The sequence below is a fragment of the Chionomys nivalis genome, chromosome 5 (genome assembly GCF_950005125.1).
Source record: "Chionomys nivalis chromosome 5, mChiNiv1.1, whole genome shotgun sequence".
Taxonomy (NCBI): domain Eukaryota; kingdom Metazoa; phylum Chordata; class Mammalia; order Rodentia; family Cricetidae; genus Chionomys; species Chionomys nivalis.
This window is the reverse complement of record NC_080090.1, coordinates 30230158-30301006: the sequence shown is the minus strand read 5'-3', so window position 1 is coordinate 30301006 and position 70849 is coordinate 30230158. Positions and strand designations below refer to the sequence as shown.

At 47.5% G+C, this 70849-nt stretch overlaps 2 protein-coding genes across 5 annotated transcripts; one reads left to right on the top strand and one right to left on the bottom strand.

Annotated features, from left to right (window-relative positions):
- The first annotated feature begins 14851 nt into the window (after positions 1-14851).
- On the top strand, positions 14852-20368 carry Ppp2r3b (protein phosphatase 2 regulatory subunit B''beta). 2 transcript variants are annotated; one of them, XM_057770877.1, is made up of 13 exons: positions 14852-15256; positions 15406-15591; positions 15788-15891; positions 16119-16221; positions 16534-16608; positions 16863-16949; positions 17032-17188; positions 17623-17671; positions 17988-18077; positions 18338-18513; positions 19034-19152; positions 19235-19341; positions 19697-20368. In XM_057770877.1, exons 1-13 carry the CDS (start codon positions 14990-14992, stop codon positions 19833-19835), a joined length of 1659 nt encoding a protein of 552 aa, XP_057626860.1. In that variant the 5' UTR covers positions 14852-14989; the 3' UTR covers positions 19836-20368. The 2 variants fall into 2 exon arrangements, with proteins under 2 accessions (XP_057626860.1, XP_057626861.1); XM_057770878.1 differs by lacking the exon at positions 19697-20368 and adding an exon at positions 19434-19683.
- Positions 20369-28908: 8540 nt separating this feature from the next.
- On the bottom strand, positions 28909-67932 carry Galnt15 (polypeptide N-acetylgalactosaminyltransferase 15). 3 transcript variants are annotated; one of them, XM_057770452.1, is made up of 10 exons: positions 66945-67931; positions 58303-58469; positions 57330-57534; positions 50408-50575; positions 46941-47058; positions 45340-45534; positions 42711-42842; positions 42227-42331; positions 38439-38582; positions 28909-30807 (listed from the first exon to the last, which is right to left on the bottom strand). In XM_057770452.1, exons 1-10 carry the CDS (start codon positions 67481-67483, stop codon positions 30661-30663), a joined length of 1920 nt encoding a protein of 639 aa, XP_057626435.1. In that variant the 5' UTR covers positions 67484-67931; the 3' UTR covers positions 28909-30660. The 3 variants fall into 3 exon arrangements, with proteins under 3 accessions (XP_057626435.1, XP_057626438.1, XP_057626437.1); XM_057770454.1 differs by lacking the exon at positions 28909-30807 and having other exon boundaries at positions 38444-38582; positions 42724-42842; positions 66945-67932; XM_057770455.1 differs by lacking the exons at positions 57330-57534; positions 66945-67931 and having other exon boundaries at positions 58303-58413.
- Positions 67933-70849: the final 2917 nt, after the last annotated feature.

Below are 70849 nucleotides of genomic sequence, written 5' to 3'. Positions count from 1 at the left end.
AGTTATTGTTTTTGATTCAGAAATTAATCATGACATAAGGGGATATGATTGTGTATCAAGTAAATAAGGGGTGGATTATAATGATGATTCTTGGTTGACAACTTGGCTATCTCTGGAATGAACTCAAATTCAGAAATAGAGGGCACAGTTTTGATCTGGACCCTGAGGGAAGAAGACAGAGTGCTTTTGATCCAAATCCTGAGGCTGGATGACTGGCACCTCATTCCAGACCCTGAGGCCGGAAGGCACACCTTTAATCTGGGTCACACCTTTTGCTGGAAGGACAATGAAAGAAGGAAGGTTCTTCCTCTGCCTTCCCTCACCTTGTCAGCATATCCATTTCTTCCCTGGCACTGAAGCCAACTTCTTTGGGATTCCAGTATATACAAAATACATGGTGAGGCACCCAGCCTTGAGGGACTGAGCAAATCGAGATTTTTAGACTTTATATTCACTGCTAGCCCTTGTTGGACTGCATCCTGTAAGACATTCCAATAAATCCCCATATAGATAGATAAATAGATACATAGATACGTATATACATACATAGGTGCATACATACATACATACATGGATTCATTGAGGGAAAGAGAGATTTATTCCATAAATCCTGCGACTCTAGAGAACCCTGACTCATACATGGGCATTTCCAGTCAACCAGATTTCTATATTTTTATGAGCCTTTAGATACATGGTAACTTGTTTTGATCAGGTTGGTAGGTACTTGTTACTTAGTGGAGAGCTACTTATTTATTAATTTAACTTTGTCTGCATTCATTCTTTAAACTTACTAAAATTAAAAATTAAATAAATTGATACTTAAAAGCGAAACACTATCATAAACCTCCAATCCCCAAGAAAGGAATCTCCTTTCTTTAGCTTTTCTCCTGACCATTATCCATAACAACTTGCAACAAACAGTCTAAACTAAGAAAAACAACCATAATCCATTTTTGGGGAGTGTGGGCATAGTTTTCCAGGCTACTTCTTGCTGATTAGGGGCACTGATAATCTTACAGGGACCTAAAGAAAATTTAGAATTACAGTCAAATCCTGACTGGAGTATCTTGTGACGCTTGATCATCTCAGCCACAGTCTTTGAACTGTTCTTGATGTAGAACTCAGACATCTATGTCATCTGATCCTATATGAGATTTCTCAGGGGTTCTTCCTTGATCGAACCTGAATTTTCTTAACACAGAATGAATCCACAGTCCCTCCTTTCCTGTGGAATCAAAAGCAAATCCTCTTCTCCAAAATAAAAATTTCTTTTGACTTAAATTTTGAAGTCAAGGCATTTTCAAAATATATATCATGGATTAATCCTGCATCATTATAATCAGATGTCTTTTAGCAGCATTTGCTTATTTCTCAGTCATCAGACAATTTAAAGAAACATAACAAAATGCAATATCCAAAATCTCTTTGTATTTTTCATCTTTATGTGGTTTTATTTTAACCTCTATTTCTTTTAGGTTTTTTTTTTGTTTTGTTTTTTGAGACAGGGTTTCTTTGTGTATCTTTGTCCTGGCACTTACTCTGTAGACCAGGTCATCCTTGAACTCAGAGAGATCCACCTGCCTCTGCCTCCCAAGTGCTGGGATTAAATGTGTGTGACACCATACCCAACTACTCTCCTTTTTTTCTTTTTTCTTTTAAGGATTTTATCCTTTTTCTTTTCTCTCCGAAGCCTACATATATTTTTCAACACACAGTAATCCATTTAGAGGTTTTCTTCGTCTATGAATCTATCTTTACCATGTATCTCTCTTTTTCTGACCACGAGTCTTTAATTTGCTAAGCAATATGCTAGGCCTAAAGCTGTGGCTTTGACATCTGGATCCAGCTCACTCCTTTGCTTTTTATCTGAGAATCTAGCCTCATGGCAAAGGTCCTGACTGGAGCCGTGTTTGTTGCACAACTCTCTGGAAGTCCGTGCCACTACCGAAAAGCATGCTGCAGCTTATTTATCAACACCATTTAAGTGTTTTGTGGCAAGGCCTCTTTAAAGGGCTGCAAAGTTTTTGCAGCTAAAGCTGAGTTAGGAAGCCTCTCTTAAATGAGACGCATTGCCTCTAGGAAGTAGAGTCCTCCAGAGAAAGTGCTGCTATCAAGAAGCCATGCAACTCTGTTCTTTTTGTCTAGAATTACTTCCCAGGCTCTGTCAGGCTTTATGTGATGCAGGTGCCCACAAGTTGGGTACCATTTGCTGACACCTGGCCCGTTCCCTGGTACCGTGCAGATAAGAGGAATGTTTATAGCCCCCAGAGCAGATGGGAGCCTCTGTCTGTCCCCCACTTACAAAGAGTCTGAGGCTTTTGGGAGGAGTGCTGGGCTCCACCCACTGAGAACATCCCTGGATCCAAGTGTCCCTTTCCATTTGGAACATCCTTTGCTGGGTCTTTTTCTTGTCAAAGAGTGGCTGCCAGGCTTCCAGCCAGTGACTCATGGCTGTGCCTCCAGCAATGCCTGGCCTTAGGGCTCAGAGGCCCTTTCCAGGTGCTGGAGCCCCATGGAATGACTCCATAGCATAATCAGAAGGTTAATTGGGCACCAGGAAGCTGTGCAGAGTCATCTGGAATGAGACTGGGTGTTGAAATACAAACTCTATTAAAATATCCCCTGGTCTTAGATCAACCCAGTTATAGACAAACTCTCAGCAGCCTGGAGCCAGGTAGGATGGTCAACTCCCTGACATCTCCTAGAGTCTCACTTTCACCTTCTTGGTCAGTTCATTCATTGGCTCCCTCCCCCCTTCCACCTTCTACTCCGCCCCTACTGCCCAGATTGGAAAAAGACTTTTTTTTTTTAAAGATAGGGTTTCTCTGTGTAGATTTGGATGTCCTGGAATTGCTCTGTAGACCAGTCTGGCCTCGAACTTACAGAGATCCTCCTGTCTCTGTTTCCTTAGTGCTGGAATTAAAGGTGTGTGCCACCAGCATCTGGCTGAAAAGAAGACTTCTAAGAGACATTGGATTCTCCCAAACTCAAAGACAGAATGGCAGAGAGGGATCAGAAACTGGACTCCAATGGCATCCCCCAGGCTGCCCCGTCCCTTCAGGAATCACACACTGCTTTCCTCTCACAGGAGATCATGTTACTGGGCACCGTGTTAGTCAGGGCTCTTCAGAAAGACAGACCCAACAGGATATATGGGAGCTACAAGGAGTGACCTGTTCAGGAGTGTTGGGGGAACTGGCTCATGTGATTAGAGGCTGAACCATCTCAGAACAGGCTGACTATAATGCCTGTCATCAGAGAGCCTGCAGGCTTGGCTGCTGTCAGGACTCAGCCCAAGGCTCCAGACCCCAACGTCAAGGATAAAGCCATGAGGTGTAGGCAGCTGCTCATATGCTTTGGAGTTTCAAGTCAGGAAAGCTTGAGTTCCTGTTGTCCAAAGGTAGGGAAAACAATCTTCACGCCAGGAGATGGATAGAGATATGTATTCTGTCTTGGCCAGACTGGGTATGTTGGGTCCAGGGGGGTTGTGCAAAGATAGGGACAGACCACCAAAATCTAATAAACCAGAAGCAAACTTTATTCCAGAAAACAGAATCCAGGAAAAAACAAAATAAAATAAAACTCTCCATGGGGCACAAAAAGCTTATCAGCTAGCTGAGACCACAGCCAGAAATGGATTTATGTTAGGCTGTGACAAAGGCCAGTTTTTGAACCCACCTTTTTATAGTAGGGGCACCAAGCTTTAGGTTTGAAGAAAGGAAATCTTACAGTCTCGAGGGAAAACTCAGATACAGATTGTCTTACTTTACAATCCCCATTAACAGAGCTTTTCAGTTACGCTAGTGTTTGCACTTAATCTATTGTCTTCCTTGGTACTTCCAGGTGGTGTTTGCTGAAGCCCGTGTCCTCTCCTTTAATGCTGCCAGTTTCACATAGCAGGGATAATGTGTAGCCCAGAGGTCATGTATCTATTTCCTAAGTTGACTCAGCTCATATCTGTAGACTAGCTCTCAGTGTGCAGAGAGATATGTTGACCTTGTAAGTACAGCTATTGATTGTAAAGCAGAGTTATTGATAGTTAATCCTCAAGGTGCTGACGGTCTGTTCGCATTCTCCTAGGCTTACAACTTTGTATTTCCTTATTTCTACATTCTTATTTCTGGAATCAAAATTTTTGAATTATTACTCTTGTACCCTTCAGGTAGTGCCCATCTCCTGTGGCGGCTTTCCCTTTCCCATTTAACCCATCAGCTACCACACACCTCTCTCCTCTGATATGGTCCCCACAGTTGCTACCCCGTGCAACTTTCCCCAAGTGCTTCTTGACACAGTCACATTGACCCTAAAGGTCATGTCAGTCATAAGAATTCATGACTCTGAATTTTCACCTTTCCAGGTCATTACTACCATCTCATCTTTCAGATGAAGAATCTCAGACACATAGAAACTAGGGACTCACTGAAGACTTGACTGTCCATGGCACCTCTAGCATATCACTTGTTTGTTTGTTTGTTTGTTGTTTTTAGTTTTTTGAAAAAGGGTTTCTTTTTGCTGAGCCCCTCTCCCAGGGTTGGGATCTGGAACTGGGTATTTTTCCCACAATAACCACATGTTCCATATGCCTGAATGTGATTTCTACAGCATGATTTCTATGTACACCACCAGCTTCAATTGGTAAATTTCCCCCATTCTGGTCAGCTTAACTGTTTCTCTGAACCTGAGGAATTGATTATTGAGCTCCCAAAAGTCTTCTGGTGTTCCTAGAAATGGGGGGACTGCCCCCAACCATGGTCTTTAAGACTATAGTTGGGCCCTTTGCTGAAATTCATCTCTGGATTGCTTCTCTTAGCTAAAATTGTGTTTGGATGACCTGGGGCCAGTCCTCCTGTGACTGAGGGCACAGGGTCTCTCAGATTCTTCTTTCTCTTTTCTTTTTCTCCCCACTGTGTTGTCTGTTTTGTTTTTGTTTTGGTAAAGGCTGCTCAGAGTGATTTCTGGCCTCTCTGGCTTCCTAGTTGCCCTGACCGGATCAAGTCAGGCAATAGCACCTCACCCGGGGGCAGGGGACACTCTCCCACGGGTCTTGCAGTGTTCACACCAATTTACATCCCACCTATAGAGGAAGAGATGTCTCCCTGTATTCCTTGTGGTGTTATCATTTCGCGGGTTTTCAGTTTCAGCTATGGGTAGCAAGCCATCCATGTCCATTCCCCCTGGGATGGACGCCTTTTAGAGGCCCTAAAACCACAGGCCTTAATGCCTACTTCTTCAGCTCCTACCCTTACTCCACCAGTGTCCTGTCAGCTCCACTTTTACAGGAGCTTTCTAACTACTGTCAGTTCGCAGGCAAATGGAAGGAGTTTCCTAAAACTGTCACTGCTACTGCTGCCAATAAGATTGGTTGGATCCATGAGGCAGCTGTTTTCAATTCCAGCCTTTTGCTCCCCACCGCAGGTGTGGCATGGTGGCTCAGCAACAGGGCAGATCCTACCTCTAGGTCTCTCTTATTGTTAAATTTAAAGTCCCTGTAGCTCAAAAATTATGGCTTTTCCATACAACATGTGACTGCTGCCATTTTGACTAAGGTCAGGTGACCTTACCAACATCTTAATTGAGGTCAGGTGACCTTAGTGACATCTTAACTGAGAGTCAGGTCAGGTGACCAAGTCCTGTCATCTTTACTGAGGTAAACCCTGCCTGGTACCCTGGTTTACTTATGTTTTTGTCTCTAAATTTCTCTTGATGACTCTGTTGCATGTGTTTTGCACAGTGGCATGCCTTTGATAGGGCCCACCAAGAGCACCCACTTCACCCAATTCCTGTTTGCTCTGTGTGTGTGTTCATACATGTAACTTAAATGCATCTATGTTTACTGTTAAATGTTATAATTGTCTGTTCATTGTATCTCATTATAGACTACAAAGCAATAAGTCTCATGCTTTAAACTGGTATGTACTTTTAAGTCTCTTACAAAAATACTTTATATTTAATCCAACCCTGCTTTACCTGTTGAGAGCCAATACAGTCAAGCTTGGACCCAGCTCTCCAGGCAGATTCTATACTGTAGCTGTACTTGATAAACAGTCCTCAACTGCTCAGAGATCTGGGGAATATGGTATTTAAATATTTAATTATTAAAAAACTTTTCATAACAAAAAGAGACAGGTTGGCTCCTAGCAGCAGCACTCTACTTCCTCCAAAGAAGACAGAAGACAAATGGGCACAGAAAAACATCCTTCTGCAATTCACTTCAACTGCCAAACACTGCCCACTGGGCAAAGCTGCCTTTTATCTGAGCCAGGTGGTGGTGGTACACTCCTTTAATCCCAGCACTCAGGAGGCAGAGGCAGACAGATCTCTGTGAGTTCAATGCCAGCCTGGGGTACAAGAGCTAGTTCCAGGACAGGCTCCAAAGCTATAAAGAAACCCTATCTCAAAAACAAACAAACAAACAAACAAAAAAAACCCAACATCCCCACCAAAAAACCAAAACTGCCTTTTAATCTAAACTGAAGATCTCAAGATGTGGACAGAATCAGTGGAATCGACAGCCTAACTGCTCAGGTCAAAGTAGGCTTGTCTTCCTACAGATTTCTTAGCCCACAGGATCTTCTGGAGCCTGGCAGGCCTGCACTAAACAGCAAAAGGCAAATGCGACCTTCAGTGACCATGGAGGACCCTGAGGAGTAGCTCTAGGTGCCAACCAAGTAAGTTCTCTGTTGATTTTTAATCAGTAACTCAAGTAAAATTTAAGCCTTCTGAAAGATCTCTGATATGGTTTGGCAGCTGAGAGGTTTTGTCAGTTTAAAAGGACAACCTCACCAAACAAATTTCAGTAAAACACAAACACAAAACCTGCAAGTTATAAAAGTGTGAGAGCAAATACAAGCAATCAAATTTCTCTCTCATGCTGCCTTTCATAGTCTTAAAAATACTTTCCACTGTGCAAAAATATCTGTCACAGTCATTTTGAAATAATTATGTTACTGTTTATACAATGTATATGTCTAAAATGTCTGTGGATTAAGTAAAATGCTGCAGATCCCCAGTGGCTGCAGCGGTAGAAATGCTGCAGGTCTCCAAGCAGTGGCAGTGGGCAGCAGGTCCCGAGAGCAACCAGTCCCAGGCAGGAGTGACACAGTTCCCCGAGTGGCTGCAGCAGGCCACAAGGAGAGACAGATAGATGAGCATGGCACGAGACCATGCCACATGTCTCGAAAGGTGGCTGGTTCTGGGCAGGCAAGAGACAGAGACATGGATAAGCATGCCATGCAGAGTGAGGTTAGATATTTATTTAGTGGGTTATGGAGGAGAAAGGGGAAAAGAGAAAAAGAAGAGGAGAGACGGGGGGAGAGAGAGAGAGAGAGAGAGAGAGAGAGAGAGAAACATAAGAGGGAAGGGGAGAATTGGGGAGAGGTAGAAGCTGCCTCTTCAAGAGGGAGATGGGAAAGAAAAGGACTCAGGCTGAAAGCTGAAGATCAGCTTGCCTCAATGGGTGGGGGAGGGAGTGGGTGAGGCTTGTCTCTTAAAGTCACAAAACAGTTCATTACAAGCCACCTTCTCACTTCAGCAGTCATGAGGACAACCTGATCTCTGGTCAACTAGCAGCAATCTATGTGTGCAGCCAGCTCTGGGTGCAGCTGCTTCCCTCACGCCTGCTGCCCATCTCATGTTCCCCAGTGGCCCCATTCAGAATGAGTAAAGGCCCCTGGGAGAGTTGAGAGGAAAGATGCTTCCCCCTTCACTTTCTTTGCTTCCTCTTCTCACCCTCTCCCACTTCCTACTTCCTTCTTATCTTTTCTGTTCTGTATTAGGAGAGGCAGTTCCAGCGTAGTCTTCCCAATGGGTTTAGAACATGTCAAGGGGCTCTGTCTCCTCCTTCCTTTTAGTCTGGTTCCCTGTTTGGTGTTTCCTTTCACTTCCATGGATGCTTACCACTGATCTCTTTCAGTGGAGCTGAGAAGGGTTTTTTCCCCACAGTGTTGGGTCTCCACTCTATCTGTGAGCAGAAGGGAGGAATGTAAGCTCCCTGGAGCACGAAGCCCTTTAGGTAGGAAAAACTTGACCATTGGGGGCTGGTGTACTGGATATGCATGCTCTTGCTGTGTGCGACAGAAGGTGCATTTGGACAGATGGTGGAGGCTTTGACAGTGCTCTCGCAAGGTTTGCAGAAGTTCCTCAAGTTTCTGTCAGTCCAGGAGAAGTGTAGGTGAGGAAATGCCAGCAGTCCTTAGTTTTAAGTTCTGAATCTGATGCTACCTGGCTGTGTTGTGTTGAATGACATCTCTGATCTTGTATCTGTATTTTCTGACTCCCACGCTGAATTCCCTGGCACCCACTATACTTAGCATATGTACCCAGGTCTTAACTCTTGTTTTCCACTATTAATTTGACTTTTTAAATTGTATTATTTGAGATGGGTGACTGAACTTGGCTTGGGACATAGTCTATACCCCCAAGTTTGATAAGACTCAGGCAGTGTGTTCACATTCCCGGCCATCTATTATCCCATAACAGACCAACTCATTTCAAGCATTTTCAAGACCAAGAGATGTCCCCAGAGCCTTTAATGCCCAGCCCTAGAAGTGTCCTGTGGCCACCAATTCTCTGTGTTACTGGTCAAAGCAAGAGACAAGGCCACCCCAGAGTCAAAGATGAACAAACAGTACACCTCTCTTAAAAATGTGTGTGTATGTGTGTGTGCAGGTACATGTTGCCCTGAGAAAGAACCAGCTTTCAAAATTCTCTCACATACCCCCACATACATGTATACACTAAATAAATAAATGTTAAAAATGTGCTCTGTGTGGTATGACGGGATCTGAGGCATATAGGCGCTATTCTTGAAGAGAAGCCATTTTGCTGTTTCTGCTATTGTTTGTTTGAGGCAGGCTCTCATGATGTATCTCAGGCTGGCCCGGAACTGCTGTTCCTCCTGCCTCAACCTCCCAACCACTGGGACTACAGCTATGTATCTCTGTCCCTGACTGGGAAACCAATTGGGAGAGAGATGGTGGCAGCTCCTTGTCTTCTTAAGCAATATGGGGGGTGGGGAGGTGGGGGGGGATGCGGGGGAGATGCCAGGGGGGTGAGGGGTGGGGGGTGAGGGGACACGGGGGAGGATGCCGGGGGGGGGGGGAATGAGTGAATAACAAGTGGACTTTTTCCTCATGACCTGAGATGCCAGCTCAGACTATATGATCACCCAGAGAAACAGCTCTCAAATCCCTCTAGTGAAACAGCAAACCTGTCGTTTTTCTCACCATGCCCCAGGCCTGCCTGGCTCTGCTCACCTTTGCTGTTTGTCTCCTAGCTGCTCTCCGCTCCTCTCTGATTGATTGATACCCATTAGGAGACAGCTCTCCTCCCATCCACACTGCGGTCAGTCAGGGAGGCTTTTGTGTGGCAGAGTCGATGGCCTGTATTGATACTCAGATGCAGGAGCCAGGCTAAGAACAGGGGCCAAGGAGCAGATGCTGTGGCAGGGCCTAGCAAGAAGGTGGAGGCAGTAGCTGGATGTGCTTGGTGTGTCCCTGTTAGTGCTGAAGATGGCAGAATCCAGTTGTGCTGACTGTCAGCTTGGCAGGCACGAGGCTCACAAACCCAGAGACTTGCAGTGTTGAGTTGAAGTAGGAAACCTTCCTCCAGCTGCAGGCACTATCATCCAATGAGCTGGGGGCCCAGAGTGAAAAGGAGAAAGTGGCCAGGGCTTCTTGACCATGAGTGCCATGTGTCCAGCTGCCTCAAGCTCCTACTGTCCCGCGTCTCTACCATCATGGACTGTGTGATGAACCTGTAGCCTGCCTGCCTGCCAGCCTCCTTCTTTCCTTCCGTCTTCTTCCCTCCCTCCCTTCCTTCCCTTCTCTCTCCCTCCCCTCCTTCCCTCCCTCCCTCTTTTCTTCCTCCCCTTCTCTCTCCCTCCTCCATTCCTTCCCTCCCTCTTCTTTCCTTCCTTCCCTTCCTCCATCTTCTTTCCTTCCTTCCCTCCTTCCTCCCTCCTTCCTCCTCCCTCCTCTCCCTCCGTATTTCCCCCCTCCTTCCTTGAGTTGCCTTTGTCAGGTACGTATCATAACAGTGAGAAAAGCCACCCCAGAACTTGTGTACACTAGGCAAGATCTCTATCAATAAGTTGTTCTTTCTCTCTGGTTGAGATTTGAAGAGCAAGCTGGCAGGATGTCCTCCTGGGGTGCAGGCAGGGAGAGAGAGGGTCAAGAACTTTCTAGCCACCATGAGAAACAGGAAGCGGCTAGACCTGCTGCCAGAGTCCACACTGTGACAGTGCCGCTCTTGACAGACGGGATAATTTGGCAAAGGTCCCCTTCCCCATCTGCCTGGTTCTTAGCAGCTGGAACTTAGCAGTACAAGCTGTGGTGGGCAGGTGTGCTTCTGACTGGCCCTGAGGACTGCAGGTAGGGAGCTTAGGAACCCTAAAGAGCAGCACATAGTCCTCAGAGCAGGGTGATGTTGGAAACAGCAAGCCCCTTCAAACAGGGCTGGTTTCACCCTGGGGCCTGGGAGGGGAAGGAAGGGAGGTGTGATTAAATCCAGGACTCTGTCCTACTGACAGGTTTCAGGTACCACTACTAATGCTGGGCCTAGAACCACACTTGAGACCCTCGCAACCTTCTGAAAGGGACACTCCTCAAAGGTATTTCCATGACCTGGGAAAGCCATGTATTGTTTCCCCTGCTTCAGTCCTGGGGATCAACTCTAGGGCCTCCAGAATTCCTGGCAAGCTAATGCCTGACACCACTGAATTTATACCCAGCCCTCTTTGTGTTTTATGTTTACTTATTTTATTTGTGTGTGTGGGTGGGGCATGTGTACAGGACTGCACATTTGCGGAGGGCGGAGGATGACTATGGGGAAGTCAATTCTCTCCGTCTACTATGTGGAACATGGGGATCAAACTCAGGTTGTCAGGCATGATGGCAGGTGCCTGTACTGCTAAGCCATCTCACCAGCCCTGTTTTTTTTTGTTTTTTGTTTTTTTGACAGAGGGTTTCGGTAAATTGCTTAGGCAATTCTCCTGTTCCAGTGTTGTCAATCTACCCAAATAATTGGCATGACAGGCCTACATTTTGATCAGATTTTAGGGTTCCTAGGCCTTCAGGAAGACTGCTTGGCAGATGCCTGCTTTCCTTGGTCAAGGTCACCAGCGGTTGGTGTCCAGTGCTCAGCAGAGCCATGGACAATTTTAAGGCAGTGGCAGGAATTGGGAATGGGATGTGATGGAGGAAGGTCATTGGTTAAAAAATAAAGAAACTGCTTGGCCCTCATAGGTTAGAACATAGGTGGGTGGAGTAAACAGAACAGAATGCTGGGAGGAAGAGGAAGTGAGCTCAGACTCGATAGCTCTCCTCTCTGGGGCAGATGCGATGAAGCTCCGACCCAGGATGGACGTAGGCTAGAATCTTCCCGGTAAGCTCACCTTAGGGTGCTACACACATTATTAGAAATGGGCTAGTCCAGGTGTGAGAGTTAGCCGAGAAGAGGCTAGATATAATGGGCCAAGCAGTGTTTAAAAGAATACAGTTTGTGTGTTGTTATTTCTGGTGTAAAGCTAGCCGTGCGGCAGCCGGGCAGGATGAAAAGCAGGCCCGCAGCTCCCCTCACAACAGGGATGAACCCAAGTGCTCTTCTGAAGTTGAGCTATGCAGGATTAAGAGTTTGGTTGGAAGTTGGGGGTGAACGTTGCAGGTTATTTGATTGAACTGACACTCTAAGACTGTTAATAAAGTTTTAATCTTGAATCAGGAGGCAGACTCAGGGACTAGCTGACCGAAATGAACCACAGGGAAGCCAGGAATATGGATAGAGAGATGCACAGGAAAGAAGGGATGGACTTGGATCTCTCTGAGGTCCTTTGTGTCTGGGAAACATGGAGAGGTCAGCTGGCCATCCCTCCACTGCTTTCTTGCTCTATCAGGTTATCACCCCATCTGACTCCTGACGGCGGGGGGAGGGGGGAGGGGGAGCAATAGGACGACTTAGACGAGCACATCAGGTGAGGGAGAAGTTACGTGCCTCAGACTTTCTCATCAGATCACCTGGAGGTCTGAATGCAGGTATCTCCCTAAGACGCTTTGGGAACCAACTATTCTGAGGACTTCAGTCTTGGATTTACATCCTAAAAAAGCCTGCAGTGAGCACTTGCTGCTTTAGCAGAAGGCTTGAATTTGATTCTCAGCACCCTGCTGTTTAATAATAACACTTGGTTGGTGTGACCCCATCTTGGCCCGTGGTCTAATTTTGATGACTTTTCCAGAACATGTGGCAGTAGCTCCTTATTTCCCGTCTAAGACTCTAGTGACCTAACCTGGCCTGGCCGAGTACATCTGATGTGGCACTGTGAGTCAGGGCAGTAGCTGTCACCTAGCTGGATGGGATGTGGGAAGTCATTTGGCAATGTCTGAAGACGTCTTTGGTGCTGTCTTAGTGTGTCCATTGCTGTGAAGAGACGCCATAACCATGACAACTCTTATGAAGGAGGGTGTTTCATTTGGGTTGGCCTACAGTTCAGAGGCTTAGCCCACTGTCATCATGGCAGGAAGCATGGTTTGGCACACAGGCAGACATGATGCTGGAGAGGTAGCTGAGAGGCCTGCGTCTGGATCAGCAGATGGTAGGAAGGGAGAATGCCACACTAGGCCTGACTTGAGCATCTGAGACCTCAAATCCTTCCTCCAACGAGGCCATATCTACTACAACAAGGCCACACCTCCTAATCTGCCACTCCCTATGCGCCTTCGGGGCCATTTCTTTCTAACCCACACAGGTGGTGTCCCAGCTGTGGTGGGAGAGGCCTGGAGTCACATCCTGGACAAGGCACAGCAGAGACATGTCGGGTGCGAAGGTTCTGTTGGTCTGCCTGTGCACTAATGACAAAACTCTGAGCCCACGTTGTTTATAAATAAACATACCTGCTCATTGTTCTGGGGGTGTCTACATCCAGACCAAGGCTTTCGGGACCCGAGCCGGACAAGGGTGGAGTCTTTGCTGCCAATGGCAATACAAGGAATTAAACAAAAATGTGGGAATATTCAGTCTAGTTCTAAGGGGTCTACTGGGTTTGGGAGAACAAAGTGATAATTTGGTATCCCCAAATCACTGTCCACCATAACAGTTATTTATGGCCTGTAAAACTCAATACAAAGTCCCCAGAGGGCCACCAGGTATCCCTGTGATATGCATTTTCTCTTTTAATGATGGCTGGTGGGATCCATGATTAGGATGCCCGTTGCTCACATGTGGAATCTTGGCACACGTGTTATGCGATGAGCGAGCACCTTGGCCTGGACCTCAAGCAATCCACATCCTAGTTCTGTTTCCGTAATGTCCTAGAGCGGTGGCCTCAGGGAAGTCAGTTCCCCTCTCCAGGCCTCAAGTCTCCTTTCCTCTAGATGTGTGTTTGTCTAGGGGAACACTATGTGTGTCATCTACCCTAGTCTGCTCTCAACTGTATGGTTTGCAAGTCTTCTACTTCGTTTTCAGCAAAGTATAATTGTGAAGCTTAATGAGAATCAACATGTGTTCAGTGGGAAGGGGACAGAAGTGCTCTCCGTCGCCTCTCCTTGCCTTAGTCGTGTTGCTTGAATTCCTTATTAACCTAAGGTCATTTATATTTCACTCATTACGGATTACCAACTTCCCAAATAGATTTCAGGTCTTCACAATATAAGATACAATTAGACCATTAAAGTATAAGTGAGACTATTGTAATTTTGATCGCTTTAGAAGCTAAAGTAAAAGTGATATATAATGCAGAAAAACTTTCAGACTTCTTCCAATCCGAAGTCCTAGAAGGAATGTATTATGTGACTTTTTATTTTACAGGAACTGCGGAAAGACATTAAAACTGACCTTTCTGGCTGAGTGATTGTTACACGGAGTGAGGAAGAGCCAAACCGCGACAGTCTGGCTAGTTCTGATCATTAGAAAGCAGCCATCCTTTCTATTGACGCCTTAGAATTTCAACAGATAAATGCCACTTAGTAAGTCTGAGTCCTCAGAGCCGGGGGCTATTTATATCTCACAGGCTGGATACGTGCTTACCTTGTATAACTTGGCCACAAATAACAGATTTTTAAATGCAGCAGCTGTTCTCATCCCCTGAACTCACTCTGTAGCAAGCCTGTACAGATGTGGATGTAATTATGAAGATGCCCGTGGTGGACTTTAACTTAGAAAATGGCTAGAAAGTACATAGTGTTGGAGGCTACAATAAGTCCTGTCGTGGTTAAGGAGATCTGTGTGCTTGGATATGGGAAAATGTTCAGAGACATAATGTCAAATAAGAAAGTGCAGCGTTGACGCTGAATGCATCTTCTTCTCTATAAAAAAGACTGGGAGATGCAGTTTATAAATTGAGATGCATGTTTGTTTGCACCGATGTGTATTTTCCAGAAGCTGTAAGCAGCAGTTTTCTTTGGAAGGCAGAGTGATCGCCTTGGGAGGGAAAAAGACCTCGCTTCTATGACTTATATTACTCTCTAGACCTTTATGAAGACGACCCGCTAGGTGGATGGCGCAGAGATGACGCATGAGTCTGTGGACGCGGATGACGGCTACTGATGACGTGCACGCCAGGTGGGCGGCGCGGGGGAGATGACGCATGGCTCTACGGACAACGCCTTGCCCGGAGCGCCTGGTTTGAAGCCTGCTCGCACAGCAGGCGTGATCGCGCGTACGCCGTCGCCATGGAAACAGTCGGCGCGTTCTGATGACGCATACCAAAATGGCCGGCGCCGCAGACGAGACAGTTCTGAACCGGCATTACACTGGGGGCGTGTCCGCGCGTCAGTCACCGCCCCCAGGGCGCGCCATGTTGTGGGCCGGCGCGCCGTGATGACGCAATCCTCTGTATTCCCGCTGTGATGACGTAGTTCTCCCGCGCTGCGGACGCGCCCGTCCTGAAGCGACGCAGCAGGCGTGTCTGCGCTTCTGCTACCGCTGTCCCCGTCCGTCCGCTTTTCCGGTCCGCGTGTTCGTTTCTCTCCCGGTCCGTCCACGCGCACTTCCGCCCGTCATGCCGCCGCTGCAGCCCGTCCTCAAGCGGAAGGTGGACGAGCTCTTCCTACGCTGGCTCAGCGACCCCAACACCCAGCGCGCGCTGCACGACGGCCTGCGCCGCATCCGGGACGCGCCAGGGAACGATGACGTCACCCGAGGGGGCCCGGGAACACCCCCTGACGTCACCCGCTACAGACCGGAGCCACCTGATGTCACCTGTGTGCTGCCCCTCGCCTGCTCCCGCCCTGTGCGTGCCTCCTGCAGGAGCCCGGGACACAGGAAGGTGAGTGCACAGGACGGGGACCCCGGGGACATGCCGGACATGCCTGCAGACGTGTTCACACGTGCAGACACCTGTACACACGTTCACCCTGTGCTCACCCCCTGCTCGTGTGTGCTCACCCTGTGCTTACCATGACCCCTGACCCCCAGGTGCAGCCTCCCCAGGAGGACCCGCCCCCACCGGCCTCCAGTCGCTGCATCCCCGCTTTCTACTTCCCACATGGGCGACCGCCAGAGACACTAGACGTGGACGCTGTCCTTAACCGTATCAAGCGAGTCTTCGCAGAGTTCCCGCAGGAGCGGGCCACCGTAGAGGACATGGGTCGTGTGGCCAAGGTGGGTGTTGGGGGTGCATGGGGACCACGGGATATGCCATGGCAAGGGACATGGGATGAATGACCAGGGTGGGGATGGAGGCCACGGGTACTGGCCATGGATGGGAAAGTTGCCCCTCCCTCCAACCCCACACCTTGACAACCCTACCCCTCCTGCCAGCCCCACCCACCGAGCCTCCTGCTCTCCACCCCCCCAGGCCTGCGGCTGCCCACTCTACTGGAAGGGGCCACTGTTCTACAGTGCGGGCGGGGAGCGCACGGGCTCCGTGTCCGTGCACAAGTTTGTGGTCATGTGGAGGAAGTGAGTGGGAGAGCTTGGCTGGAAGTGGGTGGGTGACATGGTCGGAATGGGCGTGACTGGAAGCAGGGGGCTTGGCCGGGAGTAGGGCTGGTGACATCATTGGCGGGGGCGTGGCCAGGATCCATGTCCCTGCACACATTCGTTGTGAAGGGAGTGCGGCGAGGTTCATGGTCACATCTGGAAGCGGGGTGGGCGTGTGACATCGTCGGGTTGGGCGTGCCCCCCAGGATTCTCCTCACGTGCCACGACGAGGCCGCCAGGTTCGTGCAGCTGCTGATGGCGCCGGGGAGCGAGGGGCTGGTGCAGGAGGATTTTGTGCCACTGCTGCAGGTGCGGGGGACCGGGGAACACAGATGTGTGGACAGGTGAACACATGGACAGGAACGTGGACAGACAGACAGGCAGGCACACAGTTACCCAGGCACACACAGACATGCACATACGGACAGATGGGCACGCAGATAGACGGGCATAGAAGTGGAAGGACAGGCAAACAGACCCAGAGAGGGAGATTTGCACACGGACACAGACACGGAGGGACACAAGGACCAACGGACATGCAGACTGACACAGACACGGACTGACAAATGCACACGCACACGGTCCCTCCCCCAACCGTCAGGGCCCCTCCGTGTTCCCCAGGACGTGGTGAACACGCATCCTGGCCTGTCTTTCCTGAAGGAGGCGCCTGAGTTCCATTCCCGCTACATCACCACGGTGAGTAATGGCCATGACTGCATGATCCCCGTGACCCCCCTCGTCATGATCATCACTGTGGGGTTGGTGGACGGGCCTAACATTGGCTGTCATTCAAAGTACGTCACCATGGAGAGTCACATAGCCATGACTCCGTGCCAACACCGCCACCCCGCACAGACACCATAACCCCCACCCTGACCCCCAGACCGACCCCATGACTCCCTGACCCCTGTGCTGACTCCCTGACCCCACACTGAACCCTCAACCCGCAGGTCATCCAGAGGATTTTCTACACTGTTAACAGGTCGTGGTCAGGTCGGATCACGTGCACCGAGCTGCGGAGGAGCAGCTTCCTACAGGTGGGGGCAGGGCCTGGAGCCAGTGGGCGGGGCCTGGAGCCAGTGGGTGGGGCCTCCCGTGACCTCACCCATACATCCCCAGAACGTGGCGTTGCTGGAGGTAGAGCCTGACATCAACCAGCTGACTGAGTTCTTCTCCTATGAACATTTCTACGTCATCTACTGCAAGTTCTGGGAGCTGGACACGGACCATGACCTGCAGGTGGACGCGCGGGACCTGGGTCGCCACTCAGACCATGGTGAGGGGCGGGATGGGAGGGGCTGGACCTGGGTGGGAGGAGCTTCAGATGGGGTGGGACCTGGGTGGGAGTGTCTTCGGGTGGTTCTGAGTCTGGGGTGTGGGCGGGGCTTGAGTGGGACGGGCTTTGTATGGTTATGGGGTCTGCAGGTGGACGAGCAAGACCACGGTGAGGGGGAAGAGGATGAGGCCTGGGGGTTTGGGCGGGGCCTGAATGGGAGGGGCTTGAGTATGTGGGGGGGACCTGCAGGTGGGCACACAGAACCTAATGTGCCAAGGCGACCAGTCAGCTGTGGAGGAGGGCCAGCTACTGCATTGGGGCTGAGTGGGGGTGGGGCATTGGATGGGGCAAGGCCTGCAGTACAGGGGCGTGGCTGACCCAGGCCTGTCAGTCACCAGCCGTGACCCTCCAGACCTGCCTGCTTTCTCCCACAGCCATCTCCTCCCGGATGATTGACAGGATCTTCTCAGGTGCCGTGACGCGGTATGTGTGTGGTGAAGAAGGGTGTAGGGGAGCAGCAGGTGGGTCCCTCGGTGTGGGCGGCAGTGCCCATGGTCTCCGTCACATGATCAAAGTTGTGACATCAGGGGTTTGGGTGTGGCCACTGGGCTGTGATGTTGCTGGGATGTGGGCATGGCCGCATGATGCTGTCACTGGGAGTGTGTGAACTGTGATGCCACTCATAGGTGGGCGTGGCCCCTTATCTCACATTGCTATCACTGGGTGGGCGTGGCCGCTCCACCAGCTGTGACCCCACACCCACGTGAGGCTCCTGTCGTGCCTACCCCCCCCCCCCCAGAGACCGAAAGGTGCAGAAGGATGGGAAGATCAGCTATGCAGACTTTGTGTGGTTCTTGCTTTCCGAAGAGGACAAGAAGACTCCAACTAGGTGGGCGTAGCCCCATGTGGGTTCCTCCGTGGCCTGTGGGACCCTTGTGTCCTATACCCGTGACCTATGTGCAGTGCATGTGCTTGTCACCCTGTGCCCCATTGAGGGTTGCTGCACGTCTCGTGCCGTGGGCCCACATGTCCGTGTGTATGGGAACCCTGTTCCATGTCAATAAACCGTGGCTGCATGTATTGTTTGTGTTCCTGTTGCCGTGTCCCTTGTCCGTGTCCAGGCTGACATGGCCCCCCTACTCCCCACAGCATTGAATACTGGTTCCGCTGCATGGACTTGGACGGTGATGGCGTGCTCTCCCTGTATGAGCTTGAGTATTTCTACAAGGAGCAGATGCAGCGCTTGGACGCCCGGGCCATCGAGCCGCTGCCTTTAGAGGACTGCATGTGCCAGATGCTGGACCTGGTGCAGCCACGGATCCCAGGTGAGTGTGATGCGCGTGATTGGGTTCTGTGCTCCGTGGGCATAACCCTGTCATTCATGGTCTCCTCTCCTGTGTCTGTGTGATCCCAGGTGAGTACCACACTTGTGGCTGGGTGTCATTCCCCGAGGCTGTGAACCTGTCACACTTGGTCACCCCTCCTGTGTCTGTGTGATCCTGGGTGACTGCCACATGAGTGGCTATGTGTCGTTCCTCATGGCTGTGACTCCCACAACATGTGGTCAACCCTCACGTGTCTGTGTGGTCCTGGGCGAGCAGGATATGTGTGGGTGGCTTTCCACATGGACTGATCCCTCTACATGGCTCGGATTCGTGCTGTGTGGCCACGCCTCCCACGGGGCTACTTCCTCCCACCTTTCCGTGAAACCCAGTCATGAACCTCATGACCTCCACATCCCCACTGCCCCTCCCCCTGTCACTCCGTGGCCCCACCTTCCTTCCCCTGAGACACCACAGCCCCACCCTCCCGCTCCCGTCACCCCACGGCCCACCCACCCCGCAGGGAAGATCACGCTGCCTGACCTGAAGCGCTGCAAGCTCGCCCACGTGTTCTTCGACACGTTTTTCAATGTGGACAAGTACCTGGACTACGAGCAGCGAGAGCAGGCGTCCCTGCTGCGGGTGCGTGTCCTGTGTCCCCCTTGTGTTCCCGCGTGAACCCCCACACTCCTCCATATCTCACGGACTCTCTTGCACCTTGCAGGAGAGCGACCCCGATGGGCCTGAGCTCTCAGACTGGGAGAAGTATGCGGCGGAGGAGTATGACTTCCTCGTGACTGAGGAGGTGGCTGGGGACCTGTGGGATGATGGGTGAGCACATGGGCTTGGGTAGATGTCTGATGATGGGTGTGGGCATGGGGTTCTTGGGTGGGCACCAGGTGATGGTTGTGAACGGGTTTCAGGTGGATGCATGGGCATGGGCAGGGTTCGGCTGGACAAGGGGTGAGTATGTGTGACTGGCTGTCCTTGGTGTTGCTCCAGTGACGTGGTGCCCAGCAGCATGTGGTGTCTGTATCACGTGTCTCGGGCCCAGGGCATGACTCTTGTCTTGGGAGCCCCTGCACCCTGCCAGGAGACTTCCAGGAACAGCGGGTGACTGGGCTCCTCAGCTCCCACCCGACACCCAAGCCCTGCCCACAGCCCTGACCCTGTCGCCTCCCCACAGTCTCCCCTCTGAGCTCAGCCCCGTGGAGCAGAAACTGAGCACCCTGTGGTCCCCGCTGGCCCAGAGGTCGATCGTCCAGACACTCGCCCCATCGGGGAATGTGGACCTGTATGCATGTGTGGACAGGGACCAGGTGTGACTGGGAAGACCACATGACATGGGAGACACCGAAGATTGCCTGTTGCTGCCCTGCCCGCATGGTCACGTGACACTGGAGGCCGATGACTGCTGCCCCGCCCTGCCTGCATGGTCACTTGACATGATAGGACTGGCCCAGGCGGCCACATGTGGGTCTTTGTGGACAGACTTATTTCATAAACTGCTATTTATTTGACATGGAATTTTTCTGTGCCTCCCACGTGCCCGAGTTCATCATGGGATCCTCTGTGTGTGTCTGTGTGGACTGTGTCCCATGTGGCGCTGTTATGTGTCCTGGTGGGTACTGTTCTGTGTGTCGGTGTGGACTGTGGCCCTTGTGGCACTATCATGTGACTATGTGGATAATGGCTTGTGTGACCACGTGGACCACAAATGTCATGTGGCCACCTCTCCCACATCCTCCACACAGCTGTGTGCATATGGGACAGTGTCCACGCGGACACATGATAGTGCCACATAGGACACAGTTCACATGGTCACATGGGCCAGCAATCTGCCATGCTCTTGGGTCAGTAGGATCAACATAATAAAAATGGCAATCCTACCAAAAGCAGTCTGTAGATTCAATGCAATCCCCATCAAAATCCCAACACAATTCTTCACAGACCTTCACAGAACAATAATCAACTTTATATGGAAAAACAAAAAACCCAGGATAGCCAAAACAATCTCGTACAATAAAGAAACTGCCTGAGGCATTAACATCCCTGACATCAAGCTCTATTACAGAGCTACAGTGATGAAAACAGCTTGGTATTGGCATAAAAACAGATGTTGACCAATGGAATCGAAGACCCGGATATTAATCCACAAACCTATGAACACCTGATTTTTTGACAAAGAAGCTAAAGTTGTTCAATGGAAAAAAGCATCTTCAACAAATGGTGCTGGCATAACTGGATGTCAACATGTAGAAGGATGAAAATAGATCCATATCTATCCCCATGCACAAATGAAGTCCAAACGGATTAAAGACCTCAATATAAGGTCTGACCACAATGAACCAGAAAGAAGAGAAAATGGGAAGTAGCCTGCAATGCATGGGCACAGGAAACCACTTCCTACATATAACCCCTGTAGCACAGACAATAAGAGCAACAATGAATAAATGGGACCTCCTGAAAATGAGAAGCTTCTGTAAAGCAAAGGACACAGTCAATAAGACAAAAGGGCAGCCTACTGAGTAGATCACCAACCCTGCATCTGACAGGGGACTGATCTCCAAAATATATAAAGAACTCAAAAAATTAGATGTTAAAGTTCTAAATGATGCAATTAAAAAATGGTGTACTGAACTAAACAGAATTCTCAAGAGAATTTCAAATTGCCAAAAGATACTTAAGGAAATGTTCAACATCCTTAGCTATCAGGTAAATGCAAATCAAAACAACTCTGAGACACCATCTTACACCTGTCAGAATGGCTAAGATCAAAAACTAATAATAGCTTATGCTGAAGAGGATGTGGAGTAAGGGGAATGAACACTCATCCATTGCTGGTGGGAATACAAACTTGTGCAACCAGTTTGGAAACCAGTGTGGCGGTTTCTTAGAAAATTGGGAATCAGCCTACCTTAGGATTCAGCAATACCACTCTTTGGAATATACCCAAAAGATGTTCAATCATACTACAAAAGCATTTGTTCAACTATGTTCCTAGCAGCATTATTTGTAATAGTCAGAGCCTGGAGACAATCTAGATGCCCCTCTACTGAAGAATGGATAAAGCGTGGCACATCTATACATTAGAGTACTACTCAGCAGTAATAAACAATGACATCTTGAATTTTGCATGAAAATGGATGGAATTAGAAAACACTATTTTAAATGAGGTAACCCAAATCCCCCCAAAATAAATACAATATGTGCTCACTCATAAGGGAATACTAGCCATAAACAAAGGACATTGAGCCTATGGTTCATGGTCCTTGAGAAACTGGGGTGAATCCAAGGAAAAACATATATAGACCCACCTGGGAATTGGAAACAGGCAAGATCGCCTGACAAAATTGGAAGCATGGGGCTGGGGAGTAGTAGGAAGGAGAGAAAGAGGGTTGAGGAGAACTTAAGGGAATGGGATAGTCAAGAGGAAGGACAGATATGTGAGCAAGGCAAGAGATATTTTGATTGAGGGAGCCATTATAAGGTTAGCAAGAAACCTGGCTCTAGAGAAGTTCCCAGGAATCTGCAAGGATGACCCCAGTTAGGACCCTAAGCAATAGTGGAGAGGGTTCCTGAACTGGCCTTGCCCTGTAGTCAGACTGATGATTATCTTAAATATCACCATAGAACCTTCGTCCAACAACAGATGGAAACAGAGGCAGAGAACCACATTGGAGCACTGGACTGAGTTCCTAAAGTCCAGTTGAAGAGTGGAAGGAATGAGAATATCAACAAGGAAGTCAAGACCATGAGGGGTTCACCTACTGGGACTGTTTGCCTGAGCCAATGGGAGCTCACCAACTCCAACTGGACTGGGAGTGAAAGAGCATGGGATCAAATTAGTCCCTCTGAATGTGGTTGACAGTTGGGGCAGACTGAGGGGCCACTGGCAGTGGCACTGGGATTTGTCTCTACTGCATGTACTGGCTTTTTGAGATCCTATTCTCATTGGATGTACACCTTGCTCAATCTAGATGTAGTAGGGAGGGACTTTCCACAGGGCAAGGTACCCTCTCATAGGATTGGAGGGGGAGTGGTAGGAAAGTGGGTGGAAGGAGTGGGAGGAGGGAAAGGAGTGGGAATTTGGATTGGAATTTTTTAAAGTAATAAAACTAAAAGAAAACATTAAAAAAAACATTTATTGTCCGTGCAAAGGGCTCTTAGAACTTGCATATCAGCACAAGAGTTTGTAGGACATTCAAAATCTGATCAAGAGTCTCCAGAAATGTCCACATCTTCCCAAGAGGAATTTTTTTAGCTCAAGAGGCTTTAGCACATTCATCATTTACTCCACGAGATTGTGGACTTGCTCAATCTTTAAAAGATACTTTAGGAACATGACTACACAAGGTGCTAGAAAAACACCATCATCTGCCCAAGGGTCTATAGTAACTGCTCTTTGGAACAGCTTCTGGGTACTTCCCAGTTTGCTTTAGAGATGTCAGAACCTTTGCCATCTTCTGAAGAGGTTTATAGTACTTTAAAATCTATCTCAAGGTCTCTGAAACTGACATCTATCCTAGAGGCACTGAGACTTTCAACATCTGCCAAAGGTGAAGTGGGCCCCTCCATAAGTGACCAAGTGATACCGAGATCACCAACAGTTTCCCACAAAGCTCTGGAATTTCTCTATCTGACCAATGGTTTGTGAAATCTGCCTCATCTTAAATGGGGCCTATTAGACCTTCACTAACAGACAAAAGTTTATAGGAAATGTCTTCAGGTGAAACTGCAGAAAATCTATTCAGGAAATGCATTGTCTGCACAAGGGGCTCTAGGATTGTCCAAATCAGCACAAGAATCTCTTGGACATTCACCATCTGCGCAAGGGTCTCCAGATACTTCCTTGTCATCTGAAGAGGCTTCAAGCACTTGTTTAGACCACGGGCCTTTATTTAGGACAGTCATTATCATTATCTGATCTAGGAGATCTTGGACTATCTGAATCTTCACAGGGGACACTAGAAACAGCACCATCTACGCATAGCACTCTAGAAATACCATCTACCCATGGGATTATAGAAACTTCACCACCTGCTCAAGACTCTCTAGGGCATCTGCCTTATTCACTGCAGATTCTACAACAGTATCCCCTTATGCCAGAGACATCAAAACCACTGTCATCCACCAAAATATCTAAGAAGAGACTGCAGACAAGAAATTCTGGGGAATACTGTCCCCTCTAGGAATGGCAAGAGTAACAGGACTTAGCCTTCTGGTATATGTAGGAGTTATAGCAAAGACGGACATTCGACCAATGAAATTAGGTCAACAAAAGACAGACAAGGCAACTCAATAAATCACATGCCCCCAAGTCAAACAAGTTTCAGTCATTTCCAATCACTGTGGAGAAAGTTTCACCAGGAAAATTAAACAATCCATTGCCTATTATAAAAAGTAGGAGGAACAGGGAAGACGAATGAGGAGCAGGCTGGTGACGCTACACCCCTCATTCCCAGGCTGGTGACACTACACCCCTCATTCCCCGGCTGGTGACGCTACACCCCTCATTCCCCAGCTGGTGACGCTACACCCCTCATTCCCCGGCTGGTGACGCTACGCCCCTCATTCCCCAGCTGGATTACACAGTGTTGGACAGGCCCTGGGGAAACATGTCAGGGACCCTAAGCTCCCCCTTTTCATGACTTATCTATCCCAGACAGACAGTCCCTAAACTTGCAGGCCAGGCACACTGCACTTCCCTGTTCCACAGCTGGCTTCTACTCAGTCAGACAGGTCCTGGGGAGACAGGATTTGCTGCAATCCCTCATATACTGCTGATTTCAAAATGACCAGATAGGACCATGGGAGCCAGGACCAGGAAGCTGCAACCCCCTCTTTCACAGATGACTTCTGCAGGACCTGACAGGCCATGGGAAGCCAGGTCAGGGATGCTGTGCCCCCATCTTCCTCACCTGACCACCACATGGCTGGAAAGTTCCTGGGGGCCCAGACAGGGACACTGATCCATCCTCTTACATGACTGGCTAGCCCAGGGCCCCAAAGTACCTTGGGTAACAGGCAGGGGAAGCTGTGCTCCTCTTCCATATCTATGAGCCCCTGGGACAACCATGTCTGGGATGCAAGGCCTTGAAAGCTGTGCCCCCTTTTCCATGCCTGACCTCCTCAAGACAGGATGGGCTCTGAAAAGTCAGGGATGAGAATCTGCACTGCACTAGTCCACGAATGGCTTCCTCAGGTCCAACCATTCCCTGTGCTACCAGACCATTTATGCCACGTCCCTCTTTACCACGACTGGCCTCTCTAGGTCCTAGTCATGCTCTTGGAATTGAGACTTTGAAACTGTACCCACTCATCTTTTGTTGGACTCCCCAGGGCCTAACATTACCCGGAGTGCTGAACTGTGGGTGCTGCTCCTCCTTCTTCCATTGCTGACTTACCCAGAGCAGGACAGGCCCTGTGGAGACAGACCATGGCAGATGCACCTCCCTTTGCCAGGAAGAGATAAATCTTGTGAAACTAGGGCAGGGAAGTTGCACCTCCTTCGCATCTTGCCTATGCCACACATGCTGTGGAAATCAAGGCCCAGACATTTGTGACGGCCTCTTCCAGCCACACTCTGTGGTTCCATGCTGAGTAAGCTGTGCTCTCACTTCCATGGCTGGCCTGTACCCATTCTTATACGAATGATCAGACCAGGCTGTGCGATTCAGGGGAAACGTGCTGGCCTATGCATGACAGGACAGTCACTGGTGAGGCAGGGTAGTGGGCACTGCACTCCCCTACTCCATGGCCATCCAGACCCTGGTGAGCCAAACCAGGGAAGTTTTGCCACCCTATTCCACTGCTGGCCTTGCGTGATTGGACCAGTCCTGGGTAGCCAGGCTGAGGAAGCCACACCCTGCCCCATTTCCTGGCTGGCCTCCAAAGGACCAGCAGGGCCCTGGTGATCCTGGGCAGAGAATTTGCAGCCCACTATTCCCTGGCTGCCCTCTGTAAGAACTTCCCCAGGGACTGCAAGACCAGGAATCTGTGCACCCTCTTTGACAACTAACCTCCCATAGACAGGACAGTCCATAGACAGCCAAGATGGAGATGTTGCACCTGCTTATCCATGGTTATCCTCCCCACCACTGACAATGCTCTAGAGAGACAGGTCAGAAAATTGTGGTCCCTTTTTTCCCAGCACTAGCCTTCCACTGGGAAGCCAGGTTCTGAAACTGTCCTTGCCTCTTCCACAGCTGACTCCCCGGGGCTGGCCATGCACTGTGGATCCAGGTTGAGGAAGCTTTGCCTCCTCTACCCCTATACTCTCCAAAGGTAGCCATGTACTAAGGAGCCAGGCCTGGAAAGATGTACCCCCTCTATTCCCTGGTTGGCCTCCCAGGGCCAGCAATGCCTTGCGTACCCAGGCCAGAAAAACTGTGCCCCCTTATTCATGTCTGGCCTATCTAGGCTCAGACATTCTCATGGGATCCAGGCCAGGGAAGCTACATACCCTCTATTCCAGGGTTGGCCTATGCAGTGCTTGGCCAGCCTAGGGGAGCCACTCCATGGAAGCTGTGTCAGTGCCTCCACAGATGGCCTATACAGGGCTGGAGAGTCCCAGGGAAGCCAAGTGAAGGAAGATGCCCACATTCCGTGACTGACTTCCTCGGGGTAGGCAAAGCAGTGGATGTTGTGACACCTCTTCCCACGACAGGATAGGTTCTGAGGAGGCAAGCCATGTAAGTAGCATGCCCATCTTCCACAACTTGCCTCCACAGAGTCAGAGAGTTCCTGGGAAGCCAATAAGGGAAATCTGTGCCTCCTCTTCCTCAGCTGGCTTCTGCATGTTTGCACAGAACCTGAGGACCCAGGCCTATAAACGTGTGTCACTGTCTTCTAGGGCTGGCCTATACAGTACAAGACAGGCCCTGGGGATTCCGTCCAGGGAATCTGTGCTACCTCTTATAAGGATAGACTCCCCAGGGCATGCCAGGCCATGGAAGCTGTACCCCTTCTTCAACAATTGGCCTCCCCTAGCCAGGACAGACCCTGGGGAGCCAGGCAAGGTTAGAGCAGCTACCTCTTCCATGTCTGACTTCCCCAGAGCCTAACATTCCCTGGTTATATAAGCCAGGGAAGCTGTGTCCCTCTCTTCTAGGGATGGTATTCCCAAGGCCAGATCATGCCCTGGGGAGTCAGACTAGGAAAGCTGTACCCACCTTTGCACCAGCCAGCATAACCAGGACATACCATGCAGCAGGGAATCTGGATACAGAAGAAACAACCCGCTTTTTATGGCTGGCATGTGCAAGTTCTCACGGACCCTGTGGAGCCAGTACAGGTTTCCTGAACTCTCCTCTTCCATACCTGGTGTTCAAAGGGTTATACCATACCTGGAGAGGTGGGACAGAGGAATTGCTTCCATGGCTGGCCTGCACAGGGCTGGATAGAACCAGGGAATCCAGGCCAGGTAAATGCCACAACCCTGTCCATATCTGGCCTTTCCAGGACAGGGCCAGTCCTGGGGTGGCAGGCAGATGATTCTGCATTCCCACTTCCATGATTGGCCTAACTTGGGCCAGTGATACCCTGGCCTTGGGATACGGATAAACACTGTCCCCAGCCTGTCTCCCCAGGGCCTGCCCTAATCTGTTGAGGCAAGTTGTGGAAGAAGGGGGGCACAGCTTCCCCGTTCTGGATCCCCAAGACTTTTCTGGCAATGCAGAGACCAGATATAAAGGAGAATGGTGGATCTTCCCCAGCTTGGTTCCCCAAGAACTGTCAGGCCCTAGTCATAGAAGAGGGGTTGGGCAACAACCCTGGACTGACTCTCCAGGCACTGCCTCATCCTTTGGAGGCCAAATGTGGAAGAGGGCTAAGCATTTTCCCCAGTCTGACCTCCCAGGGCCTATCCTTCCTGGAAAGGTCAGCCATCAATGATGGGGCACACTTTCCCTGGCCTGGCAGGCCCTGGTCAAACTACCTGTGGAAGAGGTGGTATAGATTCCCTGGATCACCAAGACTTGTCTGGTTCAGCAGAGGCCAGCTGTGGATCTCAGCCTGCTCTCCAGGACCTGTTCATCCCAAGAGAGGTATGCCATGGGAAAAGAGACATCCCTTCCCTGCCCTGGCATACCCTTTGAAGGCTAGCTGTGGAAGAGGGGTGGCACCTTCCATGGACTTGCCAGTCCAGGTGAGGCCAATAATAGAGAGGGGGCACAAACCAGCCATAGAAGATTGGGCAGTTTCCTGTCTGACATCCCAAGGCTGTCCAACCCAGGAGAGGCTAGTAATGGAAGAGAAGGCACAGCTTTCCACACATGGCTCCCTAGTGCCTGGCCTGTCTAGGAGAGGCCAGTTGTGGAAGATTGGGGCACAGATTCCCTGACGTTGGTCCCCAGGGCCTGTGTGACCCTGTGAAGGACAGCTGGGGAAGAGTGGGGCGCAGCTTCCCTACTTATCTCTCCATAGTCTGTCTGTTCCTGAGGAGACAGGACATGAAAGAATGGGTACCCTTTCTCCAGGCAGGTAGGACTCTGGAAGATTGGCCTTGGAATATTGTATGCAGCTTGTATAGACTTGCAGGTCCTGTTGAGGCCAGTCATAAAAGCAGGGGCAGAGATACTTTGGCCTGGCACCCCAGGGCATGGTCAGTCCACGGGCAGTTAGCCTTATGGGAGGGTTTGCTGGCTCTCCAAAGCCTGTCTGGCACTATGGAGGCCAGCTGCAGAGGAGGAGGGCACCACTTCTCAGGAGTGGCCCGCCAAGGCCTAACCAAACCTCTGGAAGCCATTTATAGAAGAGAGGTGTGCAGTTTCCCTGGATTCCCAGGGTCTGTCTGGATTTGTGTAGGCCAGACATAGAAGAGGGGGTAGAACTTCACAAGCCTGGAATCACAGCACAAGGTTGACCCTGGGGAGTCCACAGGAAAAGCTATACCCTAGGTTGCTAAGCCAAGAAAGCATCTCTCCCTATTCCCTGGTTGTCCTCCCCAGGACCAGCCATGACTGAGGGATTCAGGCTGAAGAAACTTCACACCCTTCTTCCATGGAAATAACCACTTAGAAAACCATACATTAATTAAAACACTGCTTGGCCCATTAGCTCTAGCTTCTTGTTGGCTAATTCTTACATCTTAATTTAACCCATTTCTATTAATCTGTATATCACCTCAAGGTTGTGGCCTACCAGCCAAGTTTCAGCATGTCTATCTCCAGCGGTGGCTCCATGGCATCTCTCTCTGACTCTGCCTTCCTGGTCCCATGCTATAGGCCAATCCAGTTCTTTATTCATTGACCAATAAAAGCAACACATAGACAGAAGGACCTCCCACACCAGGCCGCTAACATTAAACATACCTAGAACCCAGGCTTTGTGCTCTGAAGACCTCTCAAGGTGTTAATCACCACCAAGTACAACTCACACAACAGAATTTAGCTTTTAGTTAATTATATTAATTTATCCCAACAGCTTCAGCTATTGACAATGCTAATCACAGAATTCATTTCAGAATAGAGATCTTATTAAAGTGTTTGCTCTTCAACCATTACTGCCCTTTACAAGGTTGTCATCTGAAAGCTCCATCCCTGCCTCAACATGTCAGGAGAATTCATTTTAAATACAGACAGGTCTGAAGTAAGAAGATGGTGGGTAAAATTTCTTCCATACTCGGGAATGGGTCTAGCCAGTGCTATTCAGTAATAAGGTCTGTGATGATGGGATATTTTATAACTGTGTTCTCAGTTTAGTAGCCTCTAGCCACAGCTGGCTACTGAACTCTTGAAATGTAGCCAGCACAATCAAGGAACAGTTGGAAAATTTCCTGAATTGTACAGAATTTCCATCAAAATGACCACAGTGGGTTTGTGGCATCATATTGGTAGTGTTAGTTAGTATAGATCAATTCTAAGGTTGGAGAAACACAGTGGGCATTGACTTGGAAGAAATACATACATATTGGGTATTTTAGAAATGCAAACTTCTTTCCTAATTCTTATTTAAAACAACTGTTCAAAGACAGTCAAAAGGCATCTTTAATATGAAATTTTAAGTTTGCCATATAGAGAGCTAATTATATCCAGAAAGAAATGGGCAAGAATGTTTTTCTGTTTTTTTCTCAACAGCATCCTAATTCGCTCAGCAACACTTGTGGCTACACATTGGTTCTGCTCTTGTTGAAGTGGATATCACTTAACCATGAGCATTTAACAGGAATCCACATTTATGGGGTCCTTGGCATATATTGTTGGTTCATAGATGGCCCCGCCAAGCCTCAGGAATATTCAATAGCCACATCCATTTTGCTTTGTAAAGATTTTGGCTGGAGTGGTGGCATTTCCATTCAAGGGAGGGTTTTCCTTTTTCAAAGGTTGCTATTTCTCATTGAGCCAGCACAGCTCTCCTACCAGGGCATCAAGGGAGTTTATGTACCATGATACCTTTGTTCATGAGAATGCTCAAATGTGTTGATCCTTCCAGCACTGGAGACTCAGAAAGACTACATTGTGAGGAAATCTGGTTGTGCATGGCTGAGCTAGATAAGGCTGGAGGTAGAGAGTTTCAAGGGGGCTGTCCTGAAGATGAAAAACTCTTACCTAGCTCTGTTGACTCTTCATGGGCCAACCTGAGCTGGAGAGTCAGGACAAATCTCTTTCCAGCCTTCTTCCCAGCCCCACCCCCATTCCTCTCTATTCCCTTCTGCCTCCTCTTGAGCTAGGGCTCAATAAATGAGAAAATATATGCTAGTAAGCCTAATTAAATGGGTTGGAGCATAGATCATTAACACCCTTCACTCTAACGTTCACAATTGACCACATACACCACACCATCCAGTAAAGGCTACTTGGGGTCAGGTAAAGTTATCTACTGCATTTGAGGTCTCCTGGAAGATCTGTCAGACAATGTCTATGCCTCTTCCACAGTCAGGGATAAAAGCAAATGTTAAATGCTTGGTAGGGCAAGAAATGACTCTGCTGTATTTCATGATGAACATTTCTGAAGACGAATACAATGACTCCATTGCTTTTCTTCTATAAATACAGCTATCATTCAATGACATGAGGCACATGGAGAGATTTTTTTTTTTTGTCATTTTCTTCTCTCCTATACCAGCAGCCTGGGCACAATGGGTGGCTCAGAACACACAGGAGCAGAAATGTGAAGCTGATCATTTGCTTTGCTCTCCGTCACTGTTACTCATCGTTCATCCACAGGGTGGACCTGGTCGAATTGCCACAGCTGGCTGCTTTTACCATCACACTGACTCAAGTGCAGATCCTTACTGTCTCCTTGAGCCCCAGCTTCCATGCATTTCCCAGAAAGGATGTGAATGATGGTTCCATCCTGAAAAGAGAAGGAAGGAGACAATTCCTGACAAAGTCAGCAAAAGAAGACATATTTAAGATTTCTTCTGAGCACTAAAAGACTGACGGAGGTTGTATGTACTAGCCTGGAATGAGTGGCAGAATTTTAATTAATAGAAAACATAATTTAAATATTTCTAAAATTTAGATGTCTTTCGAGTCTAAGGGATCCTGATCCCAATTATATTGCTGTTAAATGATTGTGTGCTGTAGGAAGTGGTAACCTGCCCACGGGGGCGTGGCCTCTTATACTATATATGCTGATGCAGAACATGTGTCCACTCTCTTTCTGGCCTCTCCTTCTGTTCCAGTTGTGGATTTCAGTTTCTGATCTCTGATCAAGCAGAGGATTCTGATTCATGAGTTTACCCCTAAGTAAATAGCCATCTATTTCTCAGTTCTGAGCTAGTGTGGACTTTCTTTTAAGTGACCGTCCTCAATGTGTCATTTCTTAGAAAGTTCTGGTCAGAGTGACTCTGGTTAGGGTGTGTTCAGTCTTTGTGCTGTATTGTCAGTCACTGTTGTCACTGCATTCACAAACTTATGCTATCAGAGGGATTTCTTCATTAGTACCACCTTCTGCTAATCCTGCAATCTGAAATTGTGGCCACTAGGTTGCAGTAAAGAGTAAAACTGAGGCTATCCTGAAGGTCTACTTAGATCATCCATGTGAAAGGTATGGCTCTACTCCAATACTGACCATAACATCCTCTTTTCAAGAAAAAACAGATTTCTTTTTTTTTTTTATCACTTTTTAAAATTTATTTATTAAAGATTTCTGCCTTCTCCCTGCCACCACCTCCCATTTCCCTCCCCCTCCCCCAACAAGTTCCCCTCCCTCATCATCTCTAAGAGTAATCCCTGTCCTGTGGGAAGTCCAAGGACCACCCACCTCCATCCAGGTCTAGTAAGGTGAGCATCCAAACTGCCTAGGCTCCCACAAAGCCAGTACGTGCAGTAGGATCAAAAACCCATTGCCATTGTTCTTGAGTTCTCAGTAGTCCTCATTGTCCATTATGTTCAGCAAGTCCGGTTTTATCCCATGCTTTTTCAGACCCAGGCCAGCTGGCCTTGGTGAGTTCCTGATAGAACAACCCCATTGTCTCAGTGTGTGGGTGCACCCCTCGCGGTCCTGAGTTCCTTGCTCGTGCTCTGTCTCCTGCTCTTGATTTGGACCTTGAGATTTCAGTCCGGTGCTCCAATGTGGGTCTTTGTCTCTGTCTCCTTTCATCGCCTAAATGTTTTTCTTAGGGTTCACCTTCTTAATTAGCTTGTCTAGGATCACGCATAATAGGCTCAACGTCCCCTATTCATGGCTAGAAACCAAATATGAGTGAGTACATCCCATGTTCCTCTTTTTGGGTCTGGCTCACCTCACTCAGTATAGTGTTTTCTATTTCCGTCCATTTGCCTGCAAAATTCAGGAAGTCATCGTTTTTTACTGCTGAGTAATGCTCTAATATGTATATATTCCATACTTTCTTCATCCATTCTTCCATTGAAGGGCATCTAGGTTGTTTCCAGGTTCTGGCTATTACAAACAATGCTGCTATGAACATAGTTGAGCGTATACTTTTGTTGTATGATAGGGCATTTCTTGGGTATATTCCCAAGAGTGGTATTGCTGGGTCCAGGGGTAGGTGGATCCCGAAATTCCTGAGAAACCGCCATACTGTTTTCCAAAGTGGTTGCACAAGTTTGCATTCCCACCAGCAATGGATTAGTGTACCCCTTTCTCCACAACCTCTCCAGCAAAGGCTATCATTGGTGTTTTTTATTTTAGCCATTCTGACAGGTGTAAGATGGTATCTTAAAGTTGTCTTGATTTGCATTTCCCTGATCGCCAAGGAAGTTGAGCATGTCCTTAAATGTCTTTTGGAAAAAACAGATTTCTTTACAAACTTAAACAGCTTTAGCCATAATGTTACAAATTCTTGCTCATTGTTGAAATTTTCCAAAATATAGACTGTAGTTGTCCTTATTATTTTCCAGAATATTTCCATCACTGCCAAAGACACCACTACCCATTAGCAGTCATTTGCTCTTCCCGGCTCCTACTAGCCACTGAGAATTACTGGTCTCCTTTCTGTAGTTATGCATTCACCTAAACTGTTGGGACACACACAGAGGTGAGCCTGTTACACCTTGTCTGAAGGTCAGAGTGTTTGATCTTATTTTTGCTCTTTCAAATTGTTGACAACAGGTGTGGCTATAAAACAAGACACCCTGGCCTAGGGTGTGGTGACGTGGTGTTTAGGACATTAAGATGCCCATAGAGGTGGATCCTCTCCACCCTGACCAAGGTCAGAGAATTCTAGCATGCTCCTGTGCTCCTTCATTTAAAATAGGAGGTTTGACATAGGGAGTGGTTGCCTATAGGATATTTGGTCTAAGGTGTGTTCACTGCCCCAAACATCAAATACTTTACTCGGGAAATGATGGCTTGATATCTCAGGTATTGAAGCAAGTAACTGTTCTGGTTGTCTTCTGTGTCATGTTAAAGCAGTCCTTTACCTTCACCCCCCTCTTGGATTTGGGGTATAAAAATATGAAAACTAAAAATTAAACACAGGTGAACTCAGAATTCAACATTAAGTTTTCACAGAGTTGCCATCCCGTTACTATCTGTGTCTTTGTGTTTCTTTCTTCCTAACATTTCTAATCCTCATGCCTCTACCCTGGAACATACAAATCCACTGTGGCTGGACTGCAGAAGTCATTCCTCAAAAAAGTGACTTATGACACTAAACATTTCATGTAAATAGAACTGTGTAATATGGTTCCTTTAAACTAGCCTCTTTCATTTTGTGTGTTCTTCTGATTTATTGTGTTAGAGCAAAAACTTCCTTCTTTCTTTTTACTATACAAAAACACACCAAAATTTAGCACTTTTAAAACATTTTCAACTATAAAGTTTAGAAAAGTTAAATACATGAATTTTCCATATTATTTTCATTGTGAAAAATACTCTCTACTCATTAAACAATAATTTCCCTTTTCTTCCTTACCCAGCCACTGGTAACCACCATGCTTCTATGGTCTTAACTGCTTTACATAAAATGAATGAAGTGGAATGATACAGTTTTGGGATGTGTGTGCATGTGTGTGCATGCTTGTGCTCATGTGTGTGTGTGTGCGTGTGTATGTATGTGTGTTAGTTATTTAATCTAGTTTAATATCCCCAAATGTCACTCTTGTTCTACCACATGACAGAGCTTCCTTCTATTTTAATGCTGAGTAATATTTCACCACATGGAATCACTTCTAGGATGTAGATAACTCTAAGTGGAAAGATTCAGGATAGATGTCCACATTTTTTCTATATATCTATACACAGATGGTTGGATTGCCTGTAGCACTTTTATGTTATAAATAGTCCACTAGAAATAGTGCCTTCTTCCTTTTCTGACTGAACAATAACTTTCATATATATTCCTCCTTACCCATTCTGGACACTGGCCTCAGGGCCTTACATCCAATGGGTAAGTGCTCTAGACCAGTGAACTAAAGCCCTAGTCACATCTCCTTTCTTTTCTTTCATTTCTTTTATCTTCTTTTCTTTCTTTCCTTCTTTCTTTCTCTTTCAGTTTTTAAAAGCAGTGTTTCTTTGTATAACCTTGGCTGTCCTGGAACTCTTTCTGTAGACCAGGCTGGCTTCAAACTCACAGAGATCCACCTGTTTCTGCCTACTGAGTGCTGGGATTGAAGGCATACACCACCTTCATCTGGCCCATATCTCTCATTTCTTAATGCCTAGAAATATACCATGTGTATCTTTCAGGTTTGGTTGCTTGTTGAAAATTCAGCTTAAGTTTGCCACAATGGGATTTTCCTCTTCTCTGCTCTATGAATCACCAGTACAGAGATCCACTAATTTTACCCTCTTTACTCTCAACCACAATTTGAAGAGAAGAAAGACTTTAAATGTATATATCTCTTTGCCTAGTGGTACACTAATTCAGCTCGAGAAGGATTCTAATTAAGAATATTGCATGGCCATGTATTGCAGATGTGACAACCTTAATACTAATACCAAGAGAATGGTGGCCAACGAGACCCTCACCAGAGTAGAACAAGAGGGGCTTACAGAAGAACTGAGGTTTGGGGGATCACTTTCTGATTGTTCTGTTGCAGTAAGAACTTGTCTCATGGTCAAATCCACAAATTCCTTTCCCTATTTTGTACCTGGGACCAGCTCACTCACCTAAGTACTTACATGATGCTGGGAATATGTTTTATTACCATTGTTTAATAAAAAAGCTGCTTTGGCTTATAGCAGCAAAATATAGCCTGGAGGGGAATACAAACAGAGATATATATAGAGAGCAGGCAGAATCAAAGAGATACCAGATAGCTGCTCAAGGTAAAGATGCCCATAACCTTTCTGGTAAGTCACAGCCTCATGGTGATACACAAATGAATAGAAATTGGTTAATTTAAGATGTCAGAGCTAGGTAGGAATACTCTTGAACCATTTGCCAAGCAGTGTTTCAATTAATATCATTTTTGTGTGATTATTCAGGTCTAGGTGGATGGAAAATAAAGAGCAGTCTCCACTTACAAATGATGTCCAATGTGGGGCTTGGATCAACAAAGACCTAAAGAAGCTTAAGAAAAAAAGAGGGCTACTAGACCCGCAAAATGGGAACCAATTGCAGCTTGTTGGTAGCTGCATTTTTTTTTTTCAGATAAGCTCTGCTTGCTAGGCACAAGCAGAGGCACAACTCCTTTAAGAGAAGGCTTTCTGGTTTGTGCTGGTGGCATGAATTGCTCTGGTTCTTTCAGGAAGTCCTGCTATGGAGCACTTAAATAGAGTTTGTGAGCAGAGTGTTACAAGTTGCATATTGGCAACATAGACCTGCTGCATCCCTGGAATTGGGGCAGTGAGCATGACTCACAGAGACTGTAATCATACCTTTGCCATGTTGGACTAGGCAGGGCCAACAGGCAATGCTGCAGTCTTAATCCTAGCCATACTTGCTTAGCATTTTTAAAAAAACTCTCCTGGTCAGAAAATGATTATATTTACACAATAAGACAGATTTAAAAAAAAAAAAAACTCTGAATGGGTCACAGTGCTGAATAAATGTACATGGGCTTATGAGAGAGGAGAAAGAGTACAGAAAGTCATAGATTAAAGGAGTAAAGATAATAAAATAAATGCTAAAAAGAAATAGAGTTTTTTTTAAAAAAAAAAAAAGCCATGTAGTCAAATAATGGGAAACACACAGAAAGTCTGGATTATTTATATTATTGTGTTTTCTTTGTATTTTTAGACTGCAGAGAAACATTTGATTCTGGGGTGTGTGAAGCTAAACCAACACATGTATTTTAAAGGTATCTTGACTTTGAAATTTGAGTCTAAGGATATGTTACTTTGGAAAAGAGTTTCTGCCTTTGTTTCCACAAAAGATGAGAAACTGTGGATTCATTCCAGGCTAATTTGTTTGATGGATCAAGACCACTGAAGGACCTCCATTAATCCTAAAAATTCTTCACTCCAAAACAACAGGAAGCAGTTTGGAGAAAACCGTGCCCAAATTCCCAAAATTATTTTTTATGGACTTTGGTTTATTGATACAAATGTAAGGTCAATTTTCTTATATGTATATTTCTACTCTTGTTTAAGGTATTGTGTTTGTGCAGTTCATTTAAAAGTGTAATGTATAGTTAAGAAATATAGATTAATAATAGTCATTTATGATAATCAAACTTATAGTCAATCATGGTATAGTCAATTTATAGTAATCTTTTCTAGATATACAGAGATATATTTCAGTTAGATAGATAGTCTTCAACACTTCAAAGATCTATAAAATATGACATTTAAAATGTTTTAAGGAGTTAGATTTTTCTCAACAGTGAGACATATCTGTTTCTGTCAGCACCAACTGCTTCAGAGGGGTGGATGGGCAATGAAGAAAATCAGTATAGAATTTGCCTTCAGTGTGACAAGGCTAGCCATTTGGGCAAAAAACTGCTTAACAGTATACTGTATAAACTGGACATTCAGGATTCATGGAAAAATGACTGCTGAACTTGCCAAAAGAGGGTGAGACAGTTCTTCAGGGCTCCTGCTCCACCAAAGAAACTGCCAGACATTTTCAAGACATAAAAGAAAGTGACTGACAAAATACCAACATAGGCAAAACAGTCTTTCAAATTTTTTTGCTTCATGGAAAAGTCTGCCAGATACTATGGGCCTGTAGGCTAAAGATGAATGTTCCAATGGTACAGAAGAACTTTGGGTGACTGTCCAGGCAGAGAGATGTCTCTGTCAATTCTAGAATTTTGAAGGTTGTTTACAAATCACTTCCTGTTTACTTAGGTAATATTACATCCTTCTGGGGTCTTTGATGGAGTTGAAAACAGATAGTTATAGTTTTCCTTAGTTATGATAAAAGATAAATTAGATATGAAACTTCAGATGCATAAAGAAATAATGTAACTGTAATTAAGCTTGATACCTGTTTTGTTATATGTAATTTTACTCTATTAAAGTTTAAACCTTCATTTTTATTAAGACAGAAAAGGGGAGGTGATGTGGAATATCCCTCTGTTTGTGGTGACTATGTTTTATTATTATTGGTTAATAAGGAAGCTGCTTTGGCCTATGGCAGGGCAGAATATATCCAGGAGGGAAATCTGAACAGAGATATATAGAGAGAGTAGGCAGAGTTAGAGACACACCTTGTAACTGCCAAAGGAGAAAGATGCCTGGAACCTTTCCAGTAAGCCACAGCCTCATGGTGATACACAGATTAATAGAAATAGATTAATTTAAGATGTAAGAGCTATGTAGGAATACTCTTGAACCATTTGCCAAACAGTGTTGTAATTAATATAATTTGTGTGATTATTCATGTGTTGGTGTCTGGGAAATGAAGAGCAGTCTCAGTTTAAACTTATATCCTTCTCTTTTCTCTCTGTTGGTGTATATCCTCTGGGAAGGTTCTAGAACTTCCTTACTGGAAATATAGGAGTAAAAAACTTCACAGAAATGATGAAATGCTCACAATTGGATATTCATTATAATGAAGAAAATGACAGATTCATATTTATATGTTAATACTTGGAAAATATTGATTTATTTTCATTTTGTGTGTATAGGTACCTAAGTGCTAGCAAGTACACCACTTGCATACTGTGGCAGCAGAGGCTGTCAGGTCATCTTGAACTGGAGACTGGTTATTTGCCCCACAAGTGGGGTGCTAGGAATCGAACCGCGTACTCTGGAAGAGCAGCCAGCACTCTTAAGCTCCAGCTCCAACAGCTACATATTTACATATCAATATCTACTTCTTTTCAGTTTTGCTCTGCATCACTCCCCAGTCCACACCACTGAGGGGTTGTTTCTGTAACACGCTCCTCCATCCTACCTGTGATCCAAGCTAATGACCTGTAATGGCCAAGGACAAGTTAGTACATCTCCTGAGGCTGGGTTGATTTTACTTTCAGCAGAAACTCCAATGTCAAGCCACTAAGCTCAACAACAGGAGTGTGTCATGGAGAGTACTTGGTGTCTTGGAAAGCCCAGGCTGCCATGCTAAAAAGGTCAGCTGCTTGGAAGTTCCCTGTGATCAACTGGTATTTCCGGAATGGATTAATTACCTCCTGAAAGTCCCAGTGCTGTTGACGAATGGCAGGGCCTTCCTCCACGCAGTTCTGCAGAATCACCTGTTCTTGTCTGACATCGAAGCACAGCTGCTGTGGGCTGCTGAAGAGAATCTCCTTCCTGCTGGTGTGCTCCAGGTTCTGGGACAGAGGAGATGGCAGTTAGCAAAGCCCAAAAGACACCTTCTCCAGAGCCATGCGGAGACAAAAGAACACAGAGCAGGCCTGTGTTCTTCAGATTTGACATGGGCAGCCTGCAAGGCTCTTCCTGGGTTCTGAAGCCCCAGTACCTTGGCCTTTCTCACGTTCCTAATTCCACATCCTGGCATGCTTCTATGGTGTTCATTCTGCTCCCTGTGTGCAGATAAGGCCGTTTAAAAGGCTGCAAGTGCTGGGTGTACACTGCTGGAAGGGCAGGCGATGGAGCTCTCTGAGGCCTAGGTAGATTTCCTTCTAGGGACACTCTCCCTACCCCTGACTAATTTCACTGCTTTCACTGCTGTTTGTGGTGTCTGCAGACTCTTGATCATGGTTCCTATTGTCTCCATCATGGTTCCCAGGGCCTCCGGAGTTTTATAGAGCTAGACTATGTGGACCTTTACAGAGGGTCTTTAACTGTGAGGTTCCTGTGCTTACCAATTGGATGGTATGTTTTGGCAAATCGATCCATCTTCTGTTCATTATTGCCTGATGTACCCTAAGCTGATTTTTATGTTAACTGTGTACTCTGAGCCAGCACCCTGCACAGTCACATGAGCCCTGTGCTCAGACAGTTTTCATGCTCTTGGTTCAATCTATTCACTATATGCATTGCTGCCACTGTCTTGAAATTCTTAATAACTGTTGAATGAGAGACATCACATCTTCCATTTGCACCAGACCCTGCTAATTTGCTAATTAAATATAGTGGTGTGCCCTGCTTGAAAATTCCCAAACTGTAAAATTAGCATAAGTTTCAACCCTAAAGAAAGGGGGTAGGAAGGGAGGGGAGCAGAGGAAAAACATATAGTTCAATAAAAACAATTAAAAAACCATTTGAACCCTGAGCATACCCCACAAACTTGTACGCAATTCTCAAGGGAGAGTAATTTTTTTTCCTACTCAAAATCCCATCAGTAGTGACAGATGACTTCCTTGTTTCCTTGTGGTCACGGGGGAGATATTTTTGGTGCAGCTTTGCAGGGACAGGCTACTCTGTGATGGTCAAAGCTGGGTAATATGAAGTCTCATTCCCAACCTCATCTCTACTGAGCTGAAGCTGAGCTCTTCTTACTTCTCCCTCCTGCAGCCACACTCCTGAGCTCCTCCTGAGGTTGTTGGCCACGGACCCTGCCACCTCTCAAGGAAGCCCAGCATACACATTGAGTTTATTTCCAGTTGCCACTTGAGTTCTAGTTCCTGGATATTTGTTTCCATTTCTTTCTCGTGAGCTCAGTGACTGAAGGGGCATTTCATCCTCTTTTTTTTTTTTTTTTTGGTTTTTCGAGACAGGGTTTCTCTGTGCTTTTGGAGCCTGTCTCTGCCTCCTGAGTGCTGGGATTAAAGGCGTGCGCCACCACCACCTGGCTTTTCATCCTCTTTTTATCCAGCACACATCTAGGCTTTTTCCCTGGGGTGAATCAGTTTACTGACTTTTTAATATTGCAGGCTCCAGAAACCTCACTAATAAAAACAAAATACACAGAATAAATATTCTCTCTGTTTAAAGGAAGCCTACAGCACACAAAGAAACCAAGACACAGATGATAAGAAGCCTGCCAAGATCTCACAGCTAGCCAAAGGGAACTTGATTCAAACCTGGCTCCAAATGGCAGTAAAGCTTGGACAGTTATCACCCTGACACGTGACTTCCTCACTTACTCTTCATGTGCTCATTCTTGTGTTCAGTGTTATGGTTTAAACATGAATAGTCTCTGTAGACTCAAGTTTCACATGCCCCAATGCGTGACTCTGCTTTGACTGCTGTGGGGCCTCAGGAGGTGGGGCCTGACTGCTGCAAGCTGGTCACTTGAGCGAAGCCTCTGAGGGTTTTATATACCTAGTTTGCTCTCTCTGCTCCTTAGTCTGCACCATGTGAGCAAGCTACCAACTGTGTCTTACTTCTGCCCCATAGACCAAGCCACTCCCACTGCCAGTCCATTCCCATAGTAAAATTGAAATCCTCCTGAGACTGTGAGGTAATAAAACCACCACCAACAACAACAAAACAATATAGCAGCAAAAGGAAACCCTTTCCTCCCATGCTTCTGTCAGGGGTTTAGATTGTAGGGATATGGAAGCTCACTAATATATCTGGTTTAAATGCCCACTGGTATTTTAGGAAAGAATGATGAACTACATAGATAGAAGAGACCAAGTGAATCTTGAGTCAACCCCTTCCCTGTGTACCCTCAGGCCCTGAGCCTATGCTCAGCACTCTAGGCTGCTCGCAAGGCTGGACCAGCTTCCACAGAGATGTCCTAGGCTTACCCTGCAAGGCTGGACCAGATTCCACAGAGATGTCCTAGGCCTTACCCTGCAAGGCTGGACCAGCTTCCACAGAGATGTCCTAGGCCTTACCCTGCAAGGCTGGACCAGCTTCCTCAGAGATGCCCTAGGATTGCTCTGCAAGGGTGGGCCCCAAACTTCCCGTGAAGTTACTTTCCCCTTCTCCCCAGGCTCTCTAGCTCTCCCTTAACTGTTGTTTGCTTTTTTTTTGTGATTTTATTATTTATTTGTTTTTGTTTTTCTTTTTCATTTATTTATTTATTTATTTATTTATTTATTTATTTATTTATTTATTATAGATTTCTGCCTCCTCCCCGCCTCCCATTTCCTTCCCTGTTGTTTGCTTTTGTCAGGTAATTTTGATGTGTGACAGTTCAATTCAAAGGATCCCCCATCACAGTTTGAATCAGATAAGGGGCCAGTCTACAGTGAGGAGTTATTCAAGTTGTAAAAAGAGGTGGACCCATGGCCCCTCAGCCAGGATGGACAGCTCCCAGTTACCTTGCCCACTTTTCCTATGATGAAAAATTGAAGCAAATAAGAGCACCTAAGGGTCACAGTGACCTTCCTAAGGGTCGCAGTGACCTTCCTAAGGGTCACCGTGACCTTCCTAAGGGTCTCAGTGACCTTCCTAAGGGTCACAGTGACCTTCCTAAGGGTTGCAGTGACCTTCCTAAGGGTCACCGTGACCTTCCTAAGGGTCTCAGTGACCTTCCTAAGGGTTGCAGTGACCTTCCTAAGGGTCACAGTGACCTTCCTAAGGGTTGCAGTGACCTTCCTAAGGGTTGCAGTGACCTTCCTAAGGGTCACCGTGACCTTCCTAAGGGTCTCAGTGACCTTCCTAAGGGTCGCAGTGACCTTCCAAAGGGTCGCAGTGACCTTCCAAAGGGTCGCAGTGACCTTCCTAAGGGACAAAGGGTCCGTGTGACTCTTGACCCTTCTCCCAACTTCATTACTTCTTTTCTACTAAGATTCTTGGACCCTTCCTCAAGCCAGGATGGTCTGAGGTAGAAATTTCTGGTGCTTCTATGACAGTTTCCCCATCTGCCAGATTCAAGGACTGGCTAAGCAGTCTCTTTGTTCCTTCTAAGTGAGATGCTCCATTCATTGATGCTGGTCCAGATCTAAGGTGAGGATGATGTGGGCGTACCTGTGACAAGTCATCACAGTGGGGAACCATGGCCTGTCAAGGGACCACATAGAGGAGCTACTTTGAAGGGAACTGAAGGGCACCCTAGCAAACAGCACCCACTTGTCTTTCTTGACTGAAAATTGTCTCGAGGATTATCATCACCCACCTGTTGTTGCCGGTTGTTACTGCAAGGGGCTAAAGTCATAGGGCAGCCCAGGATGTCCCCTTCTGCTTGGCAGTCTGCACAGAAGCCGAGTCCAGTGTTGTGGAGCTGAAAATGGGCACCCACAAAGATGTGAATCTGACCTCTACTCTGAAGATGCCATGAAGCAGACTCTAATCCCCTGTCCTCTTTAGACCTTATCCTGATGTACGTGGCTCTGACACGGTAAGTTGGATCAAGCCCAGTCCACTCATCTTAAGACCCAAACCTCCATAAGGAATCTGGCCACACTCATTTTGGTGAAGGGATCTGACATGGTTTATAGGGGAACACAGCTGCTTTCCTCTGGCTGGCAGGAGGCTGGAACATGGAGTCCAAAGGCCTCTGAAGCCCTGCTGAGGTTGCCTGGTGTAAGGGATGAATGCTCATGTATTAGCAAGTGACCCTGTCTTTCTTTCTTTCCCTTCTCCCTTGAGTCATGCCTTGCCTTTCCAGAGAACCTGGGTCTGTGCTCAGATGGATACAGCTCAGGGTAGACATTGGCCAGAAACCAGTGGAATGTCCGACAACCCAACCTCCTTTGCAGCTTCCGGCGTTCCGTGCAGTCTGGCTTTGCAACCTGCAGGTGGAGAAGGGCATGGGGAGCAAACCAGGAAAGCTTGTTCCCCACAAACCCAGACAGTATGAGAGGAATGGAGGTAGACCTGAAGAGACAGAAGGACTGGGACAGGATTGCAAATAGGAGGAAGACTCATATGTTGAGAGAGATATAGAAGGTACAGAGTCATCTCTGGAGAGAGGCGTGGAACCAGCAAGATTGGAAGCAGTACTATCCTTTCTCACAGACCCCCAAATCTTCAGTCTACAAAGACCATGGTGTCTGAGCCTTAAAGTCTTTTCTCTAATGTGAAGAAATGATGGACTCTGTACCTGGGTTGAAGCATGAGATGGACCAGAGGTAGTGGAGATGAAATCAGCTTGGAAATTACAAGGGTGGGGGTTGAGGAAAGGCAAGTTGATTTTTCTTCTTCCCTGAGTCTTAATTTTCTCCATTGGTGAAGCATTCATTTAGGCTTCATCGGCCTCCCTTTATACACAACTGTCGGAAGATGGACACCAGCCCTCAACACTAGTTTACTGTTTTAGGCTGTGTTGGTAAGATATGAAGAAACCCATCAAGAAGGGTAGTATAAATTTCCTGGAACAGAGAGGATTTAAGGTGGTGCTGGAATAATCAAACATGGAGAGATAGGGTGGAGAAGAAGGAAGGAGGGAATGGGAAAGGAGAAATAAAAAAGGGAGGGGGTGATTTCCATGTTTGTGTTTCCCCTTGGTGGTCTCTGGTTTTCAGTAAGACACAGAGGGCCAAATTTTACATGTTATGTTGGGCTAACTTCATCCAAAATGCTGTGCTCTATTGAGCCTGTCTAGAGCCGAGGTACATCAGAAGCCTGGCTAGTTCTTTTTATGGGTTCTTTTATAAATGAAATCTGTATTGACATTAAACAAGTGTCCCCTGAAAACAAAGAGAAAATACCGAATTGACATCCGTTACATGAGAGTGGAAAAAATGATGCTCAATACAACAACAACAACAACAACAACAACAAAAAAGCCCAGAGATTAAAATCCTCAGTGCCTCTGAGGTCTATATAACTTGTAGAAGGGTGCCTACTTCCCACACTGTAGAAGGGTAGCTACTTCCCACTCTTTAGAAGGGTACCTACTTCCCATACTGGAGAAAAGGGTACCTACTTCCCACACTGGAGAAGGGTACTTACTTCCCACACTGTAGAAGGGTATCTACTTCTCACACTGTAGAAGGGTATCTACTTCCCACACTGGAGAAGGGTACCTACTTCCCACACTGCAGAAGAGTACCTACTTCCTACACTGCAGAAGGGTACCTACTTCCCACTCTGTAGAAGGGTACCTACCACTCTGTAGAAGAGTACCTACTTCCCACACTGGAGAAGGGTACCTACTTCCCACACTGCAGGAGGGTACCTACTTCCCACTATCAACTGGGTAAAGTCTAAACTCTTTAGCTCAGCCCTCAGAGGCTTCAGGATCTTCCTCCTGACCTCCTCTGGTCTCTGAGTGATCCCCACAGCCATAGTTGAAGCACTGCCTTTCCTGAGGAGTTCTCCTGGGAAATCTAAACTGAGGATTAAGTAGAATCCTGGTGAGAACTGCCCTTTCATCTCTAATGCTTCTCCTCTACAAACCCAGCCAGAAGCTACAGTAGCGGGGATCTGATGCTAATTTGGGTGACTCTTGGAATCACTCATGGTGACCCAGAGGGAACTCTTGCTACTTAGACCTTGGGATTGAATTGAAATGTGTGTGTCATCTCCCACTAAGGAGACAAACATTTATCCGTCCAGTGAGTTCTGAGCGATGTCTGCAGGTTGGTCCACTGTTGGAAGGGAGTAGATCTGGATAAACACGAACAAAATCCTGAGGACTTCAAGAACAGGGAGTACTGGGATCCCTGCATGATGACCTTGTCTGACTCTCCATGCATGTGGTGGGCATGGGTGTGTCTCTCTGAGGACCCTGCTTTTGTCTATGCTATCCAACAGAGAGCCGGTGAGGGACGTGCAGGAACCATTTCTCAACTATGTGGCTCTTTAGGGACCCGACCTGCAGTGCAGTAAGTGTAATGGCAGCCTGTGCCTCACAGAAGATATGCGTGTGTCAACTCCACAGGAACTGACCAACCAATGATGAACTGGGGAACATTAATTACATGTTTTAATTTCAACTTTTCTGTGACTTTTTTTTGATAATTCATATTTATTTTTATAATCAATCTTTTCTTTGTCTTGGTTATTCTTTAGCTCTTGATTACTACTCAGGATGAAAGGACCCTCAGAGATGTGGTTCATCCGTTATCTCCCTCTGGTTCCCAGCATCCTATAGCAGTATGGGAATTCCAGGTCAAGTGTGAGACTCCAGGGAGGTAATGGGAGGGACAGAGGACAGCCCCACCAGGTAGAAGGATCACTCTAGGGGGCCAACTCAGAGAAGCTCAAGCCAGAAATAAGAGAGGGACCTCCTTGGGTGACCCAAAGCTTCTGTTGGTCAAAGACCCCCTAGCAGCCCCTCTTTACCTTGCTCATGGAAAGGGCCTCTGGACTGTGCCTGTAGAAGGTTTCTTTGAAGGATCCCAGCCAGGTCTCAGCAATGCGGACCTTGTTCCTCAAGATGGCCTCAGGGTCAGTCCTGGAGCTGACATCTTTGCTTTGGTAGATGTGTCCCACTCGAGAGCAGGGAAGGATTTCAACGGAGCCGCCACAAAGCCAGGCCTGTCATAGAAGGAGAAGGTGATTGGCTCTCCTTTCTACCTCTCTGTCTGTGGGCGACTGACAGAAGACCAGGAAGTCTACGCCAGAATGACCAGTTCATATCCTTAGAGCATAGTTCCTCAATCCTACAGTGTGGGGAGCAGGGCAGTGAGGTGAGAGGGACAGAGGGCAGTTGTCCTAGAATGGAATTGAGGGGTGATGGCTGACACCTGTGCGCCTGCCTGGACACGCCACCTGGAAAAATGTGCAGACCAGAGGATGCTTTCCCAAGGAAAACATGTCTGCAGTGGCCAGGGAATTTCTAAGAACCAGTGATGTCTCCTGCAAAGACACTAGAGATGAAAGCACACTTTCTTTAGTCTTCTTCACTCCATCCAGAAGCTTCTCCCAGCTCCCCACTGCTAATTGGATAAGAATCCTTTATTCCATACTTGGTGACAGAAATTATAATTGAATCATGCTGGGACAGGCTGTGGTTCAAGAACTAAAATCACACTAGGCGTGGGGTTCTCAAACACAATGCCCCAAGATACCTCAGAAGACTCAAAGAGCACCTCAGACATTTTTCATTTTTTAGAGAAATAGACAACTTGGACATTATGCAAACTACAATCTTGTTGTAATTCACACAGCCACATTAGATTGGTCTGCCATGTGGGATGATGAACATCTTTTCTGGACTAGCTTTGGGGCAGTGGGTATGACTCAAAGGCAAGAATAATGCTAGGAACAGTGTGGAACAGAAAGTATGGGTGGTGCTTGTCCACACAGTTCCCAGGATGGAGAGGACAGCTATGCCCAGCAGGTCCTAAGTCAAATGAATACACATTGTTTGGATGGAACTACACAATGCTAAGAGTGGTTTCACATTTGGCAGGTGGGTACCATAAAAGATCCCCTAGGCCGGGCGGTGGCGGCGCACGCCTTTAATCCCAACACTCGGGAGGCAGAGGCAGGCGGATCTCTGTGAGTTCGAGACCAGCCTGGTCTACAAGAGCTAGTTCCAGGACAGGCTCCAAAACCACAGAGAAACCCTGTCTCAAAAAAAAAAAAATAAAAAAAAAAATAAAAGATCCCCTAGATGCTAAGAGTGCCATGAACAGAGAATGTACCAGAAGCTCTGGATTCTTTGCACTGAAATGTGAATGGCTGATAGTGTACCTTCTCCTGATGAGGATTCTGAAAGTCAAGTTTACAGAGGAGTCTGGGAGTAAAGTCAAGGTAGGTCACAAGAGTCATGGCTTAGGAGGACATGGGAGGTTTGACACATCTTGATATAATGACTTTATATAATTTCCCCACAAGTTTTTTTCCCAACACCTGCCCTTTCTAACGTCTACCTCTGAGCTGACTGCTTACATGGCTCCAGAGATACCACCCACATCCACTGGTAACATAGAACCTACCTTGAAGGACATCTCAAGATTTTCCCCACCCTGAGGTGACATGAGCAGATCATAAGCTCCAGAGTTTTGGAAGTAGTGTCTGTCCACGGCCACCACCTCTCCGGATACCACAGGGCTCCTACACAGAGACGTCAGATAAGAGACTGCAGGGTAACCTCAAGCATAGAGACAGGGCCTAGGTGGGGATTCCCAGAGCAGGTTCAGTGAATGAGACAACTGACCCTGGGGCCCTGGAGAAGCTCAACATTTTGAACCACAAAACTGGAGCAGAGCAACAATGTTTGAAATCCAAGAATTTTATAAAGAGAACTATGTGCTGGAGAGATGGCTCAATGGTTACAAGTGTTCGCTGATCTTCCAGAGGACCCAAGTTTGGTCTAGCAGCCATGTCAAACTGGTCACAGCTGCCCGTAACTCTATCTGCCTACAAAATCTGCACACACAGCATGTTCTCACACAGACATTTAAATAAAAATAAGACTGAAGATGAAGGAACACTAGACTGGCTGGGGTCTTTGTAGCTCGTCCTTAGGCCTTTTTCTATAGAAGAGAGTAGTGACTGCACTTGAGTCTCTCCAGAGAGGTGTCTGAGGAGAAGGTTCTAGCTAAAATAAGACACCTCAAGGGAGGCAGTTGCCAGGCCCAAACCAAAGGAACAGTCAGGCTCTCTGTGGCTTGAATGTGAAAAGTCTCCCATGGGCTCATGTTTTGAACACTCTGTCCCCAGACTGCAGCACTAACTTGAGAGGCTTGGAGCCCTTAGGAAGTGGAACCTCGCTGGGAGAAGGTTACTGGCAGTGGGCCTTTGAAGGTTAGACTCATCCCTGGCTCTGGTCTAGTTTCCCATCTGACCAGCGCGAACAGACCACCACCACCACAGGCACATGGAGAATTGACTGAGCCCCCCCTCCACCCCCCCCCCCCCGCTGTCATGCTGTCCTGCTGTGATAGACGAGACCTCTGACACCATGAACCTTTCCTACCTTAAGTTGCTTCTGACAGGTGTTTCCTGACAGGTGTTTCCTGACAGGTGTTTCCTCAAATAGAGGGAAAGGTAATGCACTCAGGCTCTTCCTGCTTCTCTTCTCCCCGCCCCCCCTTCTTCTGTTTTCTTTTTTCATTTATTCCCTCCCCACCTTTAAGATGGATCTAACAGGAGTTCTGTAGATGGGTTCCCACTCTCACTGGATGAAATACAATGGCTTATACATGCAGAGAATGGGAAACTCTGGGCAAGGGAATGGATGGGAGTAACAGTCCTCAAAATGGCTTAACGCAAACTAGCTGTGGTGGTGCACATCTTTAATCCCAGCACTTGGGAAGAAGAAGCAGGAGGACCTCTGTGAGTTCAAGGCCAGCCTGGCTGGGCCGATGTGGTGAGTTATAGAATAGCCAAGGCTATACAGTGAGACACTGTCTCAAAAAACAAAACAACAACAACAAAACAAACAAAACAGTTCACAGCTGCAGCTTGTGGGGATGGAAACCAGAAGTTCCATGCAGTACCAGGCACCATCCTTGCCATATTTTAAATACAAAGCTGTACAGTTCTGTGGTTTGGGAAGTCCTTCTGTGATGCTTTTATTGGTTAATGAATAAAGAAACTGCTTTGGCCTGTGATAGGACAGAGTAGAGCTAGGCGGGAAAACTAAACTGAATGCTGGGAGAAAGAAGGCAGGGTCAGAGACAAGCCAAGTAGTCCTGCTGGAGACAGATGCCAGGCTGAACCTTGCCAGTAAGCCACACCCACGTGGCAATACACAGATTAATGAAGATGGGTTAGGTTAGGATGTAAGAACTAGCCAATAAGAAACTAGAGTGAATAGACCAAGCAATGAATGATTTAATTAATACAGTTTCTTTTTTTTTTTGGTTTTTCGAGACAGGGTTTCTCTGCGGTTTTTGGAGCCTGTCCTGGAACTAGCTCTTGTAGACCAGGCTGGTCTCGAACTCACAGAGATCCGCCTGCCTCTGCCTCCCAAGTGCTGGGATTAAAGGCATGCGCCACCACTGCCCGGCTTAATTAATACAGTTTCTGTGTGGTTATTTTGGTTCTTTCTGAGTTCACTATTCCTCTCTTAAGTTCGTGGTGCTGCAGTATAGGAGTTCCCTCTGTTTGTGTGTTGCTTTTATTGAATAATGAATAAAGAAACTACCTTGGTCTAGTTGATAGAACAGAACTTAGGTAGGTAGAGAAGACAGAACTGAATTCTGGGAGAAAGAAAGCAGAGAGAGAGAACCACCATAGAGCAGCCAGAATCAGACATGCTGAATCTTTCCTGGTAAGCCACAACCTCGTGGTGATATACAGATTAATAGAAACGGGTTAAATCAAGATGTGAGAGTCAGCCAATAAGAGGCTAGAGATAATGGGCCAGGCAGTGATTTAATTAATACAATTTCTGTGTGGTTATTTTGGATGTAAGCTAGCCGGGCAGCCGGGACAAACAAAGGGCCACCCTCCTCGTGCAACATTGCTGTTGTTTCTCTCTGTTTCTGTTTGCTTCTCTGATTACGCTTTGTTTTGGTTTTGGAGACAAGGTCTTACTGGGCAGCACAGGCTGGCATCAAACTCACAATCTTCCCTTGGGATATTGGGTGTGACCACCAACTCCTGGCTCCTAGTGTGAGTTTTAATTCAGAATTTTTGGATTTTAGAAAGGAGCATACATGACACACTGCCTTTCAGCTTTGGTCGCTGCACTTTGTGCAGCGCACTGACATTTCTTCAGTCAGGGTGTCACTGCTCTCAGCGTGGGCTCCACCACATCTGCAGCCCGGTGCATTATGACAACATGCTTGGTTTTTAGAGGGAATTTGTGGTTATCAGTTGTAGACTACAGATGTGTGCTAGCCACCCACTTTAACACATCAGGGAAATAGGTGGTCTTAAGAGCCGGCTACCTGGATTTCTGCTGTCATATGTTGGGAATCTAATCTGTATGTGTCTTGGGCACAGTGGAATAGAGACAGCCAGCCTGGCTGAGTCACTCCAGAGCTCATGACCCACAGAGTCTGGGAGCTTGAAGGATAGCTGTAGTCTTACACACTAAATTTGAAGTGGTTTGCTAGCTGGTAGAAAATTTCTTAAAAATAATACTTAAAAAGATAATTGTTCGGAAATCAAAACAGGACACAGGAGTAGCGACTTTCGAGGCTGGATCTATTTTCTTCCTTTTCATTGAGCAGGGACTTGAGACCAAGGTATTTGCTATGTTGTCTGGGGCCAAGGTCAGTCATCTTCCTCCTCAGCCTCACCTTGGGCATCCACCGAAGCTTCTGGAAGGGTTTCACTGGACTCCATTGGTATCACAATGGCAGCAGCGTTGCAGCTGGCTGACTGCTTTTTACACATTGGCTTGTTTGGTTTTCATACCCATCCCATGTGCTCGGCACTCTCACCAGGAAATGGGGACTCAGGTGAAATGGCTTTCTATCCAGGTGTGGAGATCAGAGAAGCGCCTCACCTGATAGGGCAGATGGGGGATGGGAGGGCCTTCTGCTCCTGTTCCCCCAGGGGCTCCCATCGGAAATCCAGCTTCCAGTCCAGCACCCCTCGCTGCAGCTGCTTGGCCGCAGAGTACTGAAACGTCTTCCAATCAATCACGTCTACGACTGGAGACACAACTCGGCTCCTGGAAAGAATAAAGTATAAACAACGATGCAGGCGACTCACTAGCTGGGGACAGGAACAAGGTCTATGTGATGTGTGGCCCAGGGCAGCAGCCACAGGCCGTTTGCCCCTGTCAGCCTTGAAGCTGTGCTTTGTCCCAATTTAGAAGAATTAATAGGAAAAAAAGGATGTAAAAACTTTCAATAATTTTATATTGAATCCACACTGATATTGCATTTTAAATATGCTGTGTTTACATTATTAAAATTATTTTCAGCTGTTTTTACCTTATAACATGACGGTTTCATTAAACATGTGACCCATGTTGTATTTCGTCTGTATGGCACTGTGCTATATGTGAAGGACTTGATGCACCTCCAACAGGACCCTGGGCAGTCAGAGAGTGGGAAACAACCTGGCATGATGCGGTCATTTAGCTCTTCCTAGAAACCTCCCCTTTCCTTTAGAAACCCCCTTATTTAGACGTGTGATTCTCTGCCTTGCTTGGTTAGCGTTAGAGCTGGCAGACAGAACAAGGCAGCTGGAAGCTGGATATGGCAGATAGCCTTGGTCTTCCACATTGCAGCTCTATAAGGAAGCTGCCATTGGTCAGCAACCCCAGACCACCCCAAACCAGATGTTTTGGTTTAGGGTTGCTTTGTACAGTTATAGGGATTTTGTATCTACCACTCAGACCCAGAAAGCACCTCAAATATCGTACATATTATAAAATAACATATTTAATTTTACAATTTCCTTAAATAAAATAAGAGGCTGAAATGTCTCATTCCAGAACTGGAGAGATGGCTCAGCTAGGAAGAGCGCTTGCGCGCCTCTTTCAAAGAATCCAGGTTCAGTTCCCAACACCCATGTCAGGAGCTCACAAGGCCCTTAACTTCATTCCTCTCCAGAGAAACTGACATCCTATTCTAGTCTCTGTGATCACAGCACACTTGTGCTACACATAAATACACATACATGCACATATATACAAATACATGCATAAAAAATAAATAAGCCTTTAACAGTAAGAAAGAAAACTGTCTTGTTACGATATAATCAGTGTATTCTGGCAAATGTTTGAGGAGAGAAAGGATAGTGAGGAATAAACATTCAGACAAAACTGCCCCTTGGCTAGGGCCAGAGCTAGCTCACTGTCAGGATCAGGGAACCAGGGCTGGTAACGGACTCCAGAGTCTTTGACCAGGCTGTAGGGGAAGCTATGACTCTGCAAAGCAACTGCCCGGCTGCCACGCTTTCTGCTCTATACTCCTTCTGCTCCTGGGTAATGAGAGCTCCTAGAGACTTTTCCTCTTTTGGAGACACTGCATCCTCATCTGTTGAGAGAAAGTCTCCTGACACAGGCTGGAGAGGCAGCAGCCTCGTCCACCTTCTCTCTCAAAGCACAGTTATAGCTCTGACACTCAGGCCAGAGAACTTTTGCTTTCACTAAGGTGTGCTGTGCTGTGCTGTGCTGTGCTGGGGTGTGCTGTGCTGTGCTGTGCTCTGCTGTGCTGTGCTGGGGTGTGCTGTGCTGTGCTGGGGTGTGCTGTGCTGTGGTGTGCTGTGCTGTGCTGTGCTGTGCTGGGGTGTGCTGTGCTGGGGTGTGCTGTGCTGTGCTGTGCTGGGGTGTGCTGTGCTGTGCTGTGCTGGGGTGTGCTGTGCTGTGCTGTGCCATGCTGTAGTGTGCCCAGCTATGCTGTGGTGTGTTATGGTGTGCTGTGTTGTGCTGTGGTGTGGTGTGCTATGGTGTGCTGTGTTGTGCTGTGCTGTGGTGTGTTGTGCTGTGCTGTGCTATGTTGTGCTGTGCTGTGCTGTGCTTTGAGCAGATGTCAGGCATCTCAGAAGAGCTGGTGGGCCTAGTCCTTGAAGAAACTGCACAGACTAGGAAAGGGGATCCTAGACTTGCCCAGTGTTCAGTGTGCCACTGTGTGGAGTCCAGAGAGGATCACTCAGATTGCAGAGGTGGCTTTCTTTCATGCTCTCAGTGAGTTGGACAAGATGGTCCTGAGAAAAGAGAGTGGATCAGTGATGCAGGAAGGTCATTTGTCAATAAACAAACTGCCTTGGCCCATTTGATAGGCTACCCCTTAGGTGGGTGGAGTGAACAGAATAGAATGCTGGGAGGAAGAGGAAGTGAGCTCAGACTCGACAGCTCTGCTCTCTGGAGCAGACGCCATGCACCATGCTCCCCTCTCCCCGGCAGATGCGATGAAGCTCTGACCCAGGATGGACGTAGGCTAGAATCTTCCCGGTAAGCGCTCCTTGGGGTGCTACATACATGAACAGAAATGGGCCAAGCAGTGTTTAAAAGAATAGAGTTTGTGTGTCGTTATTTTGGGGCATAAGCTAGCCAGGCAACCATGAGCCGGGCTGTGGGAAGAGGCCCACAGCTCCTACTACAGATGGCGCCCACGTGGATAACTGCATCCACAGAAAGCCTGAGAAAGCTTGGGAAAGAATAGAGTAAAGCGTGTTTTCTTGGTAGCAGCAATTTCTCGGGTCTGCTCTGCTTGCTAGATGCAAGCAAGTGCTCTCATCTAAGAGAGGCTTCCTGACTCAGCTTCAGCTGTGAAACCTTGCAGCTCATTTAAGAGGTCCTACCACGAAATACTTAAAACGGTGTTGGTGAAAAGCTGAACGCATGCTTTTCGGTTTTCAGCCGTAGCAGGAAAAAAATGTGCTGTTTACAAATGCTGTCTTTTTGGGTCGTCCTGCCAGGGCAAACTCTGACTCTTTGAGGCAGGAGATCAGCTACAGAGAGAGCATTTGAGTGTTGTAGCTTGTGTGCTGGCAAGGACCTTGAAACGCCACAGAGTTGTGGTGATTAACATGGCTACAGCCAGTACCTCAGCCATGAGGCTGGAAAGCTAAGGAATGTGCTGGATCCAGTTGTCAAAGCCACAGCTTTCGTCCTACTGATATCGCTTGGTAAATTAAAGACTCGTGGTCAGAAAAAGAGAGATATACAGTAAAGAGAGATTCAAAGACAAAGAAAATTTCTAAATTGTTTACAGTGTGTTAAAAGTATATGCAGGCTAAAAGTTCTTAAAAAAAATAAGGAAGAAAGAGAGTTGGGTGTGGTAGTACACACCTTTAATCCCAACACTTGGGAGACAGAGGGAGATTGACCTCTGTGACTTCAAGGTGTGGTAGCACACGCCTTTAATCCCAATGCCTGGGAGGCAGAGACAGACAGATCTCTGAGAGTTCAAGGACAGCCTGGTCTAAAGAGTTATTCCAGGACAAAGATATACAGAAAATATAAAACAAAAGTAAAAATAAACAAAATAGAGTTAAAATAAAGCCGCACAAAGATGGGAAGTACACAGAAAATCTTGATACTGTATGCTATTATGCTCTCTTTGAATTGTTTGAATGCTGAGGAAAGAGCAACATCTGCTAAAAGATATTTGTTTATAAATGCTGCTGAACTAATCCAAGATAGATATTTTCAAAATACCTTGACTTCAGAATTTGGATCTAAGGATATGATACTTTGGAAAAGAGTTTCTTCTTTTGTTTTCACAGAAGATGAGACACTGTGGATTGCTTCTTTGATCACGATATGGTATGATAGACCACGTCCTCCTGAAGGGTTGCTGTGAACACCTTCAAAAAATTACTTTGCTCAACTGCCGACTGAGAGGAACCTAGCACACAGGTTATACCATGAAAGACTTGATTAACAGCGCCCCCATTCAGCAGGAAGCAGTTTGGAGAGAAATAACTGCGCCCATATTCCCAAATATTGTTTATAAATGTTCTTTTACATTTCAAGACGGAGATGATATAGATGTGAATAATTTGCATTGATATGAATCTTGGTTTACTGATATTAATTTAAGGTCAATTTTATTATATGTATATGTATTTCTGATATTGATTAAGGTATTGTGATTGTGTAGTTCACTTAAAAATGTAATGTGTATAGGTTGTTAATGGATAATTATCAATAATAGTCAAGTTTGTAGTCATGTTAGTTAGATTTTCTAGATGTGCATGCATATATTTCAGATAGGCATTCATCATATCTTTCAAAGGCTAGAGAATATGGTATTTTAAATGTTTTAATAACTTAGGGTTTTTCATGACAATGAGACACTCTGCTCCTGGCAGCACCAATCTACTTCAAGAAGAAGATGGGCATCGGAGAGGATCCTTATGGAGTTTGATAGCCATTTGGGCAAGAAACTGCTCTTGCCTGGACTATTTTATAAACTGGACACAAAGAACCCGCAGAGAGAGGACTGCTGAACTTGCCTAAAGGTGAGATGATCTTTCGGGGTTCCTGATTCATGAAAGAGTCTGCGAGACATTCTGCAGGACACAGCAGATAGTGACTGAACTGCCTTTAAATTTCCTGCTTCATGGAAACGTCTCTGGATACTATGGGCCTTTAGGCCGAAGATGGATGCCCCAACGGTACAGAGGAACTTTGGGTGACTGTCCAGGCAGTGAGATGTCTCTGTCATTTCTAGAGTTTAGAAGTTGCTTACTTTTTGTTTGCTTAGGTAATATTGTATTCTTCTGGAGTCTTTGATGGAGTTGAATAATAGATAGATAGTTATAGTTATAGTTTTCCTTAGTTATGATAAAGATAAAATAGATGTAAATATTGTAATTTTTACTTGATAACTGTTTTGTTATATGTAATTTTGCTATGTTAATGTTAAAGCCTTCCTTTTTTTTTTTTTTTTTTGTTTAAACAGAAAAAAGGGAAATGATGCAGGAAGGTCATTTGTCAATAAACAAACTGCCTTGGCCCATTTGATAGGCTACCCCTTAGGTGGGTGGAGTGAACAGAATAGAATGCTGGGAGGAAGAGGAAGTGAGCTCAGACTCGACAGCTCTGCTCTCTGGAGCAGACGCCATGCACCATGCTCCCCTCTCCCCGGCAGATGCGATGAAGCTCTGACCCAGGATGGACGTAGGCTAGAATCTTCCCGGTAAGCGCTCCTTGGGGTGCTACATACATGAACAGAAATGGGCCAAGCAGTGTTTAAAAGAATAGAGTTTGTGTGTCGTTATTTTGGGGCATAAGCTAGCCAGGCAACCATGAGCCGGGCTGTGGGAAGAGGCCCACAGCTCCTACTACAGATCAGGAGCCAGGAAGAGGCTGTGAGAGGACAGAAAGATAGTGAAATCCCAGAGAACAGTGATGAGAAGACCGTATCAAACACCCAAGACCAGAAGTTCTGGGGGTGGGCCAGAGAAGTAACAGGACAGTCAGAAAAGAGGCTCCTGAAATTTCTCAGTGTATCCTGTGGATAACAGCCAATGTCCTGCTGCATACACCTGTCTCTGCCTACAATGAGGACTATGGGGCTCTGAGGGGCACACATACAAAAACTGACAGGAAGGAGATACGTGTTTAGCGTCCCAGCACCAGGGAAAGGGCAAGCAGAGCCATTTCTCTTTGAACAGCCTCAGTGGTTCTTAAGGAGAGATCACCTCAGTACCAGACAACCCGACAAGACACCCGTCCTTCACACCCTTCACACATGGTTCCACCTCTCTGAGTCTCAGTTTCCCTCCTTGTGAAACAAAAGCATGAACACCTGCCTGAGCCTCTCCACGGGTCAGGGACGGGAGTCGCTGAAAAGTGGGACATGACAACAGCATTGCTTAGTTCCCAAAAGATTCCAACACGAGGTCATGAGGCAGGGCAAGATGATCTCCAAGGTGCCCCTGAGTCACCCATCTGTGACAGCAGGGTAGGAACTGTTCACAGGGAATGGTCCGGAAATCTGATCTGCAAGGGATTAGGATTTTGAGGGAGGTGGTACTTGGAACAGAATCAAAGATAGCCTCCTTTTAGGCTTGGTGAACTTTCTTGTACTCAGTCTGTTGCTAAACTTAGTACACAATTCCTTTACTTAGGGGGCTATGGGCCAAGAACAAGTGGAGATGTCCATCATGGAATTGGGACAAATGGTTCTGTCTTGGCTTAGAAATTTTTCTTTACTGTGTGATCACCCCAACTTAATGAGACCAAGCATAGATTGCAAGAACAAGAACCAGGAGCTCTGGTTCTGGCAGTTCCATCTGGCTGGGAGCCAGGAGGTCCTACCGTGTCTCAGGCCAGCTTGAGTGGCATGGGTATTGACTGGGTGAGCCTCTCCCCACACTCCTAGGGGAGCTAGTCACCAGGGTTAGGTTTTCTGAATACGATAGTCATATTGAGGGGCGTGACGGATAGGTGAGGCTTAGGAAGAAGTGGAGATGAAAAAGAGGGAGTGGGAAAGATAGCATGATAGGGTCAAAGCAGTGCTAACTTGTGGGATGTAGTGTGACCCTCTCAATTCCACATCCCCCAGGGCTTGGTTTAGTTAGAAAATTAGGAGCACTGTGGACACTACAGAGGAGTAAAGAAAGTTAATTGTTGGGAAAACCAGTGATGGGGAAATCGAATGCCTTCTTCCTGGGCATAGGTGACCTGTGCTCTAGGCTAGTTTAGGAATTTGTGCCCCCAATGGAAACTGGCAAAGTTGGGGAGTCATGGCAGGCATGGTGTGTACTGCCCTTCCTATGCAGCTTAGCAGGACTGGCTCATTTAGACGTTGTAGAAGCTGTCTTCTAGCCTTCCTTCTAACGGTAACTCCCCACACTTCTTACAACACCCAACTGTCTGGAAATCCAAAGGAATAGCGATCAGTGGAAACCAAGGTGCTTCTCAAATGGTGGGTAGATAGTCTGTTCTTAGAGTAACTGTGCCTGGGCTGTCTCTCCCAGATCCACTCCTTGCTTTGAAGATCCTGGATGGAATGAATTACCTGTCATCAGCTATTCTGCTGAGGAGAGGCTCCAGCCATCCAGGGTGGCACTCACAGTGGGCATCCATGAAGACCAGCACATCCCCTGTGGCCATGGTGGCCCCCAGCATCCGGGCTCCAATAGTGCCAAGCCTCTTGTTGCTCCTGAGCAACTTCACAGCCTCCAGCCTGGCCACATAGTCACTGAGAGCAGACTTCAGTTGTTCTGGAATCAACAGGGTCCTGTCAATGGGGGTCGTGGATGCCACAGGACTGTGATGAGCATTGCAGACTTAGAGACCCCAGTGGGTACCAGATTCTGAGCCTCCAATGTGTTACTAAAGGTGGTCATTTCTAAAGTTTGGGATGGTGCACAATTCTCTGTATTAGCCACTAGGCTGGAGGAGTGGAAAACAGGAAGAGGAGAGAAGTGCAACTGAGGTCAAGATCACCGCTCAAGAAAACCACTTGCTCTTACATTCCAGTTTTAGCTCCCATCCAGAGATCCCAGCTGAAGACAGCAGACAAGGGGCTTAAGAACAGAGGGTCATGAAACTGCAGCTGGTAGCCACTGAGGTGCTGTCTCAGAGGTTTCCCCCAGCGGCAGGATGAGTCTGAGAAGAGGATGTAGAGGAGATGAGAAACCACGGGCACTTCCAGCTGTGGACAGATGCAAAGACTGTGGCTTAGCTGCTAGCCAAGGATCCAGATGCCCTCAAGTAGGAAGGGCTGAAGCTGAGGACTTGGGAGGAAGCTTGTCTTAGGTTTTTATTGTTGTGATAAAACACAATGACACAATAAATTACTCACGGTGGAGTATGTGTTCCCTTGTCACCTGAAGCTCCCACCTGAAGCTCCACGTCCAGGGAACCTTGTCTATGGCCTTGAACTCTTTCTTTTACGGAACTCCCCCTCCCTCCTGTCTTGTCCTTCCCTCCTCCCTTCTGGCTGAAGGGCAGCCACTCCCAGTGATCCAGAAGTCAACTTCAGTTACCTTGCTGGCTGAGGTCATCTACAATAATGATCTCCTGCAGCAAGGCCTTGGGTGCTGTGTCCAGGATGCTGTGTACGGTTCTCAAGAGCAAGGGCCAGGCTTCATCATGGAAGCAGAGAATGACGCTGGCTGTAGGCAGGCCACTTGCAGGGTGCTGCTGTAGACACCTGCAGAGGAAGAGAGTTAGGGAGCCCCCAAGGAGGAGATTCTGCAGAGAAGTCAGCCCAGGCCCCTCACTCCTCAACCCTGGCTGGCCCACTACAGCCACATCACTGTTACGATTCGGTGGCTCTCCTGGGATTTCAACAGCACCTTCTAACTCTCTACCTCAGATGTCAGAGCTCTGCTGATGATTCATGGAATAATATCTATCTAAAAAGTTAAATATCTGGTTTAGTTTGTAATTTTTTATCTTGTGATAATTTAAGACTCCCAAGAAGTTACAAACATTGTACAGTTAAACCTGGTGTGAAAAAATAAACATATGAGCACGAATCATCAGTTTTCTAAGATTTGATCCTCTATCATCAATTTTGAAATCATCACCAAAATAAACAAAATCACCCTCAAGATAAACAAAATAATCTTAACATACCCAGAGGGAACTGTCTTCCCTATAAGGTTTTGGGAGTGGACAAAGAGTCGTTTGTATAGCTGGTAAGTGACCCAGCTTGAGGACCCAGCAACAGAGGTAGCAGCCCACTAGGGGTAAGATTGAGGGTTATACACTGCTTGCTAGTCAGTACCGCGCGAGAAGCCAGGTTCCTCTGGTCGCCATGCCGTTCCAGTCGTGGTCGACTTAATCCCATGAATCGTGAGCCAAAAGAAGCTCAAATATGTTCCCCTTCCTTGTGGTGCTTCTGTTAGCTTTTCAGTCATAGAGATGAGAAAAGTAACCACTGCATCCAACGTTTGTAGGGTTTTACGGGGTGCGGGGGCACGCATGCCTGGAGGTCAGAGAACAGCTTGCTGGAGGAGTTCTCTCCTTCTTCCATGTAGGTTCCAGGGATTGAGCTCAGGTCTTTGGGCCTGGCAATGAGTGCTCTTAACAGCTACACCATTTTTCTGGCCTTGCTCAGTGCTTGGAGGTATCAGTTTCCTTATTATAAAAATTAGGATGATTTTTTCCTACTTGAGCCTAGTGTGAGAAAACAATGCAAGCGTGAGCGCTCCGTCATCAGTCTGTCAGTCATGGTTTATATACGTATGTATGTATCTATTAATTTGTCAGTGCTGCATGGAGCTCACTTACTTAGGGGAGTGCTCTACCACTGAGCTACACGGCTAACCCTTATGTATGTAATGTATGTATGTATGTATATATATATGTGATAGGTCTTACTATGTAGCTTAGGCTAGTCTTGAAGCCCCAGGCCTCAGCCTCCCCAGAGGTAAGATCACAGCATGGACCACCATGGTTGTTGAATACTATTATTTTGTTGTTGTTGTTATTATTATAATTATAATTATTATTATTATTATTATTATTATTATTTGTCTTCCTGGAACTTGTTTTGTGGACCAGGCTGTCCTTGAACTCACAGTGATCTGTCTGCCTCTACCTCTCGAGTGCCGGGATTAAAGGTGTGCACCACCACCACCGGGCCAAATACTGCTATTTTACCAACTGCTCTACAGCATGGACCCTCACTGACTACCATGTTAGGTTTCCCTTCTCCTCAGGACAGAAATGCCCACAGATGTCGTTGCAGAGCGTTTGTGAGCAGCAAGTCCCACAGGTGCTTAGCATCAAGTCAGGCACACAGCTGCAACCCCTTTGGAGGAGGTGGTCTTTCTGTTCTAGCCTCCTTCAGACAGTTGTCGCTGTGGGTTCTACAGTCAGGAGCTATGAAAGAGCTGAACATTCAGGCCACTGACTTCTGTTTGATCTCCCAGAGCATCCTCTGTAGCACAGAAGTCTCTCCGGCCAGCTATGCAGATGACCCTGGACTTGTCGTTTGTTTTAGATTGTGATGATCTCCTGATGGGAACGACAGCACCAGCTTACAAAGGTCGCTGTGAGGTTGAGTGGCCCTTGTAAAGCCCCAGGAAGGACATGTCTGCTGCTGTCCATCTCCATAGCTGTGCTTTGAGAGCTGCTGTGAAGGCCCTTTTGGTCTTGGGATTTGCAGTTCTTGCTTTTTGTTCTATTCGTTTGGTTTTTAGAGACAGTCCCTCACTGTGTATCCCTGGCTGTCCTCAAACTTATTCTGTAGACCAGGCTGTTCTGGAACTCACAGAGATCCACCTGCCTCTGCCTTCCAAGTGCTGGGATTAAAAATGGCTTTTGTTCTTGATTCTTTAGGGTCCCTTTCTAGCAGGCAGACACTCTGAGAAGGTGCGATTTCAAAGAGTGTCCTGTTTCAAAAATTTCTGAGTTTGATGACCAGGCCTAAGTATATTTTTTTCTTCACAGTGAGAGAAGTGGTGGGGAGGTGGATGGGCAGTATGAGTGGCTATACCATACAGGCAGACACGGGTTCTATGGGTTTGATGGGCAAAGAGCGTAGGCCCCATCACAACCAGGAGGGTCTCCTGAAGCAGCGTGGACAGGCCTGTCGCGCCCGTCTCAACCAGCAAGGAAGACGCAACACCGGAGCTCTTCTTGCAAGCAGTTTATTCAGGACCTTATTTACAGCTTCTCTCTCTTTCCCTTTCTCTCTCTCCCTCTCCGCCTGGGCAAACCTCTCCCAGCCCTTAAATAGGCACAGGCCGCCAACCCCGGATTGCCAGGTGGGCACTGTCCATATGTCCACGCATATGCAAGCAGCTGACGATCATTGTGTGATAATAGCATAAGTCAGGCCTTAGCCATATAAGGAGTTGATTATCACAGAGAGCACTCGCTTTCGGGATCGCGGAGAGCGGAAGCCAGCACCATCAAGTGCGGCTCCACACAGCTCTCTACACATCACCATCAGGTGCGGCTCCATGCAGCTCTACACAGACCCTACCTCCTCTCCAACGAAGAAGCTCTCACAGACTTCAGGATTCACACAGGCTGCATGGACCACCTCCTTAGGTACTAGGAAGCCAGAAGACCACCGTGGACTGTTTGGGTGTATCACAGAGGACTAACAGAACTCTGAGTGGGCTCTGCCTATGGGGCGTGTGCAGGCCCAGCTCCCTCAACACACCTCTTCAATGCAGAACCAAATATTGTGAACTAAACACTGGCAGAGTCCTGTGGCTCAGAGCATGCCAGATGGTTCTAGGAGGGACAGGAATCTATTAATTTGCTCCTGGTGGCCAGAGGGTCTGAAGAAGGAGCCGTGGGTGAGGCAAGCACAGTGGCCAGAAGGGGTGTCAAGTTCATGTGGGGTGGGTTTATGGGCCTAGGGATGAGCTCTGTCCACTATGGGCATCGAGAGGAGCCTCACTGTGCCCATGGCTGGTGGTGCAGTGGAAACGGTGTGACAAAGCCAGATTCCACTTCCACTCACTTTGCTGAGGGCATCTTAAGAGTTTCTTCCCATATACCCAGCAGAGAGGAGACCAAGAGTGACCACAGGCTTCAACTCCTGGGCCAGTCCCTTCTGAAATTCGGAAAAGTGAGGTGACATCTCTGAGGACCGCACTTCCTTCCGTTGTCTCCAAGTCATCTGCTGTTTTAATAACTCATCCCCCTTTAACAATTCTTTTGATTCATTAGTTCTTCCTGAGTATGCAATATATATAACCTCAACTTCCTCATCCATAAAACGGGGTTATGGGAAGGAGCCAGTGAATCATGCCCCAGGCATCACAGGGAACTGAATGGACTTTGTGAACTGTAGCCCTACTGTCTGCCTAACCGCACAGTTACCACCAAAACTTCCCTTCCCCACTCTGATCCTGACTCAGAAGAAGACACCCCTCTCCAACTCTTCCCATGCTTTCAAGGCTGGGGACCACTAATGCAATTAAACTCCTGGTTTTCAGTCTGCCTGCATCTAGAGCCACTTTCCTTGGATGAATCAAATATGAGGTGGGGCACAGAATCCAGATGTCTGTGTTCTAACACACGTGGTAGGCAAACAAACCACGCACATAATTAGGACTCGCTGGTGTAGCCCCTGGCTGCGGTAAGTAGGGCCTGTGGACCACTGAAGCTTAGCATCTCAGGCTGCAGCCCCGATCCCCTGAATCCGGCTCTGCCTGCCAATGCACTGCTCTAAGTTCATGGCCATGCTGAAGTTCAAGGACCCCTGCTCTGGCCAACCTTGCCCAGAGAGTTGAATTTGAACAGGGTTCCCATAGCATCTTCAGAGCAGGATCCTGGACCTATGACAAGCCTTCTGGGTGCATGGATGGCAACCCAAGTATTAAACACAGAGTGGCAGAGCCCCTGGCCTGGACTTTGAGATGCAAAACGCTGCCTCCCTGGAAGTGTCTTTGATAAGGCCCCCTCCTTATCTACTCTGGAAGCCAGGGCAATCAGAAAGGGAGTGGAGGTGGGGTAACTGGGAGAACCCTGCAAGCTGTCAGTGATGTGGGACACCAGTGAGCAGGACACACGTGACTCTTGGCCCTCAGTGCCAGCAGTTTCAAGGTCTAGTTAACCCCCTGCCTCACTCAGCTTCTAGCTCCCGTCAAAGGTCTTTCTCTGTATATTGTTTGTGTGTTTTGGTGTGTGTGTATGTGTGTGTGTGCGCATGTGTTTGTGTGTGCGTGTGTGTGCATGTGTTTGTGTGTGTGTGTGCATGCGCATGTGTTTGTGTGTGTGTCCCTTCCCCATAGTACAGCCATCACAGTGAGTTTGAACCATCCTATAAAGCATGGTGGTATGTACAGTTTACACTCTTCCATGGATGTTGCCTTGGGGGCCTCTGTGTCTGGCTTTTGCCCTCAGTAGGATCTTTACAAGGTGTTCTTGAAAATGGATGAGTCTCTAGAGCAGCTGCAGCACCCAGGAACCCATGGAGGGTGCCTGAACCTGTGACTTCAACAAGCTTTCTGGGAGCTTGGATGGCTCCCTAAGTATTAAGTCAGATGGGCATTGTTGTAGGTCGCTTGTGGCCCTCCAGCATCCCGGATGAGCCATTGATCAGCTTCAGCTCCTACGTGCTACTCTGGGCACTGTGGTAGTCATCCGCCCACGTGCTCTCAGGGCCGTGGGAGGTAGCTGGCTTGAAGACTGGCAAGCTTAAATGCTTGTAGCCTAGATGACTTGCCCAGGTTTGATCTGGGATTTGGCAGATTCGGAGTCCATCATGATGGCATCAAACAGGCTGTCAGGTCGCGTGGCACCACTCCATTCACCTCTCTACATCTTGATCTCTCTCATTCATCAAACGAAACCCTCTGCACAGATCTGTGAAGCTGACTGAGGAACTGAGCCCCACTCACTAGAGTCTCCAGCGTGTATTAAGTGTCCACTCGCTAGAGTTTTGACTCTCTTTCCTGAGACATTTGTTCTGAGGTAAGGTCTCACTGTGTAGCCCAGGCTGTGCTCAAACGCACAATGCTCCTGCCGTAGCCTCCCTTCGCCAAACACTGGAGGCAGAGGCATGCACCATCATGCCTGGTCCCAGAGCCTGTCTTTTGGCTCCATTTACACTAATATTTTACTATTCCCATCCTGTATTATCGGTAATTGTCCTGAATGCCTCCTATGCAAACTGACCTCCAACCACGGTCCTAGAGGAAATTTGTAACCTAGCAAGGAGACTGACAAACGCCAGGGCAGGGCGGGGTCTGGGTGAAGGTTAGAAGGATGTGTCTGGGTTAGGAGTTGTGGAGCTTGCAGGAAGCCTGGAGACTGGAGGATTGTGGGAGAGAGGACACAAGAGGCAGAGGTCTCCCAGCCCTGGGAGGAAAGCTCAGGGCCCCACACAGCAGACAGATGCTTATCTGCAGCATTTCTTGTTTTTCCACCCACTGGAAGGTGGAGGGAAGGAGAGCGCTGCCAGCTTGGATAGAGGATAGGGGTTTTGCCTGACTTTGCAGGGACTCTTGGGTATCCAGGAGCCTTCTGTGGACTGGGAGATCTGGGGTCTGGTAGCAGATGGGAGCTCTCACCGATGACAGCCAGCAGAGGGCGCTGTCCACCGCTACATAGCGCTGGTAACTATGAAAACCCTGGGATGGAGAACCCAATTATGTGTTTCACTTGAGACAGAGAGGTTTCTTGACTGCCAGAGTCTTTCAGGGTTAAAATGGCCCAGACAATTGAAATGCAGTGGTTACCATGGAGGGAAGAAAGAGCCAACAAAGTGGTCTGCCCAAGGTATATATACAAGTGTACAGGCTTGTTTATGTCTAACATACCAGGTGTATCTGTATCTGCTTGTACCACCAACCCTCCCCCCAATTCACACATGCACATCACACTACAAGCAACACACTCGAACACAAGCACATGACTATTGCAAGAAACATTTTACAATACAAAGAACACACACGTGCCCCATATATCATGGAAAATAAACAGTTTCATAATGTATACGTATGTATATAGGCACAGTACATGTGCACATCACATCAAACACACAGCACATACTATAGGTATGTGCAGTCTACTCATGTATGCCACACATCTACACCTGTGCATGGCACTCGTGCCACAAGAGGCACCCCTTTTACTACACTCACAACATACCATTTACTATTACTACATAATAAATGCATAACACATGCACACGTGTCTCACATACAGTGCACATACGGCACATTTACAACACATAAAGTACTTACAATACATACACTGGCACTATGCACACAAAGGCACATAATACATATAAAATAGGCACACACATACATACTACACAAACACATACAAGACAAACACACATCAAACACACACAGCTCCACATAATACATGCTCCAATGCACAATAGATACCCTACATATTTGTATCACTGTACATGTCAGTACACATTCACAACATGCATACACACATGACGCCGTACCTACATAGCTCACACCTGTGCCCTATGATGATGCACGGTGGTATGACCCCCCCACACAACCTGCATGGACAAAACCCCAAACTACTATACACATGTTCTACATACAACACATATTTATTTAGCGTACATAGCATAAAATGCACTCAACACATAATGCATGCACAGTGCACATGCGCACATGCATACACGCAGTTCACACACGAGTGTGCATATGTAGAGGGCTCTGGAGACAGAGTCACACCCACATCCCCAAAGCCAGAGCCAACATTTCTTGTTTACAGAATAAAGTCCTTCCCTTTTTCTCTCAGCCAATGACAACACACATGGACAGAACTGGAGATTTGCTCCTTCATCCAGCAGTCATTTTTGTGCAGGGAGCTGTGTGCTGGCTGCTGAGACATGCAGTGCGCAGCTATGCTGACCTTCTGCAGGCTTTCGGCACAGTGGCAGAAGTAGGCGCGGCACAAACAAACACGCTAATGGCTATTTAGTATCTGTTCTGTGATGTGCTGTGAGTTCAGAGGGAGCCTCAAACTGGAGTGGGGGAGGTTCTGGACAGAACTTTTAAATCCAGGGTGAGAAGTCGGCATCACAGAGCTGGGACTATGGGCAGGTGGGTGCTCCAAGGGCAGGTGAGTGCTCCAGGACACACAACCTAAGGATATCTGTGCTCTTAGGTAATCAGTGACAGGGCAGCCAGGCTGAGAGCAGTCAGGGGTCCAAAGTCTCATAGCCCTGCTCCCAACTGTCACTGCAATGTGTCCTTTCGCTTCCAGGGGTAGAAGATAAGCTTGCTTTCCAGAAATTCTGGGCTGTGGAAAGAGTCGTGGCTTCTAGGGCAGGGCCCAAGGCCACTCTGGCTACCCAGCCACGCTGTTTCTGGATTTGGGTAGGCAATCTCTTGCCTGCCTCTGGCTGTCCATGGTGGGAGGGGAAGCAGGGGCTAGAGAATGAGCAGATCTGCAAGTCACAAACACTTCCCACTCCTGGGGTGGGGCACCCAGCAGGCTGAGCTGGGTACAGTATATGAACTCCCAGACATAGGAACTGTTCTTTTCTTGATGGGATGGGGGAGTGTGGTAGAGGGTGGTGCTTCAGGACCAACTGGTGCTTAAATGCCTGAATTCAAATTCCTACTTTGAAGCTTATCAGCTGTGTGACAGTGGGCAAGCCATGGGGCCTCTCTGTTCCTTGCTTTTTACTGTACAAACTAGGCATGAAGCTAAAGTAATGCAGAGGACTTTCTAGGACCTTGTGGATTGCATGCAGAAAGCTTATATTAAAACCAGACACATGGCGAGAGGTAAATAAGCATTTCTTACCATGTTTGCAGTTGCTTCTCTGATCCCAGATAAAGGCAAACACTAATAATAAACCAATGTGAAAAACTGAACGTCCAGCATGAGAGCTGGGAGGACCCTTGAAGAATTGTGCTTCCATCTCCCTATTAAAGCCTCGTGACCCAGGGGCATTAGCAGTGGAACTAGAACCTAGGACTGGGAAGAGATCGTCTCTCCTTCAGGAATTGTTAGAGGCAGATCTGTGGATCTGAGGTTCCTGGCTGAGCAGGTCTGAGATGGGATTTGAGGATCTTTAATTTTATCACTTCATCAGCAAGGCTGATGGGGACCACATCTCAGAGGCCGCTGTCCCAAGGATGGGAGAGGCAGATGACAGATAGTCAGAACTCCTGACTTTGCTATCCCTGAATCACACAGTAGACCAGAGAAGGAACGCAGGGGTCTTACTTACATAGGGTGCCGCACCTCAGGCAGGACTCTCTTCAGGGACAGGTAGTCACTGAGTGCCTTGTTGAGGCTCTCTGTGTCCAGGCTGAGTGGGGTCAGCGACTCTTCTGAGTCCTCCCCATCCTCCTCAGTCCTCCAATCCCTCTCAGGGGCTTCCTCATCCCGCCTCCTGCTCGGATGTTTGATGAACTGGTAGCTGCCCCATCTCGGGTGCTGGCTCTGATTCCTCTTAGCCATGGGTGAGGCCACAACCACCAGCAATTGATCCTCCTGCAGGGAGATGAAGGGCAGAAGGCCGTCCAAGAAGCTGTCCTCCTCACTCTCTTCTTCAGCCTCCAGAACCCATTCTTGGGAGTCCCCATAGTCCAGGCGATACCCCATGTCAGAACTGTGTTTGCTGGCTTGGGTTGTGACAGCCTGGTGCTGCGTGGGTCGGGGAGGATACAGCATGGTCACCATCATCAGGACACATCCGAGTGTCAGCAAGAGCAGGAGGAACTGAAGCCTGCAGCGTCCGTTCCTGGGTCTCTTCCTCAGGAGCATGTCGCAGCCACTTGCCCAGAGCAGCGGGTCCTGATCAGGTCAAGCTTGTCATTGAGTCTGGGCTGCTCATTGCAGCCAGTCACCTGCTCCTTTTATTCCATCTGACACTTGCCAACAGCAGTTGTAGGACCCACTTCCCTTGGAACCAGAAAGCCACAAGAGCCTGGGGCTGCCCCTGGTCCTCTCTGGATTTTGTCAATTGTCTTCTGAAAAGGGTCTCTGGTTGTGTTGCTTGCCCCTTCTCACCCTGCTCTTGTCCATTCTGCTCTGGTGGTTAGTCCCGTGTTTCTTCCCCCCTCTGCATGAATGGTAAGGTTCTATGGGATGTCTGGGGCGAGTAGCCAGATGATAGACATCCTCTTTTGGACGCCTTGAGTCAGTCCAGACCAACAGACGTAAAGCCTAAAGCCGGCAGGCACTGCCCCGTTTCCTTTCACACTTAGCTCCAGCTCTGCACGAACCCTCTGCCAGACACAACGGGAGCCAAGCGTGAGTCTCGCTCCTGGTCCTAATGCCCTCACTGTTCCGGGTTTTGCACAACCACAAAGCATCACCCTAAGAGCCAGTCCAAAACAGCATCCTCCCTGGAGTTCAGACTTGAGCCTTATTCACAGGGAGGCATCCTCTCCTCACACAGAGGAGCAGGAAGGAGAATTCCGCCCTGGCTCAACAGGCTGCCAAGGTGATGCAGATGCCAGGAGCCAGCTGTCGGTCAACACCTTCAACCTCCTGCAACAGTCCCGGCTATGCTGTGCTTTTTCCTGGTGTCCACTAGCCTTGTCTTTTTAAGGATGAAGGGCTGAGGGAGCCCTTGTAAGTCTGGCCACCTGGACCTCACAGAGCACTTGGAGGCTGGCAGAGAGGCATGCTTCAAGCTTCCAGCCTTCCAGCTCCACTCAACTCACACACATGTAATGAGTGGCTGCTATATGCCCCCAAACCGTTTTCTGGACCAGGAGTACAGCACGAAGATAGTCAAGCTGGGACCTCATAGTGCTTCCATGGCAGTGAGGGAGACGAAGAGATGATCCATTAGAGTCTGTCAAAGGTCAGGGAGAAAAAAGAATGAGACAGAGAGGGAGCTGGGAATATGGGCTGGGGGCTGAAAACCGATCTTAATTGGTACTGCAGTTTTCCTAGAAGAGCCAGCGTCTGTGTAAGGAGGAAAGCTGGGCAGAAGAAATAACACAGGTAAGGTTCTGAAAGGAGCAGGCCTGGTGTGTGGAACAGCAAAGAGCCAGAGTGACCAGAACAGAGCAGGCCAAGCACAGTACAGCGGGGCATGATGGGAGACGGGGAGCAAAGGGAGATGCTGAAACATTGAGAGACTGAGCTCAGAAGGAGGCAGAGCGTGGCAGGAGGTGGAAGAAGGAGAAGTGACACATGCTGGGAGATGGGGCATGACGGGAAGTGGGGCACAACAGGAAATGGAACACAACTGGAGGAGGAACAAAGGGAGACAGCCCTCAGTAGGAGGTGGAGCATTACAGGAGGTGGAGGGCAACCAGAGGCAGGGCAAAGAGAGGGAGTATGGAACAATGGGAGTTCAGCAAAAATAAGAGATGGAACATGGGCTGTGTGACAGACACATGTCTACTCACCCTAGAAAAGGGACTCACGACTGACCAAAGTAATGATTGCACCAAGGTCCAATTTGGTGGGTCAGTGAGTCATCATTGGGATCACAGGAGGAGGAGGATGCAGAAAAGCAGCTGCACCTTTAAGAGGCACCCCAACACGGGTGATGGCTCATGAGAGCCGCCACACTGAGCTCTCTGCACAGTGTACAGGAAGCTCCGGGTCCAGCAAATCTCTGCAGCTCTACTGACCAGTCTCCTTCCCAGAGGGAGTCCCCAGGGAAGGACCCCCGAGAATCTTCCAAGTTCCCACTTTCCCAGACATGTGACCTTTTGATTCCTGTCTGAACTTTCCCCTTCCCTAGGAACGGTTTCCATTCAAGAGAAGTGGGGCCTGACTGTCCGTGGAGCTCAATGGGAAGTGAAGAGCTTGGCGTGAGGCGGGGTGGAGAGGAGGTGGTCACTACAGAAGGCCACAGGGAGCACGGGTGGGGAAGGAGGAAGGATATCTCAATGGGGCACGGAAAGACCTTGGCTTTCCCTCTGAGTGAGATGAGGGCCCTTGGAGACCTAGGGTGGAGGAGAGACAGTCTGACTCGGGTTTTAACTGATTCCCTCTGCCTGTTGGATTGAGATGACTTTAAAGGACAAAGGCAGAGGAACCGATCACTGACTGGTGAAGCTCAAAGGGACACCAGCAGAGACGAGAAGTGAAGAGCAGCAGATGGATTTTAAGAAAGAACCTGGACTGTAGGCTGATAACCCTGGGATGTGAGAGAGTCGAGTCACAGAAGGGTTCCGTGAGATGTTGAAAGACTGAAGTCACCATCAGCCGAGGAAGGAAGGTGGGGAGCAAGTGGAATGAGGTGAAAAGCAATGGATTTTCTGGGGACAGGTGACGTTGGCAATGTCTGGCAGGTGGCCAAGGGAAGATAAAGTGTGGGCTGTGGGATCCATGCCCACTCAGTCTCCCGGATGGCAGCAGGGAGGGCCAGCAGTGACACTGTATACACAGTCACAAGGAGACGGTGATGGGGACTGAGGTCCGAGGCCGCTGGGGGCATGTGCAGACCACAAGAGAAGGGATTGTTCTAGCTTCATTACTGTGCTTGTGATAAAATACCATGACAGAAAGCAGCTTAGAGGAAAAAGGAGTTTATTTAAATTTATAGTTCCAGGTTATATCCATCATGGTGGGGAAACCAAGGCAAGAACTTCAAACAGTGCTCTCACATCCAAATCAGGAGAGAAATGAATGCACACATGCTCATTTGCCTGTGCTAAGATTTCTTCACTCTTACAAAGTTCAGCACCCCTGATGAGGGAATGGTGCCACCCACTTTGGTCTTCACACATCAATTAATTAAGACAACCTCACACAGACGTTCCTCAGTTCCTTAGTGAGATTCCATCTTCAGACCATTGCCGGTTAGGTCAACAGTTAACACTCACCATCACAGGGATGGAGAAAGCTGAGGCATCTTAGGTTCTGGGTCCAGGGTTTGGTGAAGGGCAGATGACAGTTGCTGTGAGCTGTGTTTCTTTTGACAGATGTAGCCTTGATGTGGGCCAGTTACCATTGGGGCATTGTTTTATTTTATTTTATTTTTTAAGAAGAATCTTTTTCTATTTTACATACCAATCCCAGTCCTCCCATCCTCTCCCTGCTCCTCCCCCAACTTTTCCTCACCCCCCCATCCACTCCTCAGAGAGGGTGAGGCCTCCCATGGGGTGTCAGGACCCTAGGATATATAGTCCAGAATTCCTGAGACATGGTGAAGTTAACAGG

Coding starts and splice junctions, on each gene's coding strand:
- Ppp2r3b (XM_057770877.1), top strand. CDS start 14,990: ATGCCGCCGCTGCAGCCCGTCCTCAAGCGGAAGGTGGACGAGCTCTTC. Junction 15,257..15,405: donor GGAGCCCGGGACACAGGAAG/GTGAGTGCACAG, acceptor CCTGACCCCCAG/GTGCAGCCTCCCCAGGAGGA. Junction 15,892..16,118: donor TTTGTGGTCATGTGGAGGAA/GTGAGTGGGAGA, acceptor CGTGCCCCCCAG/GATTCTCCTCACGTGCCACG.
- Galnt15 (XM_057770452.1), bottom strand. CDS start 67,483: ATGCTCCTGAGGAAGAGACCCAGGAACGGACGCTGCAGGCTTCAGTTC. Junction 47,059..50,407: donor TCCCCCATCTGCCCTATCAG/GTGAGGCGCTTC, acceptor GTCTCTGTGTAG/GAGCCCTGTGGTATCCGGAG. Junction 30,808..38,438: donor AGCACTGGGACTTTCAGGAG/GTAATTAATCCA, acceptor TTCTCTTTTCAG/GATGGAACCATCATTCACAT.